Source organism: Schistocerca serialis, chromosome 6 (genome assembly GCF_023864345.2).
Source record: "Schistocerca serialis cubense isolate TAMUIC-IGC-003099 chromosome 6, iqSchSeri2.2, whole genome shotgun sequence".
NCBI lineage: Eukaryota > Metazoa > Arthropoda > Insecta > Orthoptera > Acrididae > Schistocerca > Schistocerca serialis.
Window position 1 is genome coordinate 733,997,969 of NC_064643.1, and position 72,089 is coordinate 734,070,057.

Sequence of the window (72,089 nt, forward strand, 5' to 3'; positions counted from 1 at the left end):
GTTAGGTACCTTACTTAATGAATTTTTTGTAACATTTCGTCCAGATTTTCAGGTCTATCTGTTTCATTTTCTCCAATTTTGTTCAGAATCCATGCATCAATCACTACACGCACTCCTCCGTCTTTCTTGTTTACGATAACGAAGGAGCTGTTATATTCGCTATCACTCTATCATTTTGCCAGTTTCTGCTTGAACGGCCTCTTTCGTTGACAATGGAACCGAGTACGGTCTTACAGACAACTGTTCATGTTCTACTGTTTCTATACAATACTCAAAGGTTTTGACAAGTCCAGGTTTGTCAAAAATACTTTAGTATTACTGACCAAAATTTTTAACAATTCTACTTTCTGTTCTGGGGTACCATATATCGAGATTTCAATGGTTCCTTTGAAATGGTTCCTTATTACCATCGCCATCTGTTAAGCTCTTAACGTGGTAAATTTCAAATATGCTGGTTAGAGCTGCATTTTCCTGATCAACCACTAACTGCAGTGATTAAAATTTACTGTTTGAAAAAACATTATTTTCTTCAAATTTACTTCTAAAATTTTAGATTTGCTGTTAATTTTGACAGTTTCTTGACTACAGTCGATGACAACCTTTTATTTATATACCTAATCTACGACCAAAATCATCTTGGTATTCAAGTCTGGCACGACCGGGAAATTGTGTTCAAATTCCTATCCTTTAACAATGAATTCTGCTGGTACCGGGTTTTTGATTGGTGTACAGGTTTTGCCAGTAGTTCCCACGATTTTGAGCCATTTACGACTTCATTATCAGTCCACATTTGTCAGTAATATACTCGAAAAATGACTGGGAGATAGCACTGACCTGTGAACCAGTATCCTCGAGTATTTGTTGTCCAGTATTATAAACATCAACAGGAATAATGGTCTCTTTGATGGTTAAACTTCGCACATTGCTTTGATCTTCCCACAACGAATCTTGGCCGACCATAATATCGTTCTGAGACATGTTGTTGACCAGCAGATCATCTATGTCAGGAAGTTTTTTCGGTTTCTGGATTTCAAAGTTATTAATTACTTAAACTCGCTGGTAGCTAGGTAATGTATCAGAGCGTGGTTCCTCCTTTATGGACTCGGTATATATTTCTAGATTACATTATCCAGTAGTACAAAATTACTCTAAGTTACACATCCATTGGTTTCAGGCAAAATGAAGTATTGGTCTTCCAAGTTATCAACTCATTCCAACTGTTTTGGGTCGTTCTCTAGTTGTAGAAGGAAAACTTTACTAAGGTAGGCACTAAGTTTTCTGTCTGGCTTTCGTTAGGTTTAAACTGAACTCACAGTTCCCCTCGAACTGTATTGTTTCCTGTTCGTTCACCGCAGGCTCTTCTGTTGAGCTGTCGTCCACATCAACTGTAATAACGTCAACAGCTACTTCGTATTTCGCACAATCTTTGTCAACTTCAACGACACGTGGGAAACAGTCTGTATCTGCATTATCAGGCCTTTAGACAACAACTTGTTCTGTTTGCGAATCGCTAACAGTGATTGCTTCATATTTATACTAATGCAGATGATTTCATTTTTCAATATACCCCAATCTCTAGCGACGATAGTGCTGGCTGGCTACACGCTTACGTTGGGCGGCGCCTTTTATATCTCCGCCTATTCCCAGAATAGTAGCAGCTCGATATCCTTTCTTCTCCTCTTACCACCACTAGACTTCTTAGTCGCATAATTTTTCTTTAAATCCTCCCACTCACATTGTTTTCAGCTTCCGTACAGATCCTTTAACTATGCACGCCAAACCGTAACCTCTGATAACTCATTTTCGACATCTACAGAACTGTTTGCAAAGTCATCGGCCCTTTCTCCTACAGTTGCGAGTACGTCCATGTTTTCCCTGACTACGGATTTAATATTCACCCTAGTAAGTTCATTGGCTTCTGCTATGATGAGTCCATTTGGTTCTGCTGCCCCACTCGTGGCTTCCCTCAGAACAGCTGATCGATTTCAATCTTCCGCTGCTAGCGGGGTCTCTGCCTGTCCATTAACACATGGCATTCTGCCTGCCCGTGTTGATTCACATCCAGGCACAACTGAAGATTCACGGTTTGTGGCAGGCTGTGCCACGCGGCCGCTCTCCTGCATTATAACTCTGTTATGTCTAATTCAGTATGGCTTCCTACATATGGGCCGGTTAATTCCGTCCACTTAAGTTTCGCCCTTAACGTACACGGATTTTAGTTTTCCGCACTACTGTTGATATTTCACACAGAGAATCGCTTACCACGCCCCGCATAGGTGCCTCGACAACCTACCCTCCCCTCTCTTAACCATAGTGACGCAATATCCATCAACGTCGTTTTGTTCGTTATTATTTATGTGGATGTGATTACACCTATTATTACTATTCTGGTGATGATCACGGTTTCGTCGCCAGTGATCTTCGTCTTCAACCGTTTCTAGAAATGCGGGAAAGCTTCTGTGATTGCCTCCCAGGTATCTCTCAGAATCTCTTGGAAGCTTTTTCCGTAATTCCCAGACAGTTTCTGATTCTGATAATCTGCTTCTTAAATGAGTCAGTTTACACTACCAATATTCGCGGAAATTCTTCAAATAATTTCTGCCTCTGGTTTATTTTATTTGCGCGTCTAGTTCCATAGGACCAAATTGACGATCAAATCTCGAAGGTCATGGAACATGTCAGTACATGAAATTACAACATAAAAGTAGTAAGAGTTAAAATAAAATGTTTATGAACCAAAAAAGGAATGGAGTTTACCCGTACTAAACTCTCGCCATAATCAATCTTCTTTTTGCTGTGACGAGTACCCTTCAGTAAATTTCTGTTTGAATTCGTCAAAAATTTTATGATCAGTGTTCACGTTAAGTCTCCATTGCGTAGCATCATATGCTAAGGCACTGATCACTACATTTATGTTTTTATGATCTAACAAGTAGTCAGGAAAATACCTTTTGCAGTCCCTAATAAAATCTAGTGAATGCCCAAAGTCACTTTTCTTGGCGGAATGGAAACGTTTCTCGCCTTCCAATAATTTATTAAATGCTGTCCCATTATTAACAATACTAGGTTTGTATCTTATTCACTTTTCAAGGTTTTGTTTACTAAAACCTTTTTCGGTGTCAGAGACTGTTTTTGTCAAGCATGAGATTTCATTTTTTCATACGTCAAAAGATTCTCTTATCAAATGAAAAAAATTTTTGTCCACTTTTGTGACTACTAAAGATAGTACATTTTTTTGGATATTTATAACTTCGAATTCGAACTTTTCATTAAAAAAAATGGTCAAATGGCTCTGAACACTATGGGACTTCACTTCTGAGGTCATCAGTCCCCTCTAACATAGAACTACTTAAACTTAACTAACCTAAGGACATCACACACATCCATGCCCGAGGCAGGATTCGGACCTGCGACCGTAGCGCTTGTGCGGTTCTCGACTGTAGCGCCTAGAACCGCTTGGCCACACCGGCCGGCGAACTTTTTAATAATATCGTTAAACTGTCCCTGCATAGTGGCCATATTTGCATTTTCATTTCTCATGGCATTTACTGTAGAACTCAAAGTACCCGCTTTTTCTTCTGCCTTTCCAAATTGCCTGCTAATTTTACCTCATTGTGTCTGAAGTTGAACTTCTAGACTACTGATACCACTTGCCTGTGTTTTGAGTTGAATATTAAGCCCACTAACTTGAGATCTGCGCTGCATTTTGTTTACATAAAAGCTTAAACAGGTATTCTGAATTATCTCATATGTGTCATTCGGCTCTTCCTGTTGTATCTAGCCTACTCCTCGTAGGGTGACTAAGAAACCTGCTTCTCGGATCGCTAGGCAACAATTCAAGCAAATGGGTTTAAAGAGTTTCACTACGAAATGAATCAATGGTACTACCTAACTTTCACAATAACACAGAAGTGTCGCAAGCAGAGGGCGACATGCATTATAAACAATGTACTTGAGTATAACGATTCCAATACAAGGCAGTAATACAGTGGACGCTTCTGTCCAGGTTGCTAGTCTTGACGCTTCTGTAGAACTGGGCTGCGGCTAACCGGCGTGGCGCTTACGTTCTCTTCGTATAGAGGTCACTGCCACCGAGTTGTCGTCCTGGAAAGGGATCGGTCAGCGTGCAGTTGGGTGGCATCTTCTTCAGAGATCTCTCTGCTCTCTCGCTTGGACTCGTGTTCAGGCACTTGACCTTACGCCGTAATACTTTCTTCATTTCTGAGGAACTAAACACGTCAAGCGATTCTTTCGCATAGCCCCTGTCATCTACGAAATGCTAATCAGTTGCGTTCTCATTGTCTTTGCTGTTTAATATGGCAGGCCTCAACATTTGGATTTGCTCATTTACGTGCTTGTGATATTGAGTGTATGCTATCAGTCTTCTGCTGGCGCTATCTGATATCTGATCGCTTGAAGTACCATCCGTTGTGTTGGCTGAAGAGCCAACGCCGTGTTACTAGAGGAGGCCAAAATGCACGCGTTTTAGCTCACGCCGGCTGGAGTGAGGAGGGAAGGACTATACTGACGTGAGGTCTGGAACATGACAAGGAATTAGAATTCAGAAAGCGGACGTAATTAGTTTGATACTTAACTTTAATCCATTAATTATGAACGTCACTCTTGACGGTACAATATCAATAGTAACAGAATATGGCGCCTTGCTAGGTCGTAGCAAATGACGTAGCTGAAGGCTATGCTAAACTGTCATCTCTGCAAATGAGAGCGTATGTAGACAGTGAACCATCGCTCGCAAAGTCGGCTGTACAACTGGGGCGAGTGCTAGGGAGTCTCTCTAGACTAGACCTGCCGTGTGGCGGCGCTCGGTCTGCAATCACTGATAGTGGCGACACGCGGGTCCGACGTATACTAACGGACCGCGGCCGATTTAAAGGTTACCACCTAGCAAGTGTGGTGTCTGGCGGTGTCTGGCGCTGACACCACACCATCTATGGCTGCAACGTTCATCGTCGCGCCCTGCTCTGCCGCTTTCTGTTCGATTGAGTTTGCTACTGTCTTCGAAACTTCCTCCATTTTAAACATAAATTTGAGTTTACTTTCTTACGTAATGTTTTCTGTAGTCTGTCTTACAGAACTTTATTGCATGCTCACGCTGCTGGATATTAGATGATCGCATTTGCTAGTTTTTTGCTTATTACTTATGCTATTTGCCGCAGTTTGTGAACGAAAATCAGTAAAATGTCCTGTCACGCAGCGCCAAGTGTAACACTACTGGCCATCACAAGTTTGGCAATCGCCGATAATGTTAACATTTGTGAAGGGTTAACCTCACCATGACTGTGCCTAATGACAAGAGATCGGACTTTGATTTCGTAATTGTTAAGTAAGTGAAACAACAAAGCCAACGGGTTTTGAAATGACATTCCACTAAAATTATTGTGTACTGTAATTACATATATAAGCGTTTGCCAGCCTAATTAGGCATATGAATCTACGGACAAAGTCTGAGGGACAACAGCATGAACTACTATTATTTTACTTAACTATCACAAAAAAGATCATGATTTGGAACAGTACTGATTATTATGGATTTCAGAAATCTGCGCATGAAGTTACTCTATAAGCTACAAACAGGCAGTACATTTATTATTAATACGAACAGATTTGTTGCAGAATCAATGATGGTGATTGCTTCTCTTGCTCGTAAGGAGCCTTTACTTTCACTTACCACACAGATTAAGTAGCTTATGGGGCCTCTTAAACTGGTATAGTTTAAAGAACCATACTCAACTGTAAACAGTAAAATACAAAATTAAGAAATTGGCAAAAACCTTTAGTAATAGCTATAAACATAACGAATATTGCAAAAACAGTTCAATAGTTTGCAAGGAGACCCAGCAACTAGTCTCTCATTAGGTTCAAAGTCAAAGAAATGGCTCTGAGCTCTGTGGGACTTAAAGAAAACAGAACGCAGCATCTTGTTCTCAATGGAGAGACGTCTACCGACGTTAAAGTAACCTCTGGCGTGCCACAGGGGAGTGTTATGGGATCATTGATTTTCACAAGATATATCAGTGACCTAGTAGATAGTGTCGGAAGTTCCACGCGGCTTTTCGCGGATGATGCTGTTATATACAGAGAAGTTGCAGCATTAGAAAATTGCAGCGAAATGTAGGAAGATCTGCAGCGGATAGGCACTTGGTGCAGGGTGTGGCAACTGACCCTTAACACAGACAAATGTAATGTATTGCAAATACATAGAATGAAGAAACGTTTACTGTATGATTATATGATAGCGGAACAAACACTGGTAGCAGTTACTTCTGTACAATATCTGGGAGTATGCGTGCGGAACGATTTGAAGTGGAATGATCATACAGAATTGATTGTTGGTAAGGCGGGTGCCAGGTTGAGATTCATTGGGAGAGTCCTTAGAAAATGTAGTCCGTCAACAAAGGAGGTGGCTTACAAAACATTCGTTCGACCTATACTTGAGGATTACTCATGAGTGTGGGATCCGTACCAGGTCGGATTGACGGAGGAAATAGAGAAGATCCAAAGAAGAGCGACGCGTTTCGTCACAGGGTTATTTCGTAAGCGTGATAGCGTAACGGAGATGTTTAACAAACTCAAGTGGCAGACTCTGCAAGAGAGGCGCTCTGCATCGCGGTGTAGCTTGCTGTCCAGGTTTCGAGAGGGTGCGTTTCTGGATGAGGTATCGAATCTATTGATTCCCCCTACTTATACCTCCCGAGGAGATCACGAATGTAAAATTAGAGAGATTCGAGTGCGCACGAATGCTTTCCGGCAGTCGTTCATCCCGCGAACCATACGCGACTGGAACAGGATAGGGAGTTAATGACAGTGGCACGTAAAGTGCCCTCCGCCACACACCGTTGTGTGACTTGCGGAGTATAAATTTAGATGTAGATGTAGAACTTCTGAGGTCATCAACCTCCTAGAACTTAGAACTACTTAAACGTAACTAATCTAAGGACATCATACACATCCATACCCGAGGCAGGATTCGAACCTGCGACCGTAGCCGTCGCGCGGTTCCAGACTGTAGCGCCTAGAACCGCTCGGCCACCCCGGCCAGCGTCAAAGTCAAACTGACTTTGTAAATCACCACGCAAGATGAAAAACTACTTTAAAAAACCATATACAAAGAAACAAACAATTACAAGTTAAGTCTATAACTTTTCCTTAAAGCTCTTTATATTTTAGTCTTTGATTGTTAAAAGGTAGCCTCTTATTTAATAAAAAGCTTTCTTTACGTATAAGCTTTATGAAACTTTAAGATGAAAAATTATGTGTTGTAAACCATTTACTACTGTACAGAAAACTAACTAAACTTCATACTCCACGAAGTTAATAAGAACTGCAAAATGTTTTACTGTCAAAATTGTCAGACTGATAAACGCAGGTTACTCGGAATTAATTTACCTGAAATGGACACTGTCTCGGAATGTGACTGAGGAAAACACGTAAGTTAGAAGTTCCACAGAAAGTTATAATTCAGAACATAGTACCTCCTCCAATCAATGTACATATTTAGATAACAGTTCTGCTACAGCTGGTGGCGCTTCTGGAAAATTACACTGGCTACAAAATTCGTCGTAAATCATCTATGGTTCTTGATGTTAACCAAGCCCTGATATGGCGTCGCAAAATTAATCAAATACAGCCAGTAATGATACCATGGTCGACAGGTCTCTTTACATTTCATCTGAGGCTAATTTACATGCTCGCTTGCTCTTATTGCCTCAGTTTATACAACCAAATGAAGTACAACAGCTGACGAAGGCTGCCGCTAACCACTCGTATCACAATCAGAACTCGAATTACCGCTCGCCACTAACGAATTATCACCTTCCACACCAGGCCCACCTTTTCCATTCCCTCCAAACTACTTCTGTAGCGGTGGGGCTTCACTAAAGATTTTACATGTAGCTTCTCTACTTATGTTCCAGTAAAATATACACACTTTATACAAATTATTACATCCACTGAGTATTAGATACAAAACCAGGGGTACAGTTACAATATAACTTCTTAAAACGCTAAAATAATTAACGTAATTATTACATATTTACACAACCGAACGTCATGAGTATGCAGGTACACTAGTGTACACCGTCAGCAGAGAATCTACATGGGATATAGATAAATCTATCGATTTCTGGTGTTACAAATTGTTAGCGTTGTTTACAATTAACACAGTAGGCTCTCGTGTGTGAGTCGAGCAAATAAACTAACAGGGACTGTTATAGTGGCTAATGTTAAGACACCGACTGGAGAAAGAAAGGAACAGTGAGGTGTGCATTTCCAGTCAAAAGCATTTGATAATCCTTGATAAAAACTACATAACGTATTTTACGGAGTGTAAGACGCTACAGACTATAAGATGCACCTTAAGTTTTGTGAAACCTTTTTTTAAAAAAATTACACTTTAACATTTCCATCATAACATAGCAAAGCCAGACTAGGAAAGAATTCTTAGTTTATAAAACGGAACTGACCTTTAAAGTCCATGAAAATAGTCATTTGAACTGTCTTCTTCTTCTTCTTCCTCTTCTTCTTCCTTTTCTTCTTCTTCCTCTTCAACGTCATCGTTGTCCTCTTCATATATAAGAAGGTCTCCACCGACAGGGAGGGCGTTACTTATGCCGCATTTCTTGAAAGATTTTCCTAGGAATTGTATCTTCTCTCACTCTAGGCAACGACTGTTTTATCCAGTGGCACACTTGTTTGAATGTAGCTCATTTTAAAGCTCTCTTTGGAGTGAATACATCTTGGGTGTCATCCATCATCCAATTGCTCCATTTCTTAGAGTGTAAATGGTTTATTTATTGAGACATCAAGAGGCTGTAGCTGAAAAATAAGACGTCTCGGAGTAACAGCAGGCTCTGTATTTTCCTGTCACAATTTCTCTTTCACAGAATTTTCCAAATGACTACTAAACTGATGTAGCACAAGAACAGAACTGTTCCTCAATGAAGCACCTTTCCTTCACTCACACAATCCGTTAATCCTTAATTTCATACCAGTGTCCTCCATCCAACCCCTGTCATGTACGTGGACAACACCACTTGGCAGTATTTGAGAAGGTTTTTGTATTGTTTTGCACTTGAAAATTATCAGTGGATTAAGTTTAGTACCGACAGCACAACATGAAGGGACAACAGTGTTGAGCCTTCTTTCATGTCTACTTGTTTTTACAGTTGCAGTTTCAACATCTTTCATGGCAACAGTTCTGATACTCGGCGTATCAGATGTCAGAGGAGTTTTATCCATATTCGCTACTTGGCTTAGTTCTACACTGGTTTTCTTTCGATGTTGCGTAATATAGTGATGGAAAGATAGTATTTTCTCTTCATATTCTTGTGGCATTTTCTGAGGTGTTATGATTTTCATTCGTATGCTACGTCCATGGCGCTTCATGAACCTGTAGCTTGAACCAGCTTCTCTATTAAAGTCTGTTAAGTTCCACTCTACCGCTGGCTTACGAACGTATATTTGAATCACTTTTGTATTAATTCCACCACCATTTTGATGGTGTCCTTCAATCCATTTCAATACTTCATCTTCAAGTTTCTGTCACTTTGCATTTAGTCCTCCATTTCCACATTTAGTATTCCTCATTTTATTCAGTTCTTCTATAGTAATCCGTCAATTAGAAATGGTTTCTTCTGTTGGTGGAGGGCCGAAATGCCGTTCAGCTGCTCTATTTCCGTGTGCTTCTGGACATGCTATTACTTACAATTTATAGCTGCATCATAGGAAAACCTTCAATTTTTTTCCATTGCAAAACTAGCTACGAACAAAAATATTGTATTGTTACTGATAACACGAATCACTTTCAATTCAAGTTCACTGACACCGTAGACTGCAATGATGCATCATAGGCTAGACACTATTATTGGTTTGTGATGACGGCATGGAAGGGAGACGATTTTTGTATGCTTGTGAATACCCGCAACTCATTTTCGTCATCTCGTTGTCCTACTGTTGGTACTTGGGTTCAGTGTTACCAGATACAGACATGTTTCACGCCGCGATTTTTAAGAGTGGTGGGAATTTTAAATCAAACACTGCTCAGTTTGATGCAATCTTCTCGGGCATCCATCCGGGTAGCTGCGTCGAAAATCCGCGACATTTCGATGAGTGTTGTTCTCATCATCTTCGCCAGAAGATAATGAAAAAGTCACTCATCGAAACGTCGTGGATTTTCGACGCAGCTACACTGATGGAAGCCCGAGAAGATTTCGTCAGCAGTATATACCGGGAAAGTCTACAGTCACATTGCACAGTTTTATATCAATTTCGAGTATAAGACGAACCTGAATTTTGGAGGCAGTTTTAACAAGTACGTCTTAGAGCCCGTAAACTACGGTACTTTATTTTAATGCGTAGACACGTTCTACAAACTAAATAGAACATTAATATTTTCACTGTTATTAAGTACAATACAATATAGTTTAGATTTTAGACTCTTGATACTATCCACTCTTTGTCCTTAGAAATGCAGCACAAGCTCTTGATATTCTGGAGATAATATTTTGCAGTGTTTTTGCAGATATTGCTGTGCAATAGGCCAGTAAAATATTCCACACGTCGTCAACATTAGATGATCTCGGTTTTCCGACATCCCAGTGGAGTTCATTCCGTACAACATAAATGGGATTTAAGTGTCAGATGATTGACTTGACCAAGTCATATTCTTCAGTTCCCCAAATTTACCTTTTCTACTGACGTATACCCTACACAAATTAGAAGCATGTTTGAAATCATTGTCTTGTTGAAGAATAAACCCATGACCGATAAGTCTCTTGCCAAACGGAAATGCATTGTTTATCACTATCGATCAATATCCCCCCTCTTCTTTAATGTTCGAATAAGTCTCGCTAGATAACCGACCTTACTTCTCGCAAAACATTCTCACACCATTACCGACCCTCCACCACGCTTCTCTGTTGGCGTCAAACCCTGACTCTTGAGACGCCCTTCACGATGCCGACGACCTAACCTTCAACGACGGTTTGCTAATACTTCAAAATTACATTCGCCAGTGAATAAAACCTTGGACCATTGCTACATGCACTCGTTTTTATTGTGCTGTGCCCACTGGGATGTTTTCACACTATTTGGCTCGCGAAATAGAGGCTTCTCGGCCTTTATACAGCTCTTTAAACCTAGTTCACGAAGACGGCGTTGAACATTTGTGACTGAAGCTGGAGTTACTTAATTTCCTCGCATATTTCATGTGCAGTAAGAGTCCCTAACTGCTCTGTAGATCGTCTGTATGATGTTAGTCAGGGTCTTCCTGAATGTTACCCACATCACAATGTGCGGCATCAATTCGCTTTAACATTTTCAATGTACACTACTGGCCATTAAAATTGCTACGCCAAGAAGAAATGCAGGTGATAAACCGGTATTCATTGGACAAATATATTATTCGAGATCTGACATGTGATTACATTTTGACGCAATTTGGGTGCATAGATCCTGAGAAATCAGTACCCAGAACAACCACCTCTGGCCGTAATAACGGCCTTGAAACAACTGCGCATTAAGTCAAACAGAGCCTGGATGGTGTGTACAGGTACAACTGCCCATGCAGCTTCAACACGATACCACAGTTCATCAAGAGTAGTGACTGGCGTATTGTGATGAGCCAGTTGCTCGGCCACCATTGACCAGACGTTTTCACTTGGTGAAAGATCTGGAGAATGTGCTGGCCAGGGCAGCAGTCGAACATTTTTTGTATTCGGAAAGGCCCGTACGGGACATGCAACAAGCGGTCGTGCATTATCCTGCTGAAGTGTAGGGTTTCACAGGGGTCGAATGAAGGGTAGAGCCACGGGTCGTAACACATCTGAAATGTAACGTCCACTGTTCAAAGCGCCGTCAATGTGAACAAGAGGTGACACAGACGTGTAACCAGTGGCACCCCATACCACCACGCCGGGTGATACGCCAGTATGGCGATGACGAATAAACGCTTCCAATGTGCGTTCACCGCGATGTCGCCAAACACGGCTGCGTCCATCATGATGCTGTAAACAGAACCTGGATTCATCCGAAAAAATGACGTTTTACTATTCGTGCACCCAGGTTCGTCGTTGAGTACACCATCGCAGGCACTCCTGTCTGTGATGCAGCGTCAAGGGTAACCGCAGCCATGGTCTCCGAGCTGATAGTCCATGCTGCTGCAAACGTTGTCGAACTGTTCGTGCAGATGGTTGTTGTCTTGCAAACATCCCCATCTGTTGACTCAGGGATCGAGACGTGGTTGCACGATCCGTTACAGATGGTTCAAATGGCTCTGAGTACTATGAGACTTAAGTACTGAGGTCATCAGTCCCCTAGACCTTAGATCTACTTAAACCTAACTAATCTAAAGACGTCACACACATCAATGCCCGAGGGAGGATTCAAACCTGCGACTGTACCGGTCGCGAGGTTCCAGACTGTAGCGCCTAGAACCGCTCGGCCACCCCGGCAGGCGATTCGTTACAGGCATGCAGATAAGATGCCTGTCATCTCGACTGATAGTGATATGAGGCCGTTGTGCTCAAGCACGGCGTTCCATATTACCCTCGTGAACTCACCGATTCCATATTCTGCTAACAGTCATCGGATCTCGACCAACGCGAGCAGCAATGTCGCCATACGATAAACCGCAATCGCGATAGGCTACAATTCGACCTTCATCAAAGTCGGAAACGTGATGGTATGCATTTCTCCTCCTTACACGACACTTCACAACAGCGTTTCAGCAGGCAATGCCGGTCAACTGCCGTTGGTGTATGAGAAATCGGTTGTAAACTTTCCTCATGTCAGCACGTTGTAGGTGTCGGCACCGTCGCCAACCTTGTGTGGATGCTCTAAAAACTAATCGTTTGCATATCATCGCATCTTCATCCTATCGGTTAAATTTCACACCTGTAGCACGTCATCTTCATGTAGCAATTTTAATGGCCAGTAGTGTATACACCACGGTAGACTGATGTACCCCAACATTTGTTGCTAATGTCCAACTACAACAGCTTTCTTGATGCAGAGCTACTATTACAGCACGTTTTCAGTTCCAGTCTGCTGCTTCCGTCCATTAGGAGGTAATATTGTATTAACCTGCTGGATGCACACAGTGTACTGTAAACCGATGGGAACTGATATCGACACAGACAGCTGAAGGGCTCAGACCTATTCGAGTGGAACTGTCTTAGGTAACGGCACGTACTTGGTGATGTTGACAGTAAACGGCGACCTTATACACGAACAATCTGTTAAATAGATAAAAGAGGCGCTTACTCTTTAAATGTTTGTACTTATCTTATTATCAGAACAGGAATGTGATAAAAGAATCAAAATGATATCCCGAATGAAATTTATAATTGTGACACGTGATCGAAAACATTTCACCCATGGTGTACACCTTGTGGATTCAACTAACTGGCGGGCAGAACCCGATCCTACACTTAGGGCTCGTCCTGCGCTTACCTGCAGTGCTGTCATAGGAGATGATGAGGAAACGGATAAGGCTCCCATTTGATCAAGCACAAATGACGGAAACTGACACTGTGATCCAGTATACTTCAAATGCTAAATAGACGAGCAGTTGCGTTGAAAGTTATATAAAACGTGAATTCTTCTTAATAACTCACTTTAACTTACAGCACTGCGACATAAAATATTTAAAAATGTTTCTAAATGGAGACTGTAATGCTCTTCTCGATGATCTGCCATCATTATATCATACAATATCTACACAAAGTTATTTTGCAATGTCACTATGCGTGTTGTTTTCTTTCGGTGCGAAAAGTTACATGCGTATTTGGAGTGAACGTATCAAAAGTACATAGACTGTTGTAAATTTAGTGTTAGCACTTAACTTCCTTGCCGGTCGAAGTGGCCGCGCGGTTCTGGCGCTGCAGTCTGGAACCGCGAGACCGCTACGGTCGCAGGTTCGAATCCTGCCTCGGGCATGGATGTGTGTCATGTCCTTAGGTTAGTTAGGTTTAACTAGCTCTAGGGGACTAATGACCTCAACAGTTGAGTCCCATAGTGCTCAGAGCCATTTGAACCATTTGAACTTAACTTCCTTAAAATACAGTCGCACTGAAATGTCGTCAGTTCTTTACATAGTGCAGTCAGATATAGATATTTTTTCACATTTGTTGTCTATTTGATAATATTCCACGCTACCAAACTTTACAACTACAGGGAAATGGCAGACTAAAACACAACAGATGTTGAGCCAAAGACCAACAGTCCTGATCTGATGTGGTCATTACCAAATTCATTACACATTCTTCCAACAACAGTTTTCTCATTTTGTCGAAAGTTCAGTTAGAAGTCATTTTATCACAATCAGACCGTCTTTTTAAGAGGGTACTTGCGAAAAGTATTTATCTTCTTCTATAATTAGTAACATCATTCTCCTCTGCATATCTCAGGTTTTTCATCCAACTCTATGTTTTTCGTATGAGTCACATATGGCACTTCTTTCTTACTCCTTCGTGGTTTCCCAAATACCAACTTATATTCAATTATTTTTCACTACACGTAATAATACATAGTTTTGTTTCTATCCTTAGCATTTCGGTATACGAAATTGAGGTTGTGAAGGTATTGCATAGAATAATAAATTATGTGGCGATTTCATATTTCCGCTGACAATATTGATGTTGGCGATTGTAGTCGTTGTCTCAATCTGAAGACTAGTTTGATGCAGCTCCCCACGCTAGTCTGTCGAAAGCTAGCCTATTCACCTCTAAACAACTACTGCAACCTTTATCCATCTCGATCTACTTGCTGCACTCATCGATTGCTGTCCTTCTACTAGTTTCACCCTGTACACTTAAATCTATTACCAAACTGATGAGTCCTACATGTCCCAGGATATATCCCATCACCTGATCCCTTCTTTTAGTAAACGTGAACAATAAATACTTTTTTCCATATTTGATTGCGTTTCTCTTCATTACTTACATCAACTGCCCAAACTACGTGTGGTGTCACCGCCAGACACCACACTTGCTAGGTGGTTGCCTTTAAATCGGCCGCGCTCAGTTAGTATACGTCGGACCCGTGTGTCGCCACTATCAGTGATTGCAGACCGAGCGCCGCCACACAGCAGGTCAAGTCTAGAGACTCCCTAGCACTCGCCCCAGTTGTACAGCCGACTTTACTAGCGGTGGTTCACTGTCTACATACGCTCTCATTTGCAGAGACGACAGTTGAGCATAGCCTGCAGCAACGTCATTTGCTACGACCTAGCAAGGCGCCATATTCAGTTACTATTGATATCGATATTGTGAATCATGTACCGTCAAGAGCGACGTTCATCATTAATGGATTTAAGATAGGTATCAAACTACTTACGTCCGCTTTCTGAATTCTAATTCCTTGTCATGTTCCAGACCTCACGTCAGTACAGTTCTTCCCTCCTCACGCCAGTCTGCGTGAGCTAAAACGCGTGTATTTCGGCCTCCTCTCGTAACATGGTGTTTGCTCTTCTGCGAAAACAACACTACGCACCAAAGCTTCAGCGTTCTTCTGTAACACCACATACCACAAAATTGTATTTTCTTCTTATCTGAATTTCTTATCGTCCACGTTCCACTTCTGTAAACTGCTATAGTAGAGACCTTCCTAAAACCTAAATTTATATTACATGTTAACCAATTACTGTTTCTCGCCAATTATTTTCGTGCTACAACCAGTCTTCAATTTGTAACTCCTCTACGCTACTCAAATAGCAAAATTGACAAAAATAGCCTTAGTATCATTGGCAAAAATAGCTAGTTCCTTCAGTTTTTCATGATTTAACTACACACCCCTAACTTTGTTTTACTTCTATTGATGTTCATTTGATACATTATTTTAAAGACGCTATCCATTCCGTTAAACTGCTATTCCAAGTCTATTGCTGTGTGTGAAAGAATTACAAGTCATCCTCAATTATTTGCTGAAGGTATTCCAATCTCTATCTTCCACTAAAGTTTCTACTTTCTCAGCACCCTCTAATACCGTGAAAGTTATTTCCTATGTGTTAACAGAAGTCCTATCATTTTGCCCCTTCTTCATCTCTGTGTTTTCCATATATTCCTTTTCTAGTCGAGTCTGCGGAGAAACTTCTCATTCCTTACTTTCTCCGTCCACCTGTAAATTATTATTCTTTCTCCATAAACTTTAATTCAACCGCCGAATTTCTCCTTGCTTTCATTTACTGCTTGCTCAATGTACATACTGAGTAACACTATGGATAAGCTACAAACCTGTCTCACTCCCTTCTTAGTCACTGCTGTTCTGTCACGTCCTTCAGCTCTTATAAGTTCGTTGTGGTCTCTTTAAAACGTGTAAACAACTTTTCACTCTCTGTGTTGTAGCCCAGCTACCTTTGGAACAGTCAAGAGTGGTTTTGAGTCAACGATGTAAAAAATTTTCTGTAAATCTTCAAATGGGTACAAACACAATTTTTCCATGATTTAACATTGTATCTGATATAAGTCATAGGGTCAGAATTGCGTTACGTGTTCCTATACTTCTCCTGAGTGTAGACTGATCTTTCTCGAAGTCAGCTTCTACCACTTTCTCCCACCTTCAGTAAGTAATTTGCGTCACTATGCTGCAAGTATTACTTATTAAACTGATAGTTCGGTAGTACTTAAACCTGTCAGCACCTGCCTTCGTTGAACTAGGAATTATTACATTCTTCTTAAAGTCGGGGACATTTTTCCTATCTCGTATATCTTACACAACAAGAGGAATAGTTTTGTATTTACAGTCTCTCTCAAGCTCTGTCATCTAATACAGAGCCCCCGTTTTAATGTAGCTCTTTCACTGCCCTCCCAAATTCTACTCACCGTACCATATTTGCATTTGCAAGTACCTCCTTTTCCGTTTCTACAATAACCATGGATTTAATTTCCCTGAAAGCCATTAGTGACAGGCATTATGCAGAATAGAGTAGTTTCTAGTCAAAAAGATTTCGGGTTAGCAGCCGGTCGTCGTAAACTTCATTGCACGATGTTTCGGCTGGACAACTGCCAGCCATCTTCAGGTGAGCCGATCAAGGACTGACGAAGACGTTCTCCGCTGCAGCTTATATAGTGCGCTGTTAGTACTACCGCGCATGCGTTGCAATTTCGGAGACAGAAGGGCTACACCGACCAGCGGCAATTCTCCGATACATAGTATCACTAAGTAGACTATACATCTCCAAATACAACCCACGTGGTAACAAAACGGTAGTTACCTTTATCAGCCTTCAGCACCACTATTTTCGGATCTTCTCTTATAAGTTTCGTAAGTAGTGTTGAACAAGCTGTACGTCGCCTTCCTACGGACGCTGCTGAAGAAATAAGAAGGAAACTGTTCGGCTCCTTCTGAAAGCTCCTCCTCAACGCAGTAATATAACCGCTGAAGAAACGGCTGCGCTACGGAATCTTCGAGAAGATCCGGAAGTAGTGGTGCTGAAAGCTGAAAAGGTAACTCTACCGTTTTGTTACCTCGTGGGTTGTATTTGGAGAAGATGTATAGTCTACTTAGTGATACTATGTATCGGAGAATTGATCAAGATCCAACAGCACGTGTGCAACGGAAGACGTGTGCACTTTTGAACGCCTCCTCGCTATCTCCAGGGACTATCAAGCGATTAAGACCACATGGCAGCGTACCACCGAGAATGTATGTGCATAAAGAAGGTCTGCCTTTACGGCCTATAGTGAGTAATATTGACGCACCGACATACGATTTAGCCAAACATATAGCTTCTTTGTTGAGACCATTTGTTGGCAAATGTTCACACCATATACGGAACTCTGCTGAGTTTATTAACAGACTGGGGGCTCTCCACTTAAGTAGTTCGGATCTTCTAGTGAGTTTTGATGTAGTTTCCCTTTTCACAAAAGTACCTCTTGCGAATTCCTTGATTCTAATTGGTCAACAGATTGAATCGGACATTACTGCTTTGTTCCGGCATACTCTTTCCTCAACTAATTTTATGTTTCACCAGGAACATTTTGAACAGTCTGACGGTGTCACCATGGGCAGCTCTCTGTCTCCTCTGGTGGCTGACCTCTTTATGGAGGATGTTGAGGAGAGAGCACTTGAATCAGCGGTCTGTAAACCAGCTGTTTTCTGGGGATACGTCGATGACACTTCCATAGTGTGTCCCCACGGAGAAGAAAAGTTAATGGAGTTTTTTCATCATCTTAACTCCATCGATGAGACTATTCAATTTACTATGGAAATAGAGAAAGATGGCTCCCTAACATTCCTGGATGTTTTGGTTAAACGGAAGAGTGACAGCACTGTGGGACATTCTGTCTACCGCAACCCCACTCACACTGATTTGTATTTACATTCTTCAAGTTGCCATCACCCATCCCAGACCATGAGTGTACTTAAAACCCTTGTACACAGGGCACACACAGTGTCGGATGCAGAGAATATGCCTTAGGAACTGGCACATTTGAGGACGGCATTCAGAGACAATGGGTACTCGACCCGTCAAATAAACAGGGCCTTATCAACTAGAGCCAGGAACCGGGAAGTGGATAAAGAGGAGGACGCGCCAGCCAAGTCCCTAGCTTTTCTTCCCTTTGTCGGAAATATCTCCTTCAAGATAGCAAGGATGCTTAATCGTTTTAATGTGAAAGTGGTTTTTTGTCCGTCTTGTAAGATTTAGGATTTGCTGGGATCGGTGAAGAATGATTTGTTACTGCGGAAGGCGGGAGTTTACAAAATACCTTGTCAGTGTGGTATGGCCTATATAGGACAGAAAACGCGTACAGTGGAAGAGCGTTGTACGGAGCATAAACGTTGCACTCGCCTACTGCAACCCAGTAAGTCTGCAGTTGCGGAACATTGTATTTCTAACGGACACTCTATTAAGTACGACAAAACTTCGATTTTGGCCACAGCAAAAACTTTTTGGGACTCTATTATCAAAGAATCTGTTGAAATACGCATTGCGGGATATCTAATGAACCGTGACAGTGGTTACCAATTGAATAACGCATCCCGTCATCTCCGAAATTTGCTCGAGACGAAGACGCCAGAAGACTTCGATAGCTGCGGCCAGTGACAATACCGACGGCAGCTGAGTACTGCAGTTCCACCAGCGAGGGCGCTGTCGCTGGGCGGTGTGGCCCTTCTGTCTCCGCAATTGCAACGCATGCGTGGTGGTACTATCAGCGCACTATATCAGCTGCAACGGAGAACGTCTTCGTCAGTCATTGATCGGCTCACCTGAAGATGGCAGGCAGTTGTCCAGCCGAAATATCGTGCAATAAAGTTTACGACGACCGGCTGCAAACCCGAAATCTTTTTGACCAGTTGACTCGCCGGGAAAATTTCAAATTTTACAGAGTAGTTTCTATGTTCTTAAACTGCCTACATCATTAGCAGTTTAACTCACTGAGGCACTTCGTTAATTGCAGCATGGGATTTGAAACTGAGGTTGTGATTCACCTGTAATACCAAAAACTTAACACAAATTACTGTTCTAGTAGACCTGTGAGGTTACTGAATCGTGTGTAGAGAGGCTAGAAAAAATGTAATGATCATTATGATTTACTATAATTGTCCCTTCAGTAAGAAGCACGAAACTAATGAGTAATCCTATACTTTTATTATATACGAAAAGGATCAGTTTTGTGAATTGATCTAACCTTTTAAACTATTTGAGTTAACCGTTGTTGTTGTTGTGGTCTTCAGTCCTGAGACTGGTTTGATGCAGCTCTCCAAGCTACTCTATCCTGTGCAAGCTTCTTCATCTCCCAGTACTTACTGTAACCTACATCCTTCTGAATCTGCTTAATGTATTCATCTATTGGTCTCCCTCTAATGCTGAATTTGTGATCCCTTGATGCCTCAGAACATGTCCTACCAACCGGTCCCTTCTTCTTGTCAGGTTGTGCCACGAACTCCTCCCCAATTCCATTCAATACTTCCTCATAAGTTACACGATCTAACCATATTATCTTCAGCATTCTTCGGTAAGTTAACCGTTATCAAAATAAAATATTAAAAACATGAGACGATTTTACATTCATCATAAGTCTTTGCCGCACTGAAATGTGTAACTGTCACTGTGAAAAAGAGATATCAGACATTTAACGAAAATAATAAATAGCTTTGTCACATAAACAGAACTGAGCTCCGTAAATTAATAGCTGTTTTGATTTGTGAACGATGGCACAGCCAACGGTTACAATTAGGAAATGAGGAGCTGTCCATACAAATCGTTCATCAACAATTCTCTAAATTAAATGCGGTACTTTTATTTAGATGTTAATTGGCCTATAGATTAACAGTAAATTTTAATTAAACGTTTCGGACTTCATTAGGATTCTCATAATGAGTGAGCGCAGGATGCAATCAAACTGACAATGAAACAAATGTTTACCGTCCCCAAATAAACCGAGGACTCCTACAACAGTCCGCTCGACCAGCAGAGTCTCAGATCTCTGTACCAGTATCACTGACGGGCCTGGTTTCCCGTTCGTCACCTGCCGCAGTCAGTGTACCTGCTCGTATTTTAGTTTATCAAAACGAAATCGTACAACCCCTAACCTATTTTCTTGCTAGCCATATCATACAAACAGTTGTGCAGTTATGTGCTCATAATGCGAAAGCGGTTCTTACGCTCAGTGATCATGAAGAATAGGTGTGTTGTTATGGGAAACATTTTCAAATGTAACAAAGATTATAAAACCGTCAAAATAAGTCAATCGAAAATCTCAAATGTAACAATAAAATCAGCTTCATTAAGCTGGATAATGGTACAAGAAACATTAGTAAACAGAAACAGAAGAGGTAAGTACGTTGCTTTTGTAGGGGCCCAAGCTCATACAGGTCTGGTTTACAATGGCAAGGAGAATCAATTGGCGAAGGACGCCACTGTCTATAGCCCTATCATGAACATCCCACCGGTCAGATGGTCACAAAAACAGACAGTTGGCACATTTTAGTCTGTCATAAAGATCAAAATGCACAATTAGAAAACCTCGATGATTTCGAAAATTTAAGACAGACATACTATCCCAGTTGGAATGCGTACTATCCGCGGTTCAGCTGTTTCCTGTTTACACCGGATAAGTATAAGGGTTAAGCCTCCCTGCAAATGTAAGATGAAAGAAGAAAGAGCGGTTAAGCAAGTTCTGTTTCCCTGCAATTTTATCAAATCGCAGCAAAATCACTTATTCCAAAATCATGGCCAAGTTACGTTGACCTACGCAACAGGTGTCAGTGTAACTGTTCCACGTAGATGCCCATATATCTACATACCTCTTATTGGTTTGTCAAGGAACATTAGCATGTGTTTAAAACATGTGTGTTTGTCACTCTAATCTCCTGTGGTAAGTTTCGAAAAGCCTGTGGAATTTTTCTCTTTGTCTTAGAGCTAATTTGGTGTCATGTCACGGTTCTTTAGCTGTACGTTATTTGATTATGTAGTTAGTATAGAATACTGTTAAATATTTGGGCCGATTAACCTTTTGATGTCATTTCTACACACATTTCTCTCTATTTGTACAAATTTGTAAGCAATGGTTGTACATATCAAAATGAATGCATGTCAGTACTTGTGTTCCAGTAATTTTCTTTTAAACCTAGAGGTATTTCCGCTAAAGTTGGTACATACATAGGTTCATCATCTTTGAGTACCATCGTCTTACAGTTCGGAAACGCATGTAGTCATAGTATTCTTCTCTTTTCAGCCATTCTAACATGGGTGGCTGTCCCCGAGATGTTTAAACAACATAGAAAATTCAGCTTTCACGTCGCATTTCTTCGCCTACGGCCATGTTTCCCTTCCGTCAATACTTTTATGATAAGTTGCATAAAGGTAAATAAGAATATAGGAATTTTGGATCCACTTTGATGCGAAACACTTATGTCATTTATTTGGTTGTTCCCAAACTAGTTTCAGCGACATATATCGCCATTACCAGTGGTTTTTTTTAAATTCTAAAACATTCAGATATAGTATGGTTATAAAACACTGTAAAACTTTACCATATACGTAGTGTTTTTTAATTATTGTTTTATCTGAATACTTTTATAATGCCTTATTTACTACACGTCACAATATTGTTTTCAAATTGTTGTTATTGTTGGCAACATATTTTCTGTGTTTTTCTGCTTCCGTTTCCCTCGGCATACATCATGTCATCTGCAGCTGTGTGAGCGACTGTTGGTAAAAGAATACAAAAACGTGAACTCATGTACGTCAGCGTTATACAGTTCGGATTGCGGTAGTGTTGTGGACACAGTTTTTGTGTGTACCAGTTTGTTGCGTGATATGTAGTGTGCTCACGTTCTTGGACAGCTTGCAGCTACTTCTTTTTACACGGAAAAACATATCTTTCGCACTTCCTTCACAACCCAAAATATTACGCTATTTTGCCGTTCGAGTGTGTCGCGAGAAAAGTATCGCATGTCGCGAAAAGTTCTGAGTTCTGACGACTTCTATTCCTTATTTATTTCTCTGTGAGGTATGGGTTAGTCGTTCTTTGGCGTGTGTGTGTTTTCTTTTCTGTGTCCAGTGTAAGCTCTCTCAGAGCGGCAAAGGGTGTGTTGTTGCAAAATGTTATGTTTTCGTTTATTGTGTTTGTCCCTTCCACTATAACCTTTTTATGTAACAATTTTCTTCGATTGTTAGTTGTCGGTATAGACTGTAGCTGTATTTCAGAATGAATAGATGACTTTCGATGTTAGTGGGGCTACGGTTATTGTTCATTACGTGTTCTGCGAATGCGGAATGTCTGCAGTCACTCTTGAAAGCTCTCATATGCTCTGTGTATCTCTTTCGGAAATTTCTGCTTGTTTGTCCGCTGTATTAGTTCTCACAGGAGTACCATGTGAATTAGTATATTCCAGCATTGCTAAATTTGTATGAGGTTCTTTTGCCTGGTCTTAACATTTTTCGAACTGATTGTTTGTTCTGTATAATATTAAGATCACTTACTTTCTTAAGACTTTCCAATCGTATGTGATATATTATTGCATGGTAGTGTGTATCATCAGTTTTTTCTTGATGAGGTGTAGTCTGCTTTGTTTCTGTGTGTTCTATGTTTTATAAATATGCTAACATTGCATGTTTTAAGATCAAAGGACCTGCTTATGATGGCGACATTTGTCGATGAAACTAGTTTGGGAATAAATAAGTAGGTGGATCCATAGTCCGTCTCTTGTTGTTTTTGTATGGACACAGAGACCTATGGTAGATCAAAGATAAAATTATTTCTGCATAAAGCTGTATGTATGTTTACCAAATCATCGCAAAAACGCTTGTTCCCATTTCTTGTGAAAGTAGTGCTGTACCAAGAAAGAAATCTGTGAATGCTCCATTTTCACGAAGATGCCCATATATACAGAGTGTTTCACAATGAATATACGGGTTTTAAGGCTCTGTAACGTTAAATACATTAAGATTACATTTATAACTAATGTAAAAAATGATATAAAGTCCTGACAAAACTCTACCATATGGTGAGCAAGATGTATGAGACAGGCGAAATACCCTCAGACTTCAAGAAGAATATAATAATTCCAGTCCCAAAGAAAACAGGCGTTGACAGTTTTTATATGTCACAGGTGCAAAACACTAACGAGAATTTTTTGCAGACGAAAGGAAACACTGGTAGAAGCCGACCTCGGGGGAGATCAGTTTGGATTCCATTGAAATGTTGGTACCTGTGAGGCAATACTGACCCAACGACTTGTCTTAGAAGAAAGATTAAGGAAAGGCAAACGTACGTTTCTAGCATTTGTAGACTTAGAGAAAGATTTTGATAACGTTGGCTGGCATACTCTCTTTCAAATTATGAAGGTGGCAGGGATAAAATACAGGGAGCGAAAGGCTATTCACAATTTGTACAGAAACCAGATGGCAGTTATAAGAGTCGAGGGACATGAAAGGGAAGCAGTGGTTGGGAAGGAGTGAGACAGGGTTGTAGACTCTCCCCGATGCTATTCAATCTGTATATTGAGCAAGCAGTAAAGGAAACAAAGGAAAAGTTCGGAGTAGGCATGAAATCCACGAAAAAGAAATAAAAACTTTGAGTTTCGCCGATGACATTGTAATTCTGTCAGCGGCAGCAAAGGACTTGGAAGAGCAGTTGAACGGAATGGACAGTGTCTTGAAAGGGGGCTGTAAGATGAACATCAACAAAAGCAAAACGAGGCTAATGGAATGTAGTCGACTTAAGTCGGGTGACGCTGCGGGAATTAGATTAGGAAATGAGACACTTAGAGTAGTAAAGGAGTTTTGCCATTTTGGAAGCAAAATAACTGATGATGGTCGAAGTAGAGAGGATATAAAATGTAGACTAGCAATGGCAAGGAATGCGTTTCTGAAGAAGAGAAATTTGTTAACATCGAGTATTGATTTAAGTGACAGGAAGTCGTTTCTGAAAGCATTTATATGGAGTGTGGTCATGTATGGATGTGAAACATGGACTATAAATAGTTTAGACAAGAAGAGAATAGAAGCTTTCGAAATGTGGTGCTACAGAAGAATGCTGATGATTAGATGGGTAGATCACATAACTAATGAGGAGGTATTGAATAGAATTGGGGAAAAGGGGAGTTTGGGGCACAACTTGACAAGTAGAAGGGATCGGTTGGTAGGACATGTTCTAAGGGATCGAGGGATCGCCAATTTAGAATTGGAGGGCGGCGTGGATGGAAAAATCGTAGAGGTAGACCAAGAGATGAATACACTAAGCAGGTTCAGAAGGATGTAGGTTGCATTTGGTACTGGGAGATGAAGAAGGTTGCACAGGATATAGTAGCATGGAAAGCTGCATCAAACCAGTCTCAGAACTGAAGACCACAACAACATATCAAATGAAAGAGCAACTCAGACAAGTTTTTGTACAAATGTTCAATGTGAGCGTCATCCGTCATGCATCTAGTCGATAGTCTACTTCTTTCCTAACCTTTAAATTTGTCTGGAATAGTTGTTGCAAAAATACTGTCTCTAAAGTGGGGTAGATCAGCTGGTAGGTTAGGTAGATACACATGCTCATTTATGAATCCCCAAAAGCAAAGATATCATGCCGTGGGATTGTGTGAGAACGTCGAAGTCACGCAAAACAAGTTCTGTCATCCGGCCCCTTGCGGCCAATTCAACTATCTGGTACAGTGTCGTTTAACCAAACCACATCCTGAGTTATGCCTGTGAGGCGGCCACATCATCGTGCTGCCAAATACAGTACTGTGGTTCGGATTCTTCCAGTTGAGGGAAGAGACATACTTCTAGCGTAAGACAAGAAACACCAGTTACAGCTACTTCAAAGAAAGAGAAAGGCCTGTCATAAACTTTCCTCCTGGCTTAGGCACAAAAACATTAAGTTTAGGGGAGTCGCGTTGCAAGTGTACAATCTTGTGGGGGTTTGCTGATTCCCAAATACGCACAGTATTCGTGTTCACATTTGCACTTATGTGCAGACGAGACGATCCAAAAAATCTTCATCGTCCTGCAGCAACATTTAGTTTGAAAAGTTGGCACGTAAACCATACTTTGTAGGCTTTAGAGCATGTAACATCCGCAAACGAGGGGTAAGCGTCTCCTCAAATCACCTCAAGGTGATCGCTGGAATAGATAACTCACGACTAGCATTATGACTGGTTTCTTGGGCTTTCGCTTGAAATACTCTCACTCTTTCAACACTTTCTTCAGCCACTATTGGTCGTTCCATACTTTTTTCGCGTGCAGGTAAACAAATAAAAGTGTTTGTATTTCTCTTTCGTTTGCTGTATTATTTGTCATTGTAAGTTGAGTGTAATAAATGCCACAGATTGTTGAAAGTTGTATGTTCATTTTGATATAACCTGTGTATACAACCTACTGATTTGATATCAGACTGTAAAGTGCTACGCTGCTTTCTGCTTTTGATGATAGTCAGGACTTGCGATTTTTGTGAGTCCATTGGAATAGTTCACTGTGGGTATGTCAAACGTTGATAGAATTCTTAGCTTACAACGGTACATCCACGTTCCAAATTATTCAGCCTGTCTACTGTCGAGCTTTATTTTATTGTGCAAGCATCTATGGCTACAGTATTACTACGAAGACTTAAGTCGTTACGAATCGCCAACGGATGCTTAACTGAAGTTCACGTCAACGTACATGGTTTTTAAGCTTTATAAATGTTTTCCCTGCCATGTCAGTTCTATTTTTTTTTTCATCACCTTGACCCAGTTTTTCTGTTAGACAGCATACACATTCTCAAGTTTCTTCCCATCAAATTTTGTGGTCTTCTTGTCTACCAACATGTTACTATTGATCTAGATTTTTGTTTTGCAATGTTCGTTCTACACTCTTTACTGTGCATGTTAATTCTGTGGAGGGGCTTTTCATCCCCTAATTCAAAATCTTCAAGCTGCTGTGTGTTCTAACTCAACAGAGGTTTAAAATTTGAGTAACCAATATTCGGTACTTTGTTGATAAATTTCCTTTTAAGGTTGATACTCAGATACTGATGCTAAAGAAACCACTACGTTTACCGTCTCCAACATGTGAGAAGTTGAGAAACATTTACAGAACAAAATTCTATGCCGTATCTATAGGCCCTACATTATCTCCGTTTGGTCTCATGATGTATTCAAATACCACAGCAAAGAATTATTAAAATTGAAATGAAAACTAATAAGGGAACCATTTACGAGGTAGCTAGGGAAAAGAAAAATAATCCAGTGCTTCAGGGCAAAGCAAGCACTGCCGTTAAAAAAGGTTCATAATTGCAAGGAAAACTACACTCCTGGAAATGGAAAAAAGAACACATCGACACCGGTGTGTCAGACCCACCATACTTGCTCCGGACACTGCGAGAGGGCTGTACAAGCAATGATCACACGCACGGCACAGCGGACACACCAGGAACCGCGGTGTTGGCCGTCGAATGGCGCTAGCTGCGCAGCATTTGTGCACCGCCGCCGTCAGTGTCAGCCAGTTTGCCGTGGCATACGGAGCTCCATCGCAGTCTTTAACACTGGTAGCATGCCGCGACAGCGTGGACGTGAACCGTATGTGCAGTTGACGGACTTTGAGCGAGGGCGTATAGTGGGCATGCGGGAGGCCGGGTGGACGTACCGCCGAATTGCTCAACACGTGAGGCGTGAGGTCTCCACAGTACATCGATGTTGTCGTCAGTGGTCGGCGGAAGGTGCACGTGCCCGTCGACCTGGGACCGGACCGCAGCGACGCACGGATGCACGCCAAGACCGTAGGATCCTACGCAGTGCCGTAGGGGACCGCACCGCCACTTCCCAGCAAATTAGAGACGCTGTTGCTCCTGGGGTATCGGCGAGGACCATTCGCAACCGTCTCCATGAAGCTGGGCTACGGTCCCGCACACCGTTAGGCCGTCTTCCGCTCACGCCCCAACATCGTGCAGCCCGCCTCCAGTGGTGTCGCGACAGGCTTGAATGGAGGGACGAATGGAGACGTGTCGTCTTCAGCGATGAGAGTCGCTTCTGCCTTGGTGCCAATGATGGTCGTATGCGTGTTTGGCGCCGTGCAGGTGAGCGCCACAATCAGGACTGCATACGACCGAGGCACACAGGGCCAACACCCGGCATCATGGTGTGGGGAGCGATCTCCTACACTGGCCGTACACCACTGGTGATCGTCGAGGGGACACTGAATAGTGCACGGTACATCCAAACCGTCATCGAACCCATCGTTCTACCATTCCTAGACCGGCAAGGGAACTTGCTGTTCCAAGAGGACAATGCACGTCCGCATGTATCCCGTGCCACACAACGTGCTCTAGAAGGTGTAAGTCAACTACCCTGGCCAGCAAGATCTCCGGATCTGTCCCACATTGAGCATGTTTGGGACTGGATGAAGCGTCGTCTCACGCAGTCTGCACGTCCAGCACGAACGCTGGTCCAACTGAGGCGCCAGGTGGAAATGGCATGGCAAGCCGTTCCACAGGACTACATCCAGCATCTCTACGATCGTCTCCATGGGAGAATAGCAGCCTGCATTGCTGCGAAAGGTGGATATACACTGTACTAGTGCCGACATTGTGCATGCTCTGTTGCCTGTGTCTATGTGCCTGTGGTTCTGTCAGTGTGATCATGTGATGTATCTGACCCCAGGAATGTGTCAATAAAGTTTCCCCTTCCTGGGACAATGAATTCACGGTGTTCTTATTTCAATTTCCAGGAGTGTATATCTTAATGTACTGCTGTAACTAGTTGATATTCTTTAATTTACGCCTGCATTACACTAACCAGTTTATAGAGTGATGCAGTAGATTAATTTGTGTATTACACGATTGCAGGACTAAATGATAAATTCTGGATAGCAGCTACAGCAGTGGTAAGCACACCAGACTCGTATCAGTGAGGAAAGCTGTTCAAATCTCCCTTCGGCCATCAAGACTGAGGTCGTCCGTTATTTCTCCAAATCACTCCAGGTAAATGTCGGGATGGCTCCTTAGAAAGAACATGGAAAATTTTCATCACGATCAGTAACAAAAACAATTCGAGACTGTGCTCCGTCTCCAATGACATCGTCGTCGACGAGTCCTCATTCCCTATTCCGCTTCCTTCCTTCTGATACTAGATAACTTTGTTTGATTGAGCTACCGATTTGGTTTAGTGGTATTTGCAATATCATTGCATAGCTGATTTGCAGACGTCATTGCTGTCCTCCGTGAAACTGAATAACTGCAGGGCACGCTGAATGGAATTAACAGTCCAATGAGCACACGCAGTCGAATAACAACGAACTGAAGAAACATGAAAGCGATGTGATGTAGCAGAAATGAGACTGTCGATAATCTTAACATCAAAACTACCTGCCGGGCTGGGATACAACGACTGAACTATACAAGCACGACTCACGACCAGCACTCATAGTTTTACTGCAGAGTTACTAGAGCACCTGGACATATAAGTCGAAGTTCCCAGATTCGAGTCCCAGTCCGGTACACAGATTTAATTTGCCAGGAAATTTTAAATCATTGCACACTCAGCTGCAGAGTGGAATATCATTCTGGCAGCTAAACTTGAAAGTTGGAGCCCATGTATACACGAAGTGCAGGAACTCTGCTACCTTGTAAGCAAAATAACAAAAGACGTATGAGGCAAGGACGACATAAAAAGTAGACTCAGGGAAAGTGGGAATTCCTGTCCAAAAGAAGTCTACTAATATCAAAATTTAGCATTAATTTTAGGAAGAATTCTCTGAGAATGTGTGCTTGGAGCAAAGCACTGTTGGAAAGTCGAAAAACTAAAGAATAGACGACTCTGAGATGTGGTGTCATAGAAGGTATAGAAAATTAAAAGACCGATAAGGTCCGATATGAGAAAGTTCTCCGCCGAATCGAGAAGGAGAGGAAAGTGTGGTAAATATTGGCAAGAAGAGTGAACAGAATGACAGGACATGCGTTAAGGTATCATGGAATAACATCCATGGTACTAGAGTAACCTGTAGAGGTTAAAAAATTGAAGTGGTCGATAGAGATTAGAATAGATCCAACAGATAACTGAGGAAGTTGGCTACAAGAGCTATTCCGAAATTGGGAGGTTGGCACAAGAGAGGAATTCCTGGTGGGTCTAATCAGTCTAGAAACCAAGAGGAAAGCTGAATTTAATTTCATAAGTATAAAGTAGACAATGTAACGGTTTCCTTCATTAGTCACCAAAAACGTGGAGCACATTTAATCTGTCTGATAGGTTTCAATGGTAGGGTTGCCTCAGGGGGCTGTTCTGGGTCCTACTACACTGTGCAACAGAAGTAAAGAGTCACGTTTTTGAAACACTGCAGTTGTCTCTCTTTGCTATGCAGGCCTTCGAAATTTGGCTTAAAGGTGCCCACAACTTTCTTCTGTCACTGAGGAGGGCTGTAGCCACCTCTGAGCGAAGTTTCTAAGTTCTATGGCGCACTGAGAGACAGTTACGGAGTTTAAAATGTAGTCGTTTAACTGTGTTGCACAGTGTTTATATCAGTTTGTGTAACTAACGAAGAGAGTTTATTCAACATTTTTCTTATCTGCAGATGACACAATAGTCTTTTTAAAGTACCTAAAATGTATTGTAAATGATTTAGCCTATAGTGTAGTGCATGCTGCTGAATCTCAAACACGAAAGCTTGTTTACTATACACGTTGGTGTGTAGAATGTATGAGACTGTCGATTCATCATCAGACTTTTGGTAAAACGTAATCCACAAAATTCTAAAGACTACAAGAGCTGACAACTGTCAGAATTATTGCACAATTAGCTTAACAACTCAAGCATCCAAGTTGCTGACAATATTAATATATGGAACAATGACAAAGTAAGCTGAGGATGTGTTACATGACTGTCAGCTGGGCAGAATGGAGGCAGTTCTGACGTTGCGGTTAATAATAGAAGCAAGGCTAAAGAAAAATCAAGGTACGTTCTTATGATCTGTGGACCTGGAATAAGCGTTCCACAATGTCAAATGGTGGAAGGTCTTCGAAGTACTAATGAAAATAGGAGTAAGTCACAGAGAGAGAGGGCTATATACAACATGTACAAGGACCAAGGGGGAATCATAAGAGTGGAAGACCAAGAACGAAGCTCGGATAAAAAGGCTGTAATATGTAGTCTTTCTCCCCAACAGTTCAATCAATAAATCGAAGAGGCCAAGATGGAAGTAACAGAGAGGCTCAAGTGTGGCATTAAAGGTCAAGGTGAAAGAACACCAATGATTAGGTTCACTGATAATATTGTATCGTGTGTCAGAGTGAAGAAAAATTGCAATATCTGTTGAATGGAGTGAACAGCCTAATGAATACAGCATATGAACTGGGAATAAATAGAAGAAAGACGAAAGTGGCGGGAAGTAGCAGAAATGAGGAAATCGAGAAACTTAAAATCATGATTGTCGGTCAAGAAGTAGATGATGTTAACGAATTTGGCTACCTAGGCAGAAAAATAACCCATGACGGACGGAGCAAGGAGGAAATAAAAAGCCGAGTCGCACTGGCAAAATGGCAAAAAGAGAAGTCTACTAGCACTGAACATGGAATGTCACCATAACGAGATGAGGTTTGTAAGTCTCATAACTCCACAGAGCTATGTTGATGGGAGCCATGTTCCTGGCAAGGTCACTCATGCCAGTTTGTCTACATTTACATCGTCTACATCCGCACTCTACTAGCCAACTGACGGAGCGTGAAATACGAGATTGAGATATTAGACTATACCTGAGGGATACCTGATGGTATGTGACGGAGGATACTTCTGGTACCACTATCTGATCCCCACATTCCCCGTTTCATTCGTGTATTTCGCATGGGTAGGGCGATTCTTTGGCCAGCAGGTGACAGACCAGACAAAGAGCAATGTTTCTACGGGGCTTCCATCTTCGGAATATGTGGTCGTCATTTACATGAGCCCTTAGCTAAGCTTTACACTGTCACTACATTCTTGCGTCGGGCCTCTTCTGTTTTCTTTTCTATCGGATTTTTTATTTCAGCGGTGTTAGATTTGGAGGCCCAAGAGTGTTCTTCATTTTTGTCTTCGTCCTCTGCTTCCTCGTGTTGTTGCTGTAAAGAGTCCCTTGCCCAGGATTATGGTGACATCGGTGACTATTTGCTAGCCAATGTGAAACTATAGACAATGACAGAGTTACACTAAGAGATAATGACAATATTTTGGATTAGATGAGTGAGTGACAAAGGGTAGTAGCGAGTGGATGAGTATGACCGACTAGGTGTGAGTCATTTACAGTTAAGTTAGCTAGTAGGAGTTTGAGGTGAGTTGCAAGTTAAAAAAAAGCGTAAATGTATTCACATGCCAAATTTTTTGGAAGATTTTTAAACGTGCTGAGGAAGGCAGAATGAGCCAGGTAATAGCCCTGTTTTCAGTCAGTCTTTTAAATATACGGCAACATATTTACATTTTTTGTGCTCCGATAGGAACATCTTACCGCTGGTCAATTACAAATATTTGTAATACACAAAAAAATGGACGAGTATTGAAGCAACTAGGAAGAGCATTTAGACTGAGTGGACAATACACGTATTCCGAAAATTGCATTATCATACAGGCCCATTCGCCGAAAGGACACAGGAAGAGCAGACAAAGATGGATTGATGTTGGCACAGGTGGAAGAGCCTAATTCCTGAAGTGATGGTGCTGGAGGTTGAGGTGGTAGTGATGATGATGATGATGATGATGATGATGATGATGATGACGATGATTACGATTCTCCATTAACATTACATGTTGTTGTTGTTGTGGTCTTCAGTCCTGAGACTGGTTTGAGGCAGCTCTCCATTCTACTCTATCCTGTGCAAGCTTCTTCATCTCCCAGTACCTACTGCAACCTACATCCTTCTGAATCTGCTTAGTGTGTTGATCTCTTGGTCTCCCTCTACAATTTTTACCCACCACGCTGCCCTCAAATGCTAAATTTGTGATCCCTTGATGCCTCAAAACATGTCCTACCAACCGATCCCTTCTTCTAGTCAACTTGTGCCACAAACTTGTCTTCTCCCCAATCCTATTCAATACCTCCTCATTAGTTACGTGATCTACCCACCTTATCTTCAGCATTCTTCTGTAGCACCACATTTCGAAAGCTTCTATTCTCTTCTTGTCCAAACTGGTTATCGTCCATGTTTCACTTCCATACATGGCTACACTCCATACAAATACTTTCAGAAACCACTTCCTGACACTTAAATCTATACTGCATGTTAAAAAAATTTCTCTTCCTCAGAAACGATTTCCTTGCCATTGCCAGTCTACATTATATATCCTCTCTACTTCGACCATCATCAGTTATTTTACTCCCTAAATAGCAAAACTCATTTACTACTTTACGTGTCTCATTTCCTAATCTAATCCCCTCAGCATCACCCGATTTAATTTGACTACATTCCATTATACTCGTTTTGCTTTTGTTGATGTTCATCTTATATCCTCCTTTCAAGACACTGTCCATTCCGTTCAACTGCTCTTCCAAGTCCTTAGCTGTCTCTGACAGAATTACGATGTCATCGGCGAACCTCAAAGTTTTTATTTCTTCTCCATGGATTTTAATACATACTCCGAATTTTCTTTTGTTTCCTTTACTGCTTGTTCAATATACAGATTGAATAACATCGGGGAGAGGCTACAACCCTGTCTCACTCCTTTCCAAACCACTGCTTCCCTTTCATGCCCCTCGACTCTTATAACTGCCACCTGGTTTCTGTACAAATTGTAAATAGCCTTTCGCTCCCTGTATTTTACCCCTGCCACCTTCAGAATTTGAAAGAGAGTATTCCAGTTAACGTTGTCAAAAGCTTTCTCTAAGTCTAAAAATGCTAGAAATGTAGGTTTGCCTTTCCTTAATCTTTCCCCTAAGATAAGTCGTAAGGTTAGTATTGCCTCACGTGTTCCAACATTTCTATGGAATCCAAACTGATCTTCCCCGAGGTCGGCTTCTACTAGTTTTTCCATTCGTCTGTAAAGAATTCGTGTTAGTATTTTGCAGCTGTGTCTTATTAAACTGATAGTTTGGTAATTTTCACATCTGTCAACACATGCTTTCTTTGGGATTGGAATTATCAAATTCTTCTTGGAGTCTAAGGGTATTTCGCCTGTTTCATACATCTTGCTCATCAGATGGTAGAGTTTTGTCAGGACTGGCTCTCCCAAGACCGTCAGTAGTTCCAATGGAATGTTGTCTACTCCGGGGGCCTTGTTTCGACAGAGGTCTTTCAGTGCTCTGTCAAACTCTTCACGCAGTATTATATCTCCCATTTCATCATCATCTACATCCTCTTCCATTTCCATATATACTCCTCTATATACTCCTTCCATCTTTCTGCTTTCCCCTTCTTTGCTTAGAACTGGGTTTCCATCTGAGCTCTTGATATTCATACAAGTCGTTCTCTTATCTCCAAAGGTCTCTCTAATATTCCTGTAGGCAGTATCTATCTTACCCCTAGTGAGATAGACTACTTCCTTACATTTGTCCTCTAGCCATCCCTGCTTAGCCATTTTGCACTTCCTGTCGATATCATATTTGAGACGTTTGTATTCCTTTTTGCCTGCTACATTTACTGCATTTTTATATTTTCTCCTTTCATCAATTAATTTCAATATTTCTTCTGTTACCCAAGGATTTCTACTAGCCCTCGTCTTTTTACCTATTTGATCCTCTGCTGCCTTCGCTAATTCATCCCTCAAAGCTATCCATTCTTCTTCTACTGTATTTCTTTCCCCCATTCCTGTCAGGTGTTCCCTTATGCTCTCCCTGAAACTCTGTACTAACTCTGGTTCTTTCAGTTTATCCAGGTCCCATCTCCTTAAATTCCCAACCTTTTTGTAGTTTCTTCAGTTTTAATCTACAGGTCATAACCAAGAGATTGTGGTCAGAGTCCACATCTGCCCCTGGAAATGTCTTACAATTTAATACCTGGTTCCTAAATCTCTGTCTTAAGATTATATAATCTATTTGATATACCCACGAAAATTGATCGATGCTGATACAGGTGGAAGGGTCCGGTCCCTGAAGTGATGGTGGTGGTGATGATGGTGATGATGATGATGATGATGATGATGGTTACGATTCTCCATTAACGTTACATACCTCCGAAGATGGATTGATGCCGATACAAGTGGGTGTGTTCCCCGAAATGATGGTGGTGATGATGATGATGATGATAATGATGATGATGATGATGATGATGATTACGATTCTCCATTAACATTACATACCCTCGATGATGGATTGATGCCGATTCAGGTGGAAGGGACTGGTCCACGAAGTGGTGGTGGAGGTGATGTGATGATGATCATGATGATGACGATGATTACAATTCTCCATTAACATTATATACCCTCGAAGAAGGATTGAAGCCAATACAGGTGGAAGGGTTGGGTCCCCGAAGAGGTGGTGGTGGTGATGATGATGATGATGATGACCATGAGTACGATACTCCATAAACATCACATACCCACGAAAATTGATTGATGCTGATACAGATGGAAGGGACTGGTCCCCGAAGTGATGGTGGTGGTGATGAAGATGAAGATGATGATGATGAGGATGATTACAATACTCCATTAACATTACATACCCTCGAAGATGGATTGATGCCGTTACAGGTGGGAGGGTCTGGTCCCCGAAGTGGTGGTGGAGGTGATGATGATGATGATGATGATGATGATGATGATGATGAATATGATTTTCCATTAACATTACATACCGTCGAAGATGGATTGATGCCGATACAGGTGGAAGGGACTGGTCCCCGAAGTGATGGTGGAAGTGATAATAATAATAATGATGATGATGATGATTACGATTCTCCATCAACATTTCATACCCTCGAAGATGGATTAATGCCGAAGCATGTGGAAGGGTCTGGTCCCTGAGGTTATAGTGGTGATGATGATGATGATGACGATGATTATGATGCTGACGATGATGATTACGATTCTCCATTAACATTACATATCCTCGAAGATGGATTGATGCTGATACAGGTGGAAGGGTCTGTTCCCCGAAGTGGTGGTGGAGGTGATGATGATGGTGATGACGATGATGACGATGATTACGATTCTCCATTAACATTACATACTCTCGAAGATGGATTGATGCCGATACAGGTGGAGGGGTCTGGTCTCCGTGCTGGTGGTGGAAGTGATGATGATGAAGATGATGACGATGATGATGACGATTACAATTCTCCATTAACATTACATACCCTTGAAGATGGATTGATGCCGATACAGGTGGAAGGGTCTGGTCCCCGAAGTGGTGGTGGAGGTGATGATGATGATGATGATAAAGATGATGATGATGATTACATTTCTCCATTTACATTAGATACCCTCGAAGATGGCTTGATGCCAATACAAGTGGGAGGGTCTGGTCCCCGAAGTGGTGGTGGAGATGATGATGATGATAATGATGATAATGATGATTACAATTCCCTATTAACATCACATAGAAACGAAAATTGATAGATGCCGATACAGGTGGGTCTTGTCCTCGAACTGATATTGGTGATGATGATGATGATGATGATGATGATGACAATGATTTCGATTCTCCATTATCTTTACATACCCTTGAAGATGGATCGATGCCGATACTGGTGGAAGGGTCTGGTCCCTGAAGTGATGGCGGAGGTGATAATGATGACAATGATGATGATGATGATGATGATTACGGTTCTCCATTAACATTTCATTCCCTCGATGATAAATTGTTGACGATAGAGGTGGAAGGAACTGGTCCCCGAAGTGGTGGTGGAGGTGGTGGTGATGATGATGATGATGATGATGATGATGACAATGATCACGATTCTCCATTAACAGTACATACCCTCGAAGATGGATTGATGCCGATACAGGTGGAAGTGTCTGGTCCCTGAAGTGGTGGTGAAGGTGATGACGATGATGATGTTGATGATGATGATGATGATGATTACGGTTCTCCATTAACACTACTTAAGCTCGAGAATGGATTGATGCCGATACAGGTGGAAGGGTCTGGTCCCCGAAGTGGTGGTGGAGGAGATGATGATGATGATGATGATGATGATGATGACGATGATTACGATTCTCCATTAACATTACATACCCTCGAAGATGGATTAACGCCGATACAGGTGGAAGGGGCTGGTCTCCGAAGTGGTGGTGGAGGAGATGATGATGATGATGATGATGATGATGATGATGATGATGACGATGATTACGATTTCTCCATTAACATTGCATATCCTCGAAGAAGGATTGATGCCGATACAGGTGGAAGGGTCTGGTCCCCGATGTGGTGGTGGAGGTGATGTTGATGATGATGACGATGATGATGACGATGAGTATGATTGTCCGTAATCATTACATACCCTCGAAGATGGGTTTATGCCGATACAGGTGGACGGGTCTGGTACTGGAAGAAGTGGTGGAGGGGATGATGATGATGATGACGATGATTATGATTCTCCTTTAACAGTACATACCCACTAAGATGGATTGACGCCGATACAGGTGGAAGGGTCTGGTCCCCGAAGTGGTGGTGATGGTGATGATGATGATGATGATGATGATGATGGTGATGATGATGATGACGACGATTGTGGTTCTCCATTAACATTACATTCCCTCGAAGATGGATTGATGCAAATACAGGTGGAAGGGTTTGGTCCCCGAAGTGATGGTGGAGGTGATGATGATGATGATGGTGATGGTCATGATGACGATGATTACGATTCTCCAAAATCACTACATAGCCTTGATGATGGATTAATGCCGATACAGGTGGAAGGGTCTGGTCCCCGAAGTGGTGGTTGAGGTGATGATGATGATGATGATGATGATGAATTTGATAATGATGATTACGATCCTCCATTAACATTACATACCTTTGTAGATGGATTGATGCCGATACATGTGGAAGGTTGTGGTCCCCGAAATGGTGGTGGAGTTTATGATGATGATGACGATGAAGACGGTTACGATTCTCCATTAACATCACATACCCTCGAAGATGGATTGATGCCGTTACATTTGGAAGCGTCTGGTCCCCGAAGTGGTGGCGTGGGTGATGATGATGATGATCATTACATACCCTCGAAGATGGATTGATGCTGATACAGGTGGAAGGGTTTGGTACCCGCAGTGGTGGTGGAGGTGATGATGATGATGATGATGTTGATGATGACAATGATTACGATTCTCCATTAACAGTACATACCCTCGGAGATGGATTGATGCTGATACAGGTGGAAGGGTCTGGTCCCCGAAGTGGTGGTGAAGGTGATGATGATGATGATTACGATGATGACAATTCTCTATTAACATCTCATACCCTCGAACATGAATTGATGCCAATACAGGTGGAAGGGTCTGGTCCCCGAAATGATGGTGGAGGTGAGGAATGATGATGATGATGATGACGATGATTATGATTCTCCATTAACATTACATACCCTCGAAGATGGATTGATGCCAATACAGGAGGAAGGGTCTGGTCCTCGAAGTGGTTCGGGAGGTGATGATGATGATGATGATGACATTAATTACGATTCTCCATTAACATTACATACCCTCGAAGATGGATTAACGCCGATACAGGTGGAAGGATCTGGTTCCCATAGTGGTGGTGGAGGAGTTGATGATAATATTGATGACAATGATTACGACTCTCCATTAACATTACATATCCTCGGATTGATGCCGATACAGGTGGACGGGCCTGGTCCCCGAAGTGGTGGTGAGGATGATGATGGTGATGATGATGATAACGATGACTACGATTCTTCATTAACATCACATACAAACGAAAATTGATTGATGCCGGTACAGGCAGGTCTTGTCCTCGAAGTGATGGTGGTTATGACGATGATGATGATGATGATGATGATGATGACGATGATTACGATTCTCCATTAACATTACGTACCCTCAAAGACGGATTGATGCCGATACAGGTGGAAGGGTCTGGTCCCCGAAGTGGTGCTGGAGGTGATGATGATGATGATGATGATGATGATGATGATGACGATGATTACGATTCTCCATTATCATTACATTCCCTCGAGGCTGGATTGATGCCGATACAGGTGAAAGGGTCTGGTACCCAAAGTGATGGTGGAGGTGATGATGATGATGATGATAAAGATGATGATGATGATGATTACATTTCTCCATTTACATTAGATACCCTCGAAGATGGCTTGATGCCGATACAGGTGGAAGGGTCTGGTCCCTGAAGTGATGGCGGAGGTGATAATGATGACAATGATGATGATGATGACGATGATTACGGTTCTCCATTAACATTTCATGCCCTCGAAGATAAATTGTTGACGATAGAGGTGGAAGGGTCTGGTCCCCGAAGTGGTGGTGGAGTTGGTGAGATGATGATGATGATGATGGTGATGATGACAATGATCACGATTCTCCATTAACAGTACATACCCTCGAAGATGGATTGATGCCGATACAGGTGGAAGTGTCTGGTCCCTGAAGTGGTGGTGAAGGTGATGACGATGATGATGTTGATGATGATGATGATGATGATTACGGTTCTCCATTAACACTACTTAAGCTCGAGAATGGATTGATGCCGATACAGGTGGAAGGGTCTGGTCCCCGAAGTGGTGGTGGAGGAGATGATGATGATGATGATGATGATGATGATGATGATGACGATGATTACGATTCTCCATTAACATTGCATATCCTTGAAGAAGGATTGATGCCGATACAGGTGGAAGGGTCTGGTCCCCGATGTGGTGGTGGAGGTGATGTTGATGATGATTACGATGATGACGGTTCTCTACTAACATTACATAGCACCGAACATGGATTGATGCTGATACAGGTGGAAGGGTCTGGACCCCAAAGTGGTGGTTGAGGTGATGATGATGATGATGATGATGATGATGATGATGATGATGATGACGATGATTACGATTTCTCCATTAACATTGCATATCCTTGAAGAAGGATTGATGCCGATACAGGTGGAAGGGTCTGGTCCCTGATGTGGTGGTGGAGGTGATGTTGATGATGATGACGATGATGATGACTATGAGTATGATTCTCCGTTATCATTACATACCCTCGAAGATGGGTTTATGCCGATACAGGTGGACGGGTCTGGTACTGGAAGGGGTGGTGGTGGGGATGATGATGATGATGACGATGATTACGATTCTCCTTTAACAGTACATACCCACTATGATGGATTGACGCCGATACAGGTAGAAGGGTCTGGTCCCCGAAGTGGTGGTGATGATGATGATGATGATGATGATGATGATGATGACGATGATTGCGGTTCTCCATTAACATTACATTCCCTCGAAGATGGATTGACGCAAATACAGGTGGAAGGGTTTGGTCCCCGAAGTGATGGTGGAGGTGATGATGATGATGATTGTGATGGTCATGATGACGATGATTACGATTCTCCAACATCACTACATAGCCTTGATGATGGATTAATGCCGATACAGGTGGAAGGGTCTGGTTCCCGAAGTGGTGGTGGAGGTGATGATGATGATGATGACGATGATGACGGTTCTCTACTAACATTACATAGCACCGAACATGGATTGATGCTGATACAGGTGGAAGGGTCTGGACCCCAAAGTGGTGGTTGAGGTGATGATGATGATGATGATGATGATGATGATTTATTTGATAATGATGATTACGATCCTCCATTAACATTACATACCTTTGTAGATGGATTGATGCCGATACATGTGGAAGGTTGTGGTCCCCGAAATGGTGGTGGAGTTGATGATGATGATGACGATGAAGACGATTACGTTTCTCCATTTACATCACATACCCTCGAAGATGGATTGATGCCGTTACATTTGGAAGCGTCTGGTCCCCGAAGTGGTGGCGTGGGTGATGATGATGATGATCATTACATACCCTCGAAGATGGATTGATGCTGATACAGGTGGAAGGGTCTGGTACCCGCAGTGGTGGTGGAGGTGATGATGATGATGATGATGTTGATGATGACAATGATTACGATTCTCCATTAGCAGTACATACCCTCGAAGATGGATTGATGCCGATACAGGTGGAAGGGTCTGGTCCCCGAAGTGGTGGTGAAGGTGATGATGATGATGATTACGATGATGACGATTCTCTATTAACATTACATACCCTCGAACATGAATTGATGCCAATACAGGTGGAAGGGTTTGGTCCCCGAAATGATGGTGGAGGTGATGATGATGATGATGATGATGATGATGATGATGATGATGATTATGATTCTCCATTAACATTACATACCCTCGGAGATGGATTGATGCCAATACAGGTGGAAGGGTCTGGTCCTCGAATTGGTTCGGGAGGTGATGATGATGATGATGATGATAATGATGATGACATTGATTACGATTCTCCATTAACATTACATACCCTCGAAGATGGATTAACGCTGATACAGTGGAGGGTCTGGTCCCCAACGTGGTGGTGGAGGATTTGATGATAATGATGATGACAATGATTACGACTCTCCATTAACATTACATATCCTCGGATTGATGCCGATACAGGTGGACGGGCCTGGTCCCCGAAGTGGTGGTGGAGATGATGATGGTGATGATGATGATAACGATGACTACGATTCTTCATTAACATCACATACAAACGAAAATTGATTGATGCCGGTACAGGTGGGTCTTGTCCTCGAAGTGGTAGTGGTGATGACGATGATGATGATGATGATGATGATGACGATGATTACGATTCTCCATTAACATTACATACCCTCAAAGACGGATTGATGCCGATACAGGTGGAAGGGTCTGGTCCCCGGAGTGGTGGTGGAGGTGATGATGACGATGATGATGATGATGATGATGATGACGATGATGATGATGATGATGATGACGATGATGATGATGACGATGACGATGATTACGGTTCTCCATTAACATTACATACCCTCGAAGATGGATTGATGCCAATACAGGGTGAAGGTTCTGGTCCCGGAAGTGGTGGTGGAGGTGATGATGATGATGATTACCATGATGACGATTCTCTATTAACATTGCATACCCTCGAACATGGATAGATGCCAATACAGGTGGAAGGGTCTGGTTCCCGAAGTGGTGGTTGAGGTTATGATGATGATGATGATGAAGATGATAATGATGATTATGATTCTTCTTTAACATTACATACCTTTGTAAATGGATTGACGCCAATATATGTGGAAGGGTCTGGTCCCCGAAATTGTGGTGGAGGTGATGATGATGATGATGATGATGATGATGATGATGACGATGACGATGATTACGATTCTCCCTTAACATCACATACCCTCGAAGATGGATTGATGTCGATACATTTGGAAGGGTCTGGTTTTAATGAAATTATACAAAAATAGTTTCATTAAAATAAAAGAAAAAATTAAATAATCCGTTACCCTTTTTTTAAATTATTTTCTTTTAGTTAATTAAGTTGCCTTCTGTCTGTACGAACGAACTTTGTTGTAGAACCTACCTCTTATTTATGTGTGGTAATAAAAAAATGCGTTTTCAAAAGAATTGAGTACATTTACAATTACAGTGAACTCATATTAACTGATTAAGAATATTTATCTGAGAATTAAATCCTTTACATAATTCGGCCTTGGCACACATTTTCTAAATGCAGTGGGTTTCTTTTATATTATTTACGGAATTTTTTCCCGGCGTTAGCTATGGAACACAAGACTGTCTCTATTAGCAGAAAACGGTTAAATATTGCCAAGCCGACGTTTAATTATCACTGATAAAACACACATCCCTATAAATTTAAGTTATTTGAAAGAACCAAAATTGTTAACTTTCAACATTAACTATCCGCCTATGAATGCACAAATGTGAACTAATTTAAAATCCGTAAGTCTCAGGATCGCTGTAAAAGAAGAACATTTTCTTAATTCACTGCTAATTTTTATCTGTTCCCGATTTACGGGTTTGGTTAATTTTTCTTAGCGGAACAATTTTTTAAATGTGCCGCCGCTGCAAATTGTTCGGTCGCGGCACAGCCCAGCAACACCGCTAAAAATGCTGAAAATTCTTTAAAGAAGTATTATAGATGACATGGGCAAGCTAATTTACATTAATAATACACACTTTTGATAAATTATGATGTATTTATACCTCAACAATAATTCAACTTACACTAGTTTGTAATTTCTGTTCTAATGGCGGCTAAATCTCGAAACAGACAAAAGAAGTCTACCCATTCATTAAACGCTTCGTCACAGCTTCCTATTGCTTTCAGCTCTAAAGGAGGATGACCAACGAATACTCAGTACGTGGTGCTTTTATACTACTGCTGACTATAAACATCTCTTTGTAATCATATAACATTATTTTCGTCTGTGGCTGAATTTTACATTTTTGTTATCGCAGATATTGACACATTTCGCAATTATATTATGAACATAGAAATATTACCATCCTAAATACAGAAAGAATATTACTACAGAAAATATTACAATAATAATGAATGTCCTTTACACAAAATTCAATAATATTTTTTGTTAAATAATTACAGTATTTACAAATTGCTTTATAGCGGCGTATATGGTACAATTAAATTTTAGTTAATTAATAGTGTGAGTTTGCCAGGGAACTTTGCATGGTCCCGGAAGTGGTGGTGGAGGTGATGAAGATGATGATGATGATGATGACGATGATTGCGGTTCGCCATTAACATTACATACCCTCGAAGATGGATTGATGCCGATACAGGTGGAAGGGTCTGGTCCCGGAAGTGGTGGTGGAGGTGATGATGATGATGATGATGATGATGATGACAATGATTACTATTTTCCATTAACATTACATACCCTCGAAGATGGATTGATGCCGATACAGGTGGAAGGGTCTGGGCCCGGAAGTGGTGGTGGAGGTGATGATGATGATGATGATGATGATGATGATGACAATGATTACTATTTTCCATTAACATTACATACCCTCGAAGATGGATTGATGCCGATACAGGTGGAAGGGTCTGGGCCCCGAAGTGGTGGGGGAGCTGATGGTGATGATGATCATGATGATGATGACGATGATCCTTTAACATCACACACCCTCTCAACCTTTGAAGCTACATTTCGTTCCTAATTCCCTTTTGAGTGGTTCACTTTTTTAGCGTTAAGTGTATTTTTTATTTTGCACACTATTATGACACATTTTATGATTTTAATAATCACGTCTCACACCCCGTCATTTTAGCGCAGAAGGGACTGACTTGTAGATTAGAAGCGATGTTATTTGTGCGGTAGAATGTTTCATTATCGGATTGCACGACTCCACTGGTCGCGGAAAACTCTTCACAGAGGGATGGCCGTTGCCCGACTACGTATGTACGCAAGTTTTATTGAACTGGGGCAACAGCAGGTGGTGCTGGAACAGTAACACCAGCAAACAATAAAAAACAATTGAGATACCGTTCAAAGTTTAATCACTTTCAACCCTTCTTTCATCCGGCAGCTTACGATATACCTCTGATAGGGGAGGAGCAATTTCATTCCCACAATCTGTACAGAGTCGTGTAAGCATCACACGAGATGTAGTTGCCTTCGGTCAGGTGTGCGATTTTGTCGATTTTGTAATTCGCTGTGTGTTCTCTCGACATTTGTCAGTTTGGTATTCGTATCGGAAGGAGAAAACTTAGTATGATCTTCTGCAGCGGATCAATTTCGGAATCTGGTATTTAGTATATCGCTCCATTTCCTGGCATCCTCGTTTCAGGTGGAGTGACTGGATATATGGATTAATCCATTTAGTGACTTAAGGTAAGATAAAAACTTCTCAGAATTTTTAGTCATATTTGTCGTAGAATTTATTTCCAATTCGTGGTACTCTTCACATATGGCTCTTCTTACTTGCATTTTGGCTTCACTCAGCTGTTGTCTGTCAACAGTGACTCTGGTTTTGTATAAATCTGGTATGAAGTAGTTTTTGACTTGGGTGAACCGTTCTAAAATAGCTGTTGACCTATCGAAGTGTTTCCCAACTCTCATACCTTTCATCGGCAGACATCTCTCTAAGGTTGGTTGGTTGGTTGATTTGGGGGGAGGAGACCAAACTGCGAGGTCATCGGTCTCATCGGATTAGGGAAGGATGGGGAAGGAAGTCGGCCGTGCCCTTTCAAAGGAACCATACCGGCATTTGCCTGAAGCGATTTAGGGAAATCACGGAAAACCTAAACCATGATGGCAGGACGCAGGATTGAACCGTCGTCCTCCCAAGTGCGAGTCCAGTGTGCTAACCACTGCGCCACCTTGCTCGGTCTATCTAAGGAAAACTATTCAGTACTCATTAATGCTGATCAGAGTTTTTCTGTATAGGAGAAACATCACACTTTACTCCAATGACTGTAATAATTATAAAATTACAAATAGCCATAAAATTAACAGTAATAAAAGTGAAAAGATGACTGGCAATAAGATTTACTTCTGTCAAAAGCCATATGGAATAACAATGAGGACTAAGAAGTAACAGCAAGAATAGTAGCATAAAAAGGAATACTGGTAATACTATTATTGGTGCCACTACGAATAATATCAGAGTAATAGCAATAGTAACAACAACAACAATAATAATAATAATAATAATGATAACAGGAGAGTAAATATAAATAACCATTGAGAAGTGGGAAAGTTGTATCAAATAGAGCTGATCCTAAAAGAACAAAAAACACAAATAATTCCACTCCAAGAAACAAGATTGACCGACGAAAATGTAACGGATTTCGGGAACTACTGACTTTTCAAAAGCGAAACACGCAAACGAATAATGAAGAAAGCACCGCTTTAAGGAATTGCCCATTACTCTCAGGAAAGAGTCACCTCTATTCTGAATGTGAAGCTGGTTAACAACATGTTAATGACCATTTCCCTGAAGTTTGCAAATATAACACACACAGTAATCAATCCATACATGCCAGTCACAACTGGAAACACAGCCAACAGATGACGGGAAGTACTAATAAAAATGTATCTAAATTTCCACAAAAACATGTTAATATCCTTTTAGGTGATATCAGTGCACACCTAGACAAAGAAAGAAAGTACAGAAAAAGTACTGGAAAACTCCCAGCACGTAAATGAACCAAACAAAACGGATGAAGATTAGTTGAACACTCCAATTCTAAAAACATGTCAGCACACTTCAAAAAGAAACCAGTAAAACAGGTGACATGGAGATCACAAAATCCGTTCACCAGTGAAATCCAAACTGACCATATACCAATTTTTTGTTAGAACCATAGAGAAATCGTGAACGGCCAAGTCAGAGGGGGTGCAAATAAAAATTCTGACATGAATAAAACTACGTTCAAAACCTCAGATGTTCACAAAAGAGAAACAAATCCACAAATTTCACATTAGCAGGATCAAACCATATCACACGGAAGAAGTAGAGACAAAGCAGTCAAACAACTGGTATCAACTCAAAATCAAATCTATCGACACACCACAAACACTATTTCTTCTGCAGAAAACGAAAGAACACTTTTGATGGAATGAGAATTATAACTACAATTTCAGTCTCGACATGATTCACACAACTGGAACAGGAATAAGACAGCAGACAACTACAAAATATTCTTGACAGTCGGGAAAGAGACAGCTAGATTATTGAAAAAGTCTTACGATAAATACGAAATGGGTCAACTATCTGAAATCGAGAAATACTTCATAACAAACAGCAAACGAATTCTCTACAAGAACTTCAAAACTAAGCTCACAGACCATCAGCCAGAAAGTCTCTGTTTCAAGAGAGAAAATGTACACTTGGCTCTAAATAATCAAGAGATTTGGAAGGAACTCGGCCGATGTTTCAATGAACTACTAAACAGCGGAGAACAAACTCAAAAAATCTTACCACAGGAACCTGACGACCCTAACGAAAATTGGAAATCCTTAGAAGAAAAAGAAATGAGCAGAGATATCAAAACAATAAAGCATTGCTGGAAGATGGAATGACAGCGAAATCCTAAAAATCAGCAATCTCAAAGATAATGAAAGAAATTACAAAATCATGAAATTCATTTGGCACACAGAACATTGGAAAAACTGAATTCACCCAATACACAAGAAGGGAAATAGGAAATACCTAAATAACCATATGGGAATATCACCAGTATCAATTGCAGACCAATTTCTTCACGATAGAGAGACAATTTGAGCAAAAAATGGGAGAATATGAAGCAGTATTGAGACCAGCCTATTCGTGTGTAGAGGAAATCTTGTACCTACAGCCAATGATATCAAAAAAGCCTACGACTCAGTTGATCGTGATCCATTCTTCCAAATATTAATATCAAACACTACCATTACTTTCGTTCCATTAAAAGCCATTACTACGTTTTTTTATGATAAGGAACTGCGTTTTTTCAGCCTCATAACTAGCTATGCAAATGTGTTAATTTTACATGATGGTAAAGAGCAGTGTAAGTAAACAATTTTTAAAGGTTGTTACATTGAGCAACAACTTTTAATTCTGATCTAATTTCTCCTGTCTGATTGTGCCTCCGAACGGTGCGTCTTGTTGTCTAATGATTGATGTAAACGTTCAAAATTTCTGAACGAAAGAAATGACCATATTTTCATAATATTGTTGTTTATTACTCAAGCACGCACATAGTATGTAGTGATAGTTGAGCATTAACCTTTCCCACATTGCTGAAGAGAGAATGAATGTTATGTATCAACTTCACACACGTTGCTAAAGAGCGTATTCTTGAAAGCTTACACATATTTCATAATATTCCCTGTCCGCAGTTAACAGTTTCATCAAACATTTCAGATGTATTCTCATTTACAAATCAGAGTTTCCAACATAAAACACATACATGGATTACTTTCTCTGCACGGAACAAAGATCTACATGCAACGCAGCATCTAGACAAAGACTGTTCTGGTGTAGCACGAAACAGAGACCAACGCTGGGTGCGTCTATCAAACGATACAAGGATTGAAACTACCTGGCAGGTTAAAACTGTGTGCCGGCCGAGACTCCAAATCGGGACCTTTGCCTTTCGCGGGTAAGTGCTCTGCCATCTGAGTTACCCAAGCACGACTCACGAGCCGTTCTCACAGCTTTACTTCTGTCAGTATATCGTCTCCTACCTTCCAAACTTTACAGAAGCTCTCCTGCGAACCTTGCAGAACTAGCACTCATGAAAGAAAGGATATTGCGGAGACATGGCTTAGCCACAGCCTTGGGGATGTTTCCAGAATGAGATTTTCACTCTGCAGCGGAGTGTGTACTCATATGAACCTTCCTGGCTGATTAAAATTGTGTGCCGGGTCGAGACTCGAACTCGGGACCTTTGCCTTCCGCCGATGGTAGCTCAGAGTGTTCGGTCAAAGGGTTAGCTGCCTTCTGTAACAAAAAAAACTGAGTTAGCTGATTAACGACGAACTTAAACGGGTGTCTTACGACGTCCGCCCCGAGCAGATGCAACGAACGAAAGCGAAGAAAATGAGATAAGAAAAGGCAAGTCGTGACAATACCACTACTAACAACGCAAATCCTGCAGCGCACAGTCTGAACTGGTGCAGTTAGCTGCCAATGCAGTAAATCGTTTCCCGTCGCTACTGATTAAAATAACAAAACATTAACTACAGCCACCCCACATTACAGATTGAGGTTCTAGATTGTTGGAGAACCTGTAAGACTTCAAATTAAGTTTTATAGATATTTTTCTGCTTTTCTGAGTGAATATATACCTTCTTGAGGTTATCAAAAGTGATGTAAGTAGCCACGAAATGATGTTTCTGTAGAACTTGCAGTCATATCGCCAAAATAATACAGGGATGCCCACAAAGTAATGTACAGCATTTATTTCTCAACCGAAAACAGTGCTACGAATGCGAAACATTACGTATGTAGTATTTGAACGGGCCGTGTTAGTCACTTCCGACAGATAGCGTAGCTGCAGGACAGTTTCAAAGTCTGTAGGTGATGTACGTTACAAACACCGTGCAGTCATTGAATTTCTCACTGCAAAGAAGGAAACTTTGGGGATTGTTCATTAATGCGTGTGCAAAGTCTATGGAGCATCTGCCGTCGACAGAAGTACATCTAGTCACTGGGTACGGAGGGTGAGGTCATCAGAAGGCGGTTCGGAGGAGCTCCCCGATTTGCAGCGGTCGGGGAGAACTTCCACTGTTGTCACAGCTGACATGTTTCGGCGAGATGATGTTGTCACTCGCGAGGACAGACGCATTATGACTCGGCAGTTGGCGTTGCATCTGTCAATCAGCAAAGGAAGTTCACACAGTGTAGCACTGGCTCCAACAAGAGGAAAAGGATTGCTACCGACATGGCGTAGATGCCCCTATTTCGCGCTGGAGGAAGGCATAGAACGAGATGGAGATTGCGTGGAAAAATAGGGCGTGTAGATAAAACACAATTTTTCGTGTTTGTTATTTTCATTATGTTCTGTAAAGAACCGTTCAAAAAAAGAAATGCGGTGAATTACTTTCTGGGCAACAGTCGTACATATTTCGTATATTCTTTCACATGCCTAATTGTTTGAAAAATTGATTTTTTTTTTTAAATTATAACAGCTCTTGGTTCAATAGACAATAAACAGTTTCGAGAGGATTCGTAACCAAAATACATCCAACTGCGAAGTATGCACGAAACTGTGAGCAAATGAATCAAATCAAATTTATTGAATAATAAATTTCTTTTAAAAAATAAAAGGTTTGTGTCCTGAAAAATTACAGAAAAACTTGCGAAACTGAAAAAGTTAAATAATTATTATCGTGCAATACACAGGCGCCATAGGATCAAATTTGCTAAGTATCGTACTCTGATGTTGTTCAGACGTCCCTGTAATTCTGGTTGGTTATAGTGGAAATTCTCAGATCCTTTGGATATCAAAACAGCAGTGAGACAATATGAGGTGTCTCCTCTACTTTCCAAATGTGTCCGTGAGAAAGTGATACAATGAAGGAACAAACAGAAATCCGTCATCAAAACTAACCATCCAGACACGTTAAGTAGAGGCAAGTCATCTACAGATAGCATAGCATATGTATACGATTTAGCAACACTCAATCACGACACTTGATCAGCCGAAAGTCAGAGTGAACGGTGTAAAACGTCGGTTTCCGATATCTTTTGAGAAGACACAGCGCATGACCTGTGACAAGCAAGCACTAAAACCCATGGAGACGAAATATGGTAAAATTAACCGAATCTCCAAGTTTAAATAAGTCTATGAAATGATTCAGGGAATTGAACCGAAACAGATGTAAATGAAAGTAAATACCGAAAGATGGAAACTGCATAAGACTTACCCAAAATATCTACAACAAGAATTGTTTCTCCAGCCAGACGAAGCTAAGACATTGCAATACAGTAGCTACGCCAGAACTCCTCTATTAATCAGAAGCACTAATTCTGAAAAAGAAAACAGAAACTGAAAATATTGAGAAAAAGGGATGCAAAATCGTAAAAAAAATTATAGGCCCAAAACTTGTACAGTAGCAGTATATGCACTCAGATAAAGTTACGAAATCAAATACACAAAAATCCGTAGTGGCATTAGAAAAACACAGGCTATGATTCTATGAGCACATTAAAAGAATGAAGTGACAAAGACTTACACGACAAATAGTCCATTTTATGACAACAGAAGCACATTCAAAACGGATATGATGACATGAGTTGGCGACATCAAAACTTACCTGTAATTGGTAGGAACTGCTCCAGAAGATGTCCAAAACCCGTGAAATCTTCATGTCCATAAATTCACTAACCGTAAGTTGACCAAGAGGGAAAACTAAAGACGGCAACTGGAATAAGATGTTCTGAACCGGGAAGAGAATGGAAGAAATATGGACAGAATAGAAGAAAAATTCTCCCCTCTAAGTTAGTAGTAGTAATAATAACAATAACAATAACAATAATATTGGCGAAAGAACACATCAGTGAATTTCTGGATATAAATAACAGTGGTAGAACATAGCGAGTTCCAAGAGAGAAAATTTTTGACTGCCTCAGGTTGGACCCTTGAACTATTACAGTGGTTTGGTGGAAAGTGAAGATACTAGAGGTAACGGGGTAAAGGTGCGTGCAAAACCAAAGACAGGCATATTGTTGTTTTAATAGATATGTCGTTAGCTGTCTTTTGAAGCTTCTGATGTGATTGTGATGCCGTGGGAGAGAAGGACTTCAGTTCTGATGGGACCATGTGTTCCAGCTGTGCAGTTCACAGTATACGTAATAGACTGTATGCTTTGATCAGACGGTAAAATTTGAACCGGAATTACAGTGAAGAGCGTCACATACATATCGTACCTAAGCGTTAATTAGTAGCTATCAGCGCGCGGAACTTTCCTGGGGAAGATACAGTAATTTCTACACGTTCTTTATCTAGGTTAAATAAGAAGAGCTTTATATGCTTTGCTATGGAATGGAAGGATACAATTGTCTTCTTGCAGATTGTATTAGCTTATTAGGATAGTTTTCTGCCCAGAATTACTCTCGGGCTCTTGTCCCATTTAAGAATAAAGATGACAGGGATTCCCAAAATGTCGAGCTAATGAGTCTACAGTGACGAAACAGGACCGCTTGCAGTTTAGTAGAGTGTAATCTGGTTGGATATGGCAATGTTATTACTAGCCGTTCTTAAATTTCTGTATGACTTTGGGGGATGTAGGTACACAGAGCTTGTAGAGATTTTGAATGGTGTGGTGCTATTTTACATACTGTTTAACAGTTACAGCCACGAACAAATCTTAGAAAATGGCCAACTACGGAACAAGGTGATTTATACTGGCCGTTTCCGATTAATTGTTTCCATTTCAAATTTCCTAGGCGGTGTATAGACCAGTTGTTTTCTTGCCAGTTGTTATTTAATTTGAGCTAAGTGTATACACACTCAACTCAGCAGAGAGCTCTGAAACCGATTTTAAACCGTACATACAAGAATTTATGCCGATTGTATTACAGAACCGTGCAGTTTCAGTGTAGAAAATTAGACGATGTGGTTATTGCTTTCCAACGAGAATACTACCATACGAAACAATTACTTACCAAATTCAATAGACTATAGCGCCATTTCTGTCTCCATACAAAAACAAACCCATTTAACTTATATTTACAGAATCTGAGTCTAGCTATCACGATAGCATGATAGAACGACTGTTAATCTCTATATACGTAAATGATTTAGTAAAGGGGTGGGCAGCAGTCGGCAGTTGTCTGCTGATGATGCTGTGGTGTACGGCAAGATGTCGAAGATCAGTGAATGTAGGAGGATGCAAGATGACTTTAAATTTCTAGTTTGTGCGATGAATGGCAGCCTGCTATAAATGTGGAAAAATGCAAGTTTATGTGATGATTAGGAAAAACAAACCCATAATGTTTGGAAATAGCTTTAATAGTGTCCTGCTTTTCACTACCAAGTCGTATAAATATCTGGACGTAGCGTTCCGATGCGAGAAGAAACAGAACGAGCATGTGAATGGTAGGGACGGCAAATGGTTGACTTCGGATTTCACAGGCAAACGATGGAAAAACTTTTTTTCTGAAAATATCTTATTCTCATGTTTTTTTACGGTGGGAAGTCCACATATGATACTTAGAAAACTATCACCCACCATTTCTTCACATTTTGCAGTTAAATCTATTAAATTAAGCCATTTTTAAAGAATTTATCAGCTTTTATATTGTTAAAATAATTTAAAAGGAGGTGTAATGAATGCAGATGACGCTGGTAGCACTTCTGAAAAACATTTGCTGGCAAAAAGAGGTCGATTCCATTTTTGTGTTAACAGATGCTGTTTTGTTTACTGTCAACCTTACCTCACTTTCCCGGTTCCTGTACATGTGCTCAGTGCAATGTCAAATCTTGATTGTAAAAACTCTACTGACAGTTTTTGTTATATTTGTGGTGAATTTGTGCTAAAAAAACACCAAAGAAACATTACAGACTTTGTGAAAGAGGTTTATCTATCCTACTGTGGATCTAAACTTGTCGATCAAGATAAATCTTGGGCGCCGCATAAGGTATCTTGTGTATGTGTTAAAGATCTGAGAAAATAGTCCAAAAAAGGAGAGAAAGCCTTTAGATTTGCTGTTTCTATCATATGGATGTAGCCAAGAAATCATTCTGATGATAACTACTTTCACACTGTAAATGTTACTGGTCATAATTCGAACAAGAAGAAGGTAATAAGCTACCCCAACCTTCCGTCCGTCTTTCGACCAGTAGTGCATTGTGCAGATTTGCCGGTTCCTGAACTACTAGATGATTAAATTCTATTCCAACAGAAGTATTTTCTGATGTACAGTGTGATTTAGATGAACCAGATGATGATGAATTCCATTGTAATACAGAAAGTCTAGAGCCCAAATTGTTTAGTCAGACTGAGCTTAACGATTTGGTTAGGGATCTGGGCTTAACGAAAGAAAAAGCTGAATTGCTTGGCTCTAAATAAAGAGAATAGAACTTATTGGAAGTTGGAACCAGCATATGCAAGTACAGAAAGGGAGAGCAGCAATTTTCCAAGTTTCTTCAACATGAAGGTGGTTTAATATACTGCTCAGATATTCACAGTCTGATGAATGAGTTTGGTATTGTATAGAAAAAGGAAGACTGGATGCAGTGTATTGATTCATCCAAAATTAGTTTAAAGGCTGATTTAGTACACAGCGGTAACATGTATGCATTTATACCTGTTGGACATTCTGTACCCATGGAAGAAAGCTATGAAAACCTAGAAATAGTTATAAATATAATAGGCCATTCTGCTCATGGTTGGATATGTGGCGATCTAAAAGTAACATGCATGCTCCTTCGTCAACAAGGTGGCTTTACCAAATTTCCAGTTTTCTTGTGTGAATGGGACAGTAGGGCTAGGGATCAACACTGGTGCAGAAAGAACTGGCCTGTGAGGGAATCTTTGAAACGTGGTGAGAAGAACATTCTACGCAAAAAACCTTATTGATCCGAAAAACGTACTCCTACCACCTCAACATATAAAGTTGGGCCTAATGAAACAGTTTGTAAAGGCTTTGTCTAAAGATGGAGCATATTTTATGTATCTCTGCGAAAAGTTTCCACACCTTTCAGAAGCTAAACTTTGTCGGACCTGATGTTGGAAAATTGATTTTTTATGTTAACTTTGAATCAACAATGAACTTAAATGAGAAAGAAGCGTGGGTATCGTTCAAGTAACTCATTACAGATTTGTTACGACATAAAGAAGGCCCATTATATGTTTCTATTATAGCTACAATGTTAAAGAAGTTTAAAACTTTTTGATTTTTAATTAGCCTGAAAGTTCACTTTTTGGACAGTTATCTTGACTATTTCCAGGACAATTTGGGAGATGTTAGTGAGGAGCAAAGGAGAGCGTTTTCACGAGGACCTTAAAGTGAAGGAAAAACGCTACCTTCGTATTTTATCTTCGTAATACTAACGTGCAGCTTATGTTGGCGGCAGTTAGTATGATTTGGCACTTAGCTGCAAACGCCAGTTCTGTAAATTTACTCGATATTGTTCCTCAAAATGTATGGCGCCTTCACTCCAGGAATTCTCATTTGAGTTCCAGAAACATCTCCGTGTCACTTAAGTGTTGTTAGAACCTACCGGTAACTAATCTAGCACGCCACCTCTGAATTGCTTCGATGTCTTTCTTTAACCTTACCTGATGAGGCTCCCAGACGCTCGAAATGCACTAAAGAGTAGGTCACACCGGTGGTCTATATGCGGTCTTCTTTACAGATGGACCACACTTTCCTAAGGTACTCCGAATAACACAGGCGAACGAAATGTTTTTTTTTTTTTGAAAAACTTTTCTTCCTTTGATAGCTGATCTTCATAGATTGTTATGAGCTGAATCCAAATCTAGCCTTACTTTTTTTGCATCACACATAGTTTCGAGAAATATGCTTTTTATTATATATTATAAAAATCATATGCTATACAGTAAACAAGGAAATTAATGAAACGCTTTGTTATAACATAGGTATGGTTAGTATTTATAGTAAGCTACTTAAAACAATGATATATGTTAATAGAGGTTTTACTTTTCAGCTGGAATTGGTTTGTATTTTCTTTCCCTTTTTTCTTCGGAGATAGTTGTGTAGCTTTTTCTACGATTAGTCGCTTGGTAAGCTTCTCGGTGAAGTGACCAACAAGGCTGCTGAAACATCAACACAATGGGGGACAACTGTTGGTCACTTCACCGAGAAACTTAGCAAGCGACTAATCGTAGAAAAAGCTACACAAGTATCTTCGAATTAAAAAGGGAAAGAAAATACAAACCAATTCCAGCTGAAAAGTGAAACCTCTATTAATACATATCAATTTCTTAAGCAGCTTACTGTAAATACAAACCATGCTTATGCTGTAACAAAGCGTTTCATTAATTTCCCCAGTTACTATTTAGCATAGGATTTTTATACTATTTAATAAAAAGCACACTACTGGAAAAATATGGGTGATACAAAAAAGTAAGGCTAGATTTGGATTCAGCTCATAACAATCTATAAATATCAGCTATCAAAGTAAAAAAAGTTTTTCAAAAAAATTTTTGTTGGCCCGTGTTATTGGGAGTACCTTAGGAAATTGTGGTTCATCTGTAAAGAAGACCGCATGTAGACCACTGGTGCGACCTACTCTTTAGTACATTTCGAGCGTCTGGGAGCCTCATCAGGTAAGATTAAAGAAAGATATCGAAGCAATTCAGAGGTGGCGTGCTAGATTAGTTACCGGTAAGTTCTAACAACACAAGTGACACGGAGATGTTTCAGGAACTCAAATGAGAATTCCTGGAGTGAAGGCGCCATTCTTCTTGGGGAACAATATTGAGTAGATTTAGAGAACCGGCGTTTGAAGCTAAGTGCCAAATGATCCTAACTGCCGCCAACATAAGCTGCAAGATAGTATTACAAAGATAAAATACGAAACATTAGGGCTGATACGGAGACGTATAGGCAATCGTTTTTTTCCGCTCTGTTTGCGAGTGTAACAGAAAAACTAATGACTAGTAGCGGTACAGGGCATACTCCCCGACGCGCCATACTGTGGTTTGCGGAGTAGCTATGTATATGTAGACGCATATTCAATGTTAGAGCCTAGAATATTATAGAGTTTGCAGCTGTATGTCGCGGACAGATAAATATTTTTAAAGCCTTTTCATATTATGCATTTAAAGCTACGGAACGGTTATATTTTATTACGATAGTAAAAATGGCTCTGAGCACTATGGGACTCAACTGCTGAGGTCATTAGTCCCCTAGAACTTAGAGCTAGTTAAACCTAACTAACCTAAGGACATCACAAACATCCACGCCCGAGGCAGGATTCGAACCTGCGACCGTAGCGGTCTTGCGGTTCCAGACTGCAGCGCCTTTAACCGCACGGCCACTTCGGCCGGCTATTACGATAGTAACATAAGTACTACTTCACTGGTGTGTTTAAAGGAATACTAAATAAACTGTCAAGGAAACGACTTTTTTAACCAGATTTTATCAATGCTCAACAAAACGTCGCAGTGTTGGTAGGGCAGTATTCCAGATGCAAGTTAACATGTTAGACACAGAAGAACGGATCAGGAGAGAAACACGGTCTGCCACAGGTTGAGGTAGTGTCAAATGGCGGTAACGGATGCCGCGCTGGTCCCCGAGGAAACTTTTCTTTCAACCGTAATCCACTGCTAATTAGCCTACCTCTACAACTAAAATTTCGGCGTCTCTTTATTAGATGCTTCAAGAGCAATTCATAAAGCGGAGGCCTAAACGTCTATAGACAATCTTCTTTTATTTCGTACATTTCTTCATTTTAAGAATTTATTTACAGAATGAGATTTTCACTCTACAGCAGAGTGTGCGCTAATATGAAACATCCTGGCAGATTAGAACTGTGTGCCGGACCGAGACTAGAACTCGAGACCTGTGGGAGGTGTGGGGACGTGTCGTGAGTCGTGCTTGTGTAACTAATATGGTAGAGCAATTCTCCTTGACAGGCAAAGGTCCCGAGTTCGAGTCTCGGTCCGGCACACAGTTTTAATCTACCATTTAATTTCAAGAATTTATTTAATGGGAAGCGTAATGTATTCAACAAAGGACCAGTGTGCTTTCTGAAGGATTCGTTGACTAAGCGTGGTTGTGTCACGGCGAGGCTAGACCAACTTCCGTGGCAGGCACAAGGCATTGCGTTATACATGGCAGTTTACAGCTGGAATTTCTTGTGTACACATCGGGTATGGCAACATTTTACTTCTTCCCACGTACGTCTCACGGATTGGCCAAATTTGAAAAATCACTGTGATTTCAAACTCAGAGGCTTACCGGCAGTTTCTGCGTGAACTGTTTGATAAAACACCGATTCAGTGAAAATGATGTGTGTAAAAATAATGCATCATGTTGAGAGAAGAATTTGCTTGATGTTCAAAACCTGTTACGAAGTTTGCAGAAAGATGTGGCAACACAAACATTTTTTAATATACGTTGTAATGGATTTTCGAGTATCCCGGCGAATAGTTTCCTGGAGATGGTAATTTGCATCCTTTTCATCTCTTACAACACCGTATAGTCAATTTCATCCTACACTTAACTGACCATCTTCAAATTAAAATAATTTTCTGAAAAGACGTTTGGATGATGAAGCGCTACGTTGGGAAACTCATAGTCATACTCAAGATTTATCTTAACAAGGGTTAGGAAAGAATTATCTTAACAAAGTTTGGCCAGAGTCAGAAAAACTCGAACTAAAAGCGAATTTCTCTATGGCTCAATTTACAGGAAAATTAAATTGAATAAACTTTTTCTTTTAAACCAGCCTTTCGACCAACTGACACAAACTGACACTTTAAAAAGAGAAGATTACCTGAAAAATTTGCTATGAGTATTAGTGTATGCCACTGATGAATCAATTGAACAATTCCTTAAACATGTAGATAAGATCGACCAAGCATTTGATGTGATATAGGAAGCTTGAAACCTGAATGAAACTGCTACTAGTAGCACCAATAGTTGAGATCTTTTATGAATTTGAAGAAGCAGTGGAACACTAGCAGACATGGAAACGTATGGTAGATGAAGATGGAACTAATGTTTGTGATGTTATTGATAACGGAGGAATCAAGGGCAGTGAAACTGAAAATGATTGTTTTTTTGTTTAATTCAAGGATGATTTGTTAAAGTAGGAGGAAGAGGACTCTATGTTATCAGTTAAGTTGAAAGAGCTAAGAAGAATTGAAAATGGAGTTGCAAATAAAGTTTCTGACTCTGTTACATGCATAAATATCAATAATGTTCATCAATTAGTCACTAAAAGTGTTTGCAACACATCTGTAATTTGGAACAAATCTGAAATTTGGAGCCGGCCAGTTGCCGAGCTGTTCTCGGCGCTACAGGCTGGAACCGCGCGACAGCTACGGTCGCAGGTTCGAATCCTACCTCGGTCATGGGTGTGTGTAATGTCCTTAGGTTAGTTAGCTTTAAGTAGTACTAAGTTCTAGGGGACTGATGACCTCAGAAGTTAAGTCCCATAGTGCTCAGAGCCATTTGAACCATTTTTGTAATTTGGAACAAATATGTGAGATTTCAGATCAGGTACATTCTAAACACTGAGGTTTGTGATGTATGTTTTCTGTCCACTCTTCTTGCGGTTGTTGAAGAAGAGTTAGTTAGTGACACACTTTGGGTAAAGGTGGTCTTGTGCAAAAGAGTTTGCCCTAGTTAATGAGAAGTTAATTGCAGTTGAACTTCGGAATAATGTAAAAGGTGGGTGAATAATAAAGGTTGCGGACTGTGCTAATAAGTGTGAATGGATGGATAAGGGATGTTAGGCGATTGTTCCAAAGTAAATGTAAATGGCGTTGTATATCTGGAATATTTACGTTATTTCTTTTAATTGTGGCACTGTCAACTCGGCACTGTGAGATTTCAATCTTTGACATTTCTGTAGAAATAGTCTTCATCTTTTTTTCTTTTTTAGTGCTCTTGCACTAGTCGCTATAAAATGTGTCACTGAAGTATAACGGTGCATTCTGGTCTGCGTGTTGATTTTAAATTGCTGGCTTAGAATTAATGGTGCTAATAAGGACCTTAGGAAAATATGTAACCCAGCACCAGCACTCCTAACTACCGCCATACTAGCTAAGTCTTCCATTATGTAGATTTTATAGCATTGTATTTATATCTAAATATGAATTAATTATTTTATTTTACACAAAATGAGTAACTACTGAATTATTGTACAATTATGTACAGCACTAGGTTCTAAAATATTAAAGTAACCAAACGGGGTGAAGGAGAACCAATGAGATGGTTACTTGCTGGCGGCAGCAGAGTGATCTGAGTGACAGGAGAGTGGGCCCTTTGTGACAGAAGCAAAATGTCGTGAGAGGCGGAAGCTCGCCACTGTGTATGTACACGGTTATGTGGCGCCAGTGAACTGCCATCAGGGCGTCAACCGCATGGACAGACAACGGAGGCACTCGACACTTGGTCCCATCCCATACTTCTATCACATACGACGCATCCACTGCATTCCTGGAGGCTCCGTCCGTGATCCATACTACGAAACCGTTCACGGCCCATAGTGCACAGTACCACTTGCAGGTCGGCTGTCTAAAAGCTTCCAGGGTCAACTAAAATTTGGTTTTTAGTAGTTAATGTAATTACTGGCTGATATTAAAAATTTTAAATACTGTTATAATCAGTTCGTTGAGAGGTATCATTATATGTTAGAAGTGCCCCATATTAAGTTATAATATTAGAAACTGTGTATATTTTTTGAGGTAACGTAATTCTCGTTCCGCAAGTTATGCAGGCTACATTCACCCAGCATTTGAGAATGGTGGCATATAGCTATTTCCGTTTAACTTCATGCATAATTACTAACCTTTACTACACTTTTCCCCTTTGACAGTGAAACTTCGGCATCAGGCATGATGGTTTACTTTATTACTAATATTCTGCTAGCTCTCTACTCTGAACAGGTTTTACAGACACTATCAACACATATCTCTGACTGTAACTGCTAAGATATAGCACTGTGCGACAGAGTTCAGTTGCTCAAAACGGAGCGAAAGTTACCCAAAGTATAATGATCCACTGTCTGCAACTTCCAACAAATTTCTAGCATTACTTGAAAATTTTTCCAAACTTTCTCTCGCTTACATGCTTGACGTGAAATGCGTAACACGTTTACAATTTTTTTTAAATAATCAGACATAGAAACCGTTTTTAAGCAGGGAATTCGATTCTTTAAAGAGTCAGAGAAAGGGGCTTACTCGGTATGGGCTACTGCAGCCCGTAACACCAAGGCTGCTATGATTAGATGGGCTTTATTCTAAGAAAAAAGGAGGCTGTCATTTTCTATACTACACCGTTACCATCGTTTAAAACGACACCTATAACTTCAGACTCGTTTGAAGAACCTTCTAATAAATGATCTTAACGATGTAGTTGTGGTTTATAATTTCATGTACATAAGCTGCCATGTTTGCTGAGCCGGCCGGTGTGGCCGAGCGGTTCTGAGTGCTTCAGTGTGGAGCCGCGCAACGGCTGCGGTCGCGGGTTCGAGTCCTGCCTCAGGCATGGATGTGTGTGATGTCGTTAGGTTTAAGTAGTTCTAAGTTCTAGGGGACTGATGACCTCAGATGTTAAGTCCCATAGTGCTCAGAGCCATTTGACCCATTTGAATCATGTTTGCTGAGAACACATCAGGAGTGAAAGATATTTCAACATACATGTGATTACCTCAAAAAGTGATTGTAAATTACTGACTCTGTCCCCTTTGCTAGTTTTCTTGCGGATAATTTAGCTGCGAATAATATCAGAGCACATCGCATTATCTCGCTGAAATCAGTTCTTTGAAGGCATGTCAAGTAAGAGGACTCTTCGCCTACATACAAATGTGATCAGCATATATGTAAACAATACGCTTAACTGACTCACTGACTTTTGATTTGTTAATTCTGTCACTATTTCGAACTGTTTTTGGAATGCAGATACTCAGTTTCTACTTTTTTCTCTTTTTTTATATCAGTTGTTAACTTAGTAAGATGTTATTTTTAGTTGGGCAGTTAGTGGCATAAATGCTGTCGTAGGGCCTTGAAGACGATACCTTTAGACCCGAACTCAGGGCTAAAGAGTACGCTGGATTGTACATTTCACTACTACTTGTACGGTACTCATTTTTTCAGGATCTTGCCGCACTTTACATTGGTGAACGCTTTTTCCAGGTCGACAAATCCTATGAGCAGGTCTTGACATTTCTTCAGTCTAGATTCTACTATCATGCGCAGCGTCAGTGCTGCATTTCTGGTGCCCTAATTTTCCAAGGGCCCTAATGGTTGTCATCTAACTGATCCTAAAATTTGTCCACCATTCTTCATACATCACCCTCGTCAGCAACAAGCATACATGGGTCGTTATACTCTTTGTCACGAGTTCTTTTGTTTACCTGCCCTTGCTGTCTTAGGGCTTGTGAGAGTCATGGGTTTTCGAAAGTTTAAAAGTATGTATGCCGACTCATATATTTTACGCAATAACTTAAGTAGTCGTTTAGTGGCCACCTCTCTAATTGATTTCAGAAATTCGAAAGGAATATTATCTATATATTTCTCTCTTTCTCTCTCTCTCTCTCTGTCTCTCTCTCTCTCTCTTTCTGTGTGTGTGTGTGTGTGTGTGTGTGTGTGTGTGTGTGTGTGTGTGTTTTGTATGTTTCGTATAGGGTGGCTGGGTTTAGGAGATAGAAGACGTGACTGCGTGTGGGTATTTCCTCCACGTCTCTTAAATTAAAACCTTTCGGGTTATGTAAACAGCAAAATTTCAGTTATCTTTCGTAGTATTCATAATTACCTATGCGCTCTAATCAAGTAACAGCCTGTGCAGACATAATGTCGACAAATACGTGGCCGAAAGAATGCAGGTCACATACTCACTAGCCAGTGAACGAAGCAATATTAGCAACCTAATCAGCTTCATGGATGCCGTAGCCAGCATAGCGGCGAGTACACACACCGCATTACCTAGAACCTCTGCCATTACAAGAGCATGTTTACTTTGGGACATTTGCATAACAGGTGCACGTGATTACGCTATATCCTAACGTATTTACAAGAGCGAAATTCCCGAAATGAGATTAGCAATAAAGTTAATAGAGAACTCTCTGAGTTTTAGACCAATAAGCAAACCCAATTAGCTATCATTTACGTTATGCATCTGTGAAAATGAATACATCGTAAATGCTCACTAAGTCCACTTGAATGTTGTCACTGACTGACTTTATATTCGTTTTTACTTTGCCATTAGTAAAATCAAAATTAATTTTTGACTATAAGGAAAGTAAAAGCGATTAAGAAGATCTGGACGTAAATTAATTTATTAAAGCCATAAAATGCTTTTATACATCAGCTATGTCCATGATGGAACAAAATAGTTCGCTGAATAGTTGGAACGCACTAAAATCATAGTCTCTTGTAATAATACTGTGACAGGGTATTCACCACTGAATAGTTCCTTTAAAAAATTAAATAGGAACAATGTAATTTAGATAATGTAGCATGTTATATTCAATACTAACTGCTCTGCATGATTGTCATTAGATTTGAAACTGTTACCCTTTTTCACGTCGTATTTCAGTACGCGCATTTCTTGCATTAGGTCTGCTCCGAGTCTCTGCAACAAGAGCCCTCCCTAAGCCAGGAATTAACAAATGTAGAAAAAATGAAGTTAACTGTTACTTGTAGCTCCATTTGTTAATTGTTCAACCAAGAAGACACGCTCAGAGACGCACACACTGGAAACTAAATTTCTGAGAAACACTGATTTTCGGCTAATTATTTGGACACTTACTGTAGTGAAAATGAATTCGAATCTCTATCGGAACACTTTGACATAAGAACGAAGTAGTTGCCTTAGATCACTTTACACTAATGTTGCAAATTTTCTTCCCTACAGTCACATACAATTTACCTTTTTCTCCTGTATTGCAGGGAAAGCTGAACAGCCATTGATTTTATGAAACCTTCAGTAAATCAGGCAGAACCAATTGCAAAAAAAAATCTTCTGTAAGGAACAGTAAATGGGACGGGCTTCAGAGCATCTATGGAAAAATCTGAAAATACAAAAAAATTAAATCAACCAATATACATAAAAAGAGGAAGAACGAAATTATAATGACTAAATTACAATATTTCGGATAAAGAATTCTGCAGCTAGGACTAGAAAATTTTTAAATTGATGTAAGAATTAATGTAATCGACTGAGGATATGGTTTAGTTAAAAATGTCTGTAAGGATTTTGTATGCACTGATTTGTAAGCTGGACGAAACAAAGATTAAAAAGAGACTAACAGGAAAGTAAAACATAATCAAACAACGGGAAATCCAGGATGGATTAATGGCATTATTATGAACTGGATAGTAGCTACGCACCATAGAAAAGAGATGGTGAATCGTAGACGGGCACAACGAAAAGTCTGTCAAACAAAGCTTTCGGCCAAACAGGCCTTCATGAAGAGATGTACCAAAATATGAAGAAAATATTGGAATTAATAACATTTCGAAGGATAACCGGTTTTGGACCCTGAATGAAGGAGAGCAGTATAACGATACAAATGTTGATGTGTTTCCTAAAAGAAGTCAGTAATAGCATGATTCATAAAATAGAAATAAACGGAAGAGATGCCACATGAAGGAACTAGATGTAACAGATATAAATAATTTAGAATAAAATACTAAAATTAGAGGGAGTTGAAGAGCGAATAAATTCCAAGCAGTAAGCAAAATTGGAGCATGTGGGGGACTTAGAATCCGCATTTCGCATTCGAGAAGTCTTTGCCACCCTGAACGGGTGACTGTGTTGTGTTCAATGTCCAGTCACGGAATAATTACATAGTAGTCGGAGCGATATTCCTTTATGGCACGGTCACTACCGAAAGGTACGTGAAGGTTTTGGAAGATGATTTCATCCCAATTACCCAAAATGACCCTGATTTTGAGAAGATGTGGTTCATGCATGACGGAACTCGACCTCTTCGAGGCAGGAGAGTTCAATCACATGTCGTGGAAGAGCACACTGGGGTACCAAGGTTCCACTGGCATGGGACCTGATTGGTTGTCATAATTTCCGGATCTGAACACATGTGACTGCTTTTTTCGGAGATGTACTATAGACAAGGTGTACAGAAATAGCCCCAAAACCATTCCTGAGACGAAAACAGCCATTAAGAAGGTCGTCGACAGAATTGGTGTTCCGAAACGTCCTGCAGGTCACGCAGAATTTCGCTATTCGTCTGCGCCGTATAATCGCCAAAGTTGGCGGGAATATCGAACAAGTTACAACCTAAATCCGAATATCTTTACTGATGTATACATACTGAATAAGGCGTGGGCACGACGTATTTTGTAACTAATTTACTTTTGTTTCATATAGTTCAATAATTGTCACCTTTACGTTCCTCGTTCTTAATCTGTAATACCTAGAACTTAGAACTACTTAAACCTAACTAACCTAAGGACATCACACACATCCACACCCGAGGCAGGATTCGAACCTGCGACCGTAGCGGTCACGCGGTTTCAGACTGAGGGAATAGAACCGCACGGCCACACCTGCCGGCAATACCACGATTAGCTCAATAGCCTTATGAAAGCCAAGCACGTAGAAATAAAACTATTACCACTACTACCATACACACAGTAACAGCTCAGTTAGCGAAAATCAAGATTGGCCAACGACTTTCGCAGTTTAACACTGTTTCATCATAAAATGCGTTTTCTTTGGCGCGAATACCTTTGATACGCTACGACAGGAACATGTAGGCCCGATAGATCTGTAGTCACCTATATGTGAGCCAGTGAAGTGCATCTCAGGATAGGAACTGAAAAGGTAGCCTGTATCATGACAGGACGAGAGTTTGACAAGCTCTGGACAGTCAGAATGCCAGGCGGTATTGTACTGGTTAGGAAAGCCTCGTGGCCACAACACTAAAGCGCACTACCTCCTGCCATGCTTCTGCCAGCGCCGATGTTACCCTCGTGTGACGATGCTTACCAAGTTAATACTGTTTCGTAATTTCCTCTTGTTTATTATATTCGGTGAGGTTATAGAAGTAATTTTTGATTTATGTTAAGCCACGAAGCATGTTATGCTACGTATATTATCTGAGACGTATCCCGACACCTTACAGTGAACATTGATATCGATTGCGTCCACCATTCACCTTTGTTACGGCTTGAAAACTGATGAAGAAACTTTCAGCGATGTGTATGAAAGTCTATGGTGAACTGGCAGCCCATTCTTCGACAAGGGCCGAAACCACAGTAGTGATGTTGGACACTGAGATCTGAAACGATACCGCCGTTCTAGCTCATCCCATTCCATTGAGTAGTGATTGGGAGTCTGGGCAGGCCACACCATTTCAGGCATGTCATTGTCCACAAATCATTTCCTCATAGACGCTGCTTTATGACAACATGTAGATCATGCTGATGTGAACAGTCGTCGTCTCCGAATTCTTCCTTCACTGTACACAGTACACAGTGCTGAAAATGTGTTCATACACTTCCGCATTTAGTGTTTGCTAAAGGGCAATAAGAAGGTCGCACTCTAACCACAGAAACCCGTGCCATGAATTTCCTACAGGCATTCGCCATACCCAAACCCATCGAAACCTTTCCCACATGTCACAGTGTGATCCATCATTCCAAATCACCCGTTCCAGTCATCCATTGTCCACTGACGTTGGTCTTTACGCCATCTCAAGAGTCGCTTAGCAATGTCTACAGAAATTTGTGGCTTATAAAGAGCTGCTGTGTCACTGAACTGTTGACTCCCAACAGACGATCACTGCGCTTACTCAACGTCAGGTAACACTTTGGAACTGACGAGTGATTCCCTCCCTTGACTTCATGCGGCTTTTTTACATTCACGTCCTTGATGCGCGAAGGTCCCAGTCGGTCAGTACTTGTTTTTCGCATTTCGGTTGTTGTTCCCACTTAACAATCACAACAGTCGACTTGGGCAGCTTTCGGAGGGCTCAAACATCAATGACGGATTTCTCTCTCGGGTGACATTCAGTGACTCGTCAACTTTCGAAATCACTGATCTGTCTGGAGCAACCCATTCTGCTTACTGCTTCTCTACAGACAAAAGAATATTTGCCGCGTCTCTTATATTGGCGGGTCCGCCTCATCGTGACGTCTACTGACGAATTTCGCAAGACATAGCGTCCCCGTACTTTTGATTACTCGCAACAGCTACACCCAAACCGTCAGGAGGTTTCTAGATGATTTGTTCATCATTTTTTCAAAGATGTCAATTCAGTACCGGTGTTGGAAGCAAAAAAAAAAAAAAAATGGTTGAAATGGCTCTGAGCACTATGGGACTTAACATCTATGGTCATCAGTCCCCTAGAACTTAGAACTACTTAAACCTAACTAACCTAAGGACATCACACAACACCCAGCCATCACGAGGCAGAGAAAATCCCTGACCCCGCCGGGAATCGAAGCTGGGAACCCGGGCGTGGGAAGCGAGAACGCTACCGCACGAGCACGAGATGCGAGCTTGGAAGCAAAAAAAAAAAAAAAAAAAAAAAACAAAAAAACAAAAAAATGTTCAGTCTCACACAAAAAAATTTAAGAACAAGAGCTTTTCTTTGACATCAGTGTATCAGTTCCTGTTCTTAAGGGAACTTGGTGTGGCTCAGCCGTTTTGGACGTTGAAACAATTCAAGAGCTGTACCTCAAATTTTGTTATTGGACCGAGATTCGAAACTAGGCTATCTGAACATGCTTCCCGTCTGCTAACCACTGACGCCGTGAGCCCGTTCATTTTCCCCTTTTCTGGTGGCCTCACTGCATTGCAACAAGGGGACGAACTATGATATGCATCCGCACTGAAATAACAATCTGATCTACGAGGCGTATCTGTAGCATTATGTGTGTGGTGACTGTCCTTCCGCGTATATCAAAAGGACATTGCTGAGACACTCAGGGTGACCATTCACGAGAAGTGGAGACACTGTATCGAGTCACGATCCAGTCACAAATATTCAAATCAGGTGTTGAAATAATTCCTCTCTCAAAGCCGCTAATTCATAACAGTTCCCTTTTAGTTATGTATAAGCAGGCTGTATGTAGAAGTAGAAGGAAATCGGTAAGAATTAACTGCTGTGGGAAATACAGTAGGCTGTCCCCCACCCCCCCTCCCCCTCCGCCGACCCATGAACGATGAAACTTGCCTTTGGTTGGGAGGCTTGCGTGCCACAGTGATGCGGATAGCCGTACCGTAGGTGCAACCACAATGAAGGGACATGTGTTGAGAGGTCAGACAAACGTGTGGTTCCTGAAGAGGGGCAGCAGCCTTTGCAGTAGTTGCAGGGGCAACAGTCGGATGTTTGACTGATCTGGCCTTGAAACACTAACCAAAACGGCCTTGCTGTGCTGGTACTGCGTAAGGCTGAAAGCTAGGGGAAACTACAGCCGTAATTTTTCCCGAGTACATGTAGCTTTACTGTATGGTTAAACTATGATTGGAATCCTCTTGGGTAAAATAGCATGGAGATAAAATAGTCCCCCATTCGGATATCCTGGCGGGAACTACCCAGGAGGACGTCGTTATCAGGAGAGACAAAATTGGCTTTCAACGGATAGGAGCGTGAAATCTTAGATTCAACAATCGGGCAGATCTGTCAAAAATTTAAAAAGGAAAATGGATAGGTTGAAGTTAGATGTAGTGGGAATTAGTGACGTTTGGTGGCAAGAGGAACAGGATTTCTGGTCAAGTGAATACAGAGTTAAAAATAAAATATCAAACGGGGGTAATTCAGGAGTAAATTTAATAATGAATGAGAATATAGGAACGCGTGTAAGCTGCTATGAACGGCATAATAAACGCATTTTGTAGCGAAGATACACACGAAGCCCCCACCCACAACAGTAGTACTATTTTATATGCCAACTTACTCTTCAGATGAAGAGTTTGAAGAAACGTACTATGAGATAAACGAAATAAATCAGATAGTTAGGGGAGACGAAAATTTAATTGCGATTGAGGACTGGTATTTGATGGTAGCAAAACGAAGAGAAGGAAAAATTGTAGATGAACACGGACTAGGGGGGGGAAGTAATGAAAGAGTAAGGCGTTTCGTAGAATTTGTTACCGAGCATAATTTAATCATCGCTAACACGTGATTTAAGAATCGTGAAAGATAGTTGTACAGTGAAGAGAGCTGGATATACCGGAAGTTTTCAGATTGATTATATAATTATAAGAAAGATCTCGGAACCAGATTTTTACCTGTAAATCATTTCCAGGGGCATAGGTGGACTCTGACAACAATTTATTGTTTCTAACCTGTAGATTGACACCATAGGAAATGCAAAACGCTAGGAAATTAAAGAGATGGGACATGGATAAGTTGAAAGAACCAGAGGTTGTTTAGAGTTTCAGAGGAAGCATTGGGCAGTGACTGACTAGAACGGGTTACAGTAGAAGACGAATGGGTGCCTTCAAGAGACGAAATAGTGACGGCAGTAGAGGAACAATTGGTAAAAACAAGGCATAATGAAAGGAGGAAATATAAAAATGCAGCAAATGAAGCAGGTTGAGGTTAGTAAAACGTCTAAAATATGAGATTTACAGGAAGTGAAAAATGGTTAAACAGGAATGACTAGAGGACAAATGTAAGGACACAAAAGCATATATCACTAGCGGAAAGATAGATACTACCTACACGAAAATTTAAGAGGGCCTTGGAGAAAACAAAAGCCGCTGTATGAATATCAAGAACTCGGATGAAAAACCAGTCTTAAACAAAGAAAGGAAAGCTGAAGGGTTGAAGGAGTATATAGAGGGTATATACAAGGGAAATGCACTTGAGGGCACTGTTACAGAAATGGAAGAGTACGTAGATGAAGGTGAGAGGGGAGATATGATACTGCGAGAAGAATTTGACAGAGAAATCAAAGACAAAGTCGAAATAATGCCCCGGGATTAGACAACAGTCTGCAAATAGCCTTGGGAGACCTGGCTGGTGAGCAGGATGTTTGAGACAGGCGAAATACACCCAGACTTCAAGAAGAATACAACAGTTGCAATTCCAAAGAAAGCATATGCCGTGTATGTGTGAATATCAACGCACTATCAACGTAATACGTTATGGGTGTAACATACTAACACGAATTCTTTACAGAAGAATGGAAAAACTGGTAGAAGCTAACGTCGGTGAAGACTAGTTTCGATTCTGGAGAAATGTAGGCACACGTGAGGCAAAACAAATCTATGTATATGGGATTTGTGGACTTAGGGATTGCTTTTGTCAATGTTTACTGAAATACTGTCTTCGAAATTCTGTGGATGACAGGGGTAAAATTCAGGGAGCGAAAGGCTATTTACAACTTGTACAAAACCTGATGGCAGTAACAAACGAGGGGCTTGAAAGAGAAGCAGTAGTTGAGATGGGAGTCAGACGGGGTTGCAGCTCATACCCTATGTTGTTCAACCTGTACATTGAGCAAGTAATAGAGGAAACATAAAAACTTAGAAAGTTCAACGAGAAGAAATGAAAGCTTTGATGATTGCCAAAGATATTATAATTCTGTTGGAGGCAGCAAAGGACTTGGGAGAGCAATTGAACGAAATAGACAGTGTCTTGAAAGGAGGATATAAGATGAACATCAACAAAAGTATAACGAGGATAATTGGATGTGTTCGAATCAGATGAGGTGATGCTAAAGTTTTGGCATTTGGGCAGCAAAATAATTGATGACGTCCGAAATAGAGAGGATACAAAATGTAGACCGGCAGTGGCACGAAAAGCGTACCGGAAGAAGATAACTTTGTTACAAGTGTAGATTTAACTGTCAGGAAGCTTTTTATGAAAGTGTTTGTAAGAGTGTAGCCACATATGGAAGTGACATCTAAGACAAGCATAGAGTAGAAGCTTTTGAAAAGTGGTGCTAGAGAAGAGTGCTGAAGAGTAGATGGGTAGATAATGTACTTAATGAGATGGTACTGAATGGGATTAAGAAGACAAAAAAATTGTGATACAACTTGACTAGAAGAAGAGGTCGGTTGGTAAGACACATTCTGAGGCATCGAAGGATCACCAGTTTTATACTTGAGAGAAGAGAGAAGCAATTGGGGGGGAGGGGGGGGGAGGGCTGGGGGGGGCCAAAAATCTTACAGATGAATACACTAAGCAGATTCGGAAGGATGTAGATTGCAGTAGTTATTGCAGATGAAGAGACTTGCACAGGACAGAGTAGCATGGTGATCTGCATCACACCAGTCTTCGTATCGAAGACCACAAAAACAACAGTAGGCTGCTGAATCGATCATTTGGTCTGTTCTTTCGCACATTTCCGAATGAACAGACTCCACACATATAATTGTATAGATATGGCTCGAGGGGCATCAGGCTGTTTCAATGCAGAGGCATACCGTTCTTCGTCCCCTTGAGGGAAAGAAGTATTCGGCGAGCAAAAGCGAAAATGAGCGGGGCCACAACATTAGTGGAGGGCACCACTTGGGAATCCTCGTCGGATATTCCAAACTTGTGTATGTTCAGAGTAATTTTCGGATCTGTTAAAGTGTCCCATATTTTTGGGAGTGTGGTATACAAAGGGCTGACTGTATTAAGAAAATAATGCTGAATTTTTTCTTGCCAGATGAACATAGTCTTTGCTATAGTTTATGGCAGAGACAGTTTCTAGTCCATACCCGTTTTCAGGAATGGAAGTCGAACGGACTCAGATAACTATAGGCAGATATCAGTTACTTGAAGAATTTTGGAATACGTTTTGTGGTCGCGTATAATGACTTTTCTGAATCGCCTGTATAGGGATCAATATGGATTCTGAAAACAACAAGCATGTGAAATTTAGCTCACGCTGTTTATCTACGAGACTGAGGAGATAGTAAATACAGGCTCCCTGGGTGATGCTGTGTTCGTTTACTCATAAAATCCATCAATACGGTATCGTACATTCGTCTAGTGAACGAAATTCGTGTAGTGTGCGAAATTCTGGTGCATAGACTAGGAGACCAGCATTGTGAGACGGTTGAAGAGTACTTATCAAACACAGTACGCCAGGTCTTGCTTAAATAAAACCCCTTGGGAGTTTTATTGTATTATATCTGTTCGCGATATGACGAAAGATTCCCGAGGCTGTTCGTAAATGGTGCTGATAAGTCAGTCAGCAGAAAACTGCAGGGAAATGGGTGAAGTCCAGCCTAGGTTGGCACAGGTATTAGCATTTGATTAGCAGTATACACAATTATAACATATTGACCAGTACCGGATGGAAATAATCGTTATTCAACGATTAAAGGGTTGAAGAATAATCGTGGGGAGCAGTTACCAACATTAAACATTTTGCAGAATACGTACGAAGTGCTTAAAATTGGAACGACAGGATGAAAGTGATGTGTCGACAGAAGTGCCGACACAGTGTGATTTGAGGGGACCACAATGCACGCTATAAACACACGAAGGATGGCGTGAGGTCTGAAACAGGATACGTAATGAATGCTATAAAGAAAAGTACGTAGCTTTTGGAATACTTAACTTTAATCCATCCTTGTTGTATACATCGTTCTTGATGAGACATGCTTTATACGATAAGTATCAATTGCTATGTAAGGCTAATGGCGCCTTGCTAGGTCGTAGCCATGGACTTAGCTGAAGGCTATTCTAACTATCTGCTCTGCAAATGAGCGAGGCTTCGTCAGTGTGCATCGCTAGCTACGTCGTCCGTACAACTGTGGCGAGTGCTATTCCGTCTCTCGAGACCAGCCTTGTTGGTGGCGCTCGGTCTGCGATCACTGACAGTGGCGACACGCGGGTCCGACATGTACTAATGGACCGCGGCCGATTTAAAGCTACCATCTAAAGTGTGGTGTCTGGCGGTGACACCACAGAAAGTAATAGTAGGAAAGGCAGATGGCACAATGAAATTCATTGGAAGAAACCTCAGGAAGTGTAGTCACCCAAGAGGCAGGTAGCTTACAGTATCCTCTTTCGAGCAACACATTAATATTACACGACCATTTGGAACACTTACCAAATCCAAATAAGACCAGCGTGTTTCGTCAAACGTCCATTTACTAAGAGCAAAAACGTCAGGAGATGCACACTCAACTCCAGAGACAGATGGTACCCCAGATGCGATAAGCAACACGGAGTGGTTTATTGTTAAAATACCGATAGCATACGTTATTAGAAGACTCAGCCCATATATTGCTCCCACCTACGTTTATTCCGTGAAGTGACTATGGAGGTAATATTGGGGAGATTACTGAGATGAAGACTTACTAACAACCACTGTTCCCACACACAATTGGCCTCCGCAACGAGGAATTTGTAGAGTGAGAGAGGTGCTGGATGTACCCTTAATCATACACCTTAAGCTGACTTGCGGGATAAGGACGCAGTTTTAGATGTAGATCCGACTGTCACCAGGCACTGAAAATTGAAAAACATGATTCTCGTTAGTAAATAGTTGATCGATTGCGAAAGAAAACGAAGGACGCTCTTTCGGTTTCGCAGCACTGCGTGAGTTTTCATCTTGGTACATTAGGACTCTGGATACAAATTTAAGTAGAAGAAAATGTTCTACAGTTTTCCAAGACTAT

At 41.0% G+C, this 72,089-nt stretch overlaps 3 protein-coding genes across 3 annotated transcripts; all 3 read left to right on the plus strand.

The window, feature by feature from the left end:
* Nucleotides 1-35,442: 35,442 nt before the first annotated feature.
* Nucleotides 35,443-35,934, plus strand: LOC126485055 (prostatic spermine-binding protein-like). Its single transcript, XM_050108657.1, has one exon. The coding sequence runs from the start codon at nt 35,443-35,445 to the stop codon at nt 35,932-35,934; it is 492 nt and encodes a 163-aa protein (XP_049964614.1).
* A 509-nt stretch (nt 35,935-36,443) lies between these two features.
* LOC126485056 (protein qua-1-like) lies at nt 36,444-39,334 on the plus strand. The gene is made up of 5 exons (XM_050108658.1): nt 36,444-36,731; nt 37,572-37,845; nt 37,913-38,188; nt 38,281-38,674; nt 38,947-39,334. Exons 1-5 carry the CDS (start codon nt 36,444-36,446, stop codon nt 39,332-39,334), a joined length of 1,620 nt encoding a protein of 539 aa, XP_049964615.1.
* A 223-nt stretch (nt 39,335-39,557) lies between these two features.
* LOC126485057 (uncharacterized) lies at nt 39,558-59,038 on the plus strand. Its single transcript, XM_050108659.1, has 4 exons — nt 39,558-39,817; nt 40,420-40,903; nt 43,077-43,494; nt 58,824-59,038. The coding sequence occupies exons 1-4, from the start codon at nt 39,558-39,560 to the stop codon at nt 59,036-59,038; spliced, it is 1,377 nt and encodes a 458-aa protein (XP_049964616.1).
* Nucleotides 59,039-72,089: the final 13,051 nt, after the last annotated feature.

Bases quoted from the DNA above. Each gene is read 5' to 3' on its own strand.
- LOC126485055 (XM_050108657.1), top strand. From the start codon at position 35,443: ATGCTGATACAGGTGGAAGGGTCTGTTCCCCGAAGTGGTGGTGGAGGT.
- LOC126485056 (XM_050108658.1), top strand. From the start codon at position 36,444: ATGCCGATACAGGTGGAAGGGTCTGGTCCCCGAAGTGGTGGTGGAGGA. The intron at 37,846-37,912 runs GTGAGGAATGAT...ATACCCTCGAAG, and splicing joins TCCCCGAAATGATGGTGGAG to ATGGATTGATGCCAATACAG. The intron at 38,675-38,946 runs GTCTGGTCCCTG...TGGTCCCTGAAG, and splicing joins ATGCCGATACAGGTGGAAGG to TGGTGGTGAAGGTGATGACG.
- LOC126485057 (XM_050108659.1), top strand. From the start codon at position 39,558: ATGCCGATACAGGTGGACGGGTCTGGTACTGGAAGGGGTGGTGGTGGG. The intron at 40,904-43,076 runs GTCTGGTCCCCA...TGAGTTTGCCAG, and splicing joins TAACGCTGATACAGTGGAGG to GGAACTTTGCATGGTCCCGG. The intron at 43,495-58,823 runs GTGATGATGATC...CCTTTGTGACAG, and splicing joins AAGTGGTGGGGGAGCTGATG to AAGCAAAATGTCGTGAGAGG.